General features: G+C 38.5%; 2 protein-coding genes across 2 annotated transcripts; one reads left to right on the top strand and one right to left on the bottom strand.

The window, feature by feature from the left end:
• Window positions 1-54,472: 54,472 nt before the first annotated feature.
• Window positions 54,473-55,413, top strand: LOC122053738 (transcription factor bHLH150-like). Its single transcript, XM_042615717.1, has one exon. The coding sequence runs from the start codon at window positions 54,631-54,633 to the stop codon at window positions 55,150-55,152; it is 522 nt and encodes a 173-aa protein (XP_042471651.1). The 5' UTR covers window positions 54,473-54,630; the 3' UTR covers window positions 55,153-55,413.
• A 352-nt stretch (window positions 55,414-55,765) lies between these two features.
• LOC122051882 (non-specific phospholipase C1-like) lies at window positions 55,766-59,972 on the bottom strand. The gene is made up of 3 exons (XM_042613197.1): window positions 58,685-59,972; window positions 56,790-56,963; window positions 55,766-56,352 (listed from the first exon to the last, which is right to left on the bottom strand). Exons 1-3 carry the CDS (start codon window positions 59,955-59,957, stop codon window positions 56,033-56,035), a joined length of 1,767 nt encoding a protein of 588 aa, XP_042469131.1. The 5' UTR covers window positions 59,958-59,972; the 3' UTR covers window positions 55,766-56,032.
• Between the last annotated feature and the right edge of the window lie 12,117 nt (window positions 59,973-72,089).

The following is a 72,089-nucleotide window of genomic DNA, read 5'->3' as shown; positions in this document are numbered from 1 at the left end:
CCTGCTTGGTCTCTGGAAACTTCACACTGCCATGTGATGCACACGGCCACCACCTGCTTGGCCTCTGGAAACCTCACACGGCCGGGTAGATCCACACGGCCATGTAAGGCATCTGCTATGATTTCTTCAAATCAAGACACAGCCATGTGAGGTTCACACGGCCATGTCCTCTTCCCTTCTTGTTAAGACTACACGGCCATGTGTGGTACACGGCCTGATGATCTCTCCCTTCAATTACTTCCAAGCTTGCCCGAGGACGCATAATCTTCACCTATTTCGACTCCTGTGTACAGAAAATGCACAAAAAGCATATCTCCGAACCAAAAGAGTAAATATGCTAAAAGGAAAGCTGGAAGTATAAAAATGCATAGATCAAGCATGCTCAAAGTATGTAAATGTGCGTAAAAACATGCATAAAAGAGTATATAATCTACGCACATCAGCCGCGGAGGTTGCCGGTTGTGGTGCTGGTCGATCGGTTATCGCTTGTTGTTGTTGTTGCTCCATCAATTTTGTTGCCCGTGCTTGCAAGAGCATTTCCAAATCTTCTTGCGTAAGCGTCACGGTGGTTAGCCGTCCAGCGTCTTCCATTAACTTGGCTCGGATTCAGGTGGCGTTCCTATAGACAATGCTAAATATGATCCTGTCCGAAAGTCAGGGAAGTGGATGTTGGGGACGTGGTGCTCTTGCTGACCTCCGATGGACTCTGTGCGTAACACCTCGGCCCAGGCGGGCCCCACTCGGACTGAACCGGGAATGCCACTAGAATTGCCCATTGGGTTGACGACTAGCTCCACAAACCATCGGATGTTCTTTTAGCGTGCTTTGTCCTCACTCGCACGCATCCTGGAAAACTTACCAGGAGGTCACCCATCCTCAGATTACTCCAAGACAAGCACGCTTAACTTTGGAGTTCTTAAGTTTGGGCTTCTGAAAAGAAAGGTGCACCTTGGTGATATGGATAGTACCATCTAACCTTTTTAAGTCATACTTAACCAGAATCTCAGAACCAGGGTATGACACTACGTCTGCCTGCAACATAAGCAGCGTTAGTGTCGAGCCAGGGAAGGGATCTCCGGCGATGGCCCTCCAATGCTCAAGTCAGCCTCTGAAGAAGCAATGAAAACTATAGCGTAACTGTAGAGATCGCGAGAAAAGCATCCCTCCGCCGATGTTTGGACCCCCCCTTTATATAGGGCTCCTGTAGCATGTGTGCACGCTTCTTAAAGCAGGTACGTCCCTGACACAATACCTTAACAAGTCGAGCATATCTCTAAAGTGATAGGCCTAAAAAGAAGTTCTTTGTGCTCAGTGTGATAATTGACATAAATTCTTCAAGTTTCAATCTCTATGCCTAATCAAGTCATCATCTAACTGTATTCCTTATACTCCCGGCAATAGGCATTTATCTGCCACATGCTTGGTTCATTCCTCTCAAACTACACAAGGTTTCAAAGGAGTGCTCGGAATCAAGAGAAGCATAACATTTATTTTTCTAGTAACCTAACTCGGTCTAAAAGGGGTAAATTGCTATTTTCCACTCACGATAACTGCTTTTTTATATCTCATATTCAAATGATTTTTTTAGTTTTTAAAGATGTAGCACTGACATAAATGCATATATACAAATGCATATGTCAAGATAATGATTTTTTCAAGTGAGTTGGAATGATTTGAATCTCATATAGTAACTAAAATATAGTTTGAAAAACCATCATAAAAACACAAGTACTAACAAATTCTATAAATCATGACTATTTATAAAATTATCTACTATCCAAACTAGGCAAAGTGAAAAGAGATCCTAAACCTAGGTCATCACTCAATATTGTCAATAAAAACACTGCTCACTTTATGCTATCAAATATAGAGAAAAATATATCACCAAACATACTAGTACTATGAATCATAACAACATAAATCCGGAACAAGCATGCTAGAGTTTTTACATGAAGATAAACCAGCAAATAATGACATGATATATGATACAATTAGAAAAATTTTATTATGCAAAAATAAATATGTAAAAGAAATATGATAAAAAAACTAAACTACAACCTAACATATATGCATCCCCCTAAACTTAAATCTTTCATTGTCCCAATGAAAATAAAAAATAATGCGAAGGATATTTAAAGTAAAAGAAGTTACCAAATAACGTATGTCAAACGCCTAGTCATTAACTTCTCCATTAGGTAGTTGCACTCCTAATCTTTGAATCCTACAAAAATAAGATTAGACAAGAAAAACTAAGTAGAAAGTTTGGGTTATGTAAAAGAGACAAAAGAAAGTCAAACCCCATTGAAGTTCTAATTGGAAGAACTTCGCGTGTCTCCCAAGAAGCTCTTATTTTAGGTTATTAGCTCAACCCCATCGAAGTTCTAATTCGAAGCACATGATTTGAGGTAGTTGCACTCTCCTTATTAGGTCTCCAATGAGGTACCATTGAAAGAATCAAACTCTAAAGAAGATAATAAATGTTCTTCTATTAAACTCTGGACTGCTAGAGTCTATGTAGGGGGGAGGGGTTATGTTAACAGCTAATTACCTTTTAAATAAGGTACCTCAAAAGAAAATAGATAAGAGCCCTTATGAGTTATGGAATGGAAGATAATTGTCCTATAAATATTTATGAATGTGGTCGTCTCTTGCCAAAGTTTGGTGTCTAATCCGAGAAGAATTAAGATAGGATCAAAATTTGTTAATTGCATATTTTGGATATGCACATAATAGCAGTGCATATAAGTTTTGGTGTATGAGTTATAAATACCGGATATACACAAGAACTCAATAATAAAATCGAGAAATGTCTCATTCTTCGAGCATGTGTTTCCATATAAGATCTGAGAGGATGCTAACTCCTCAAAAAGGGTATATGACAAGAAGAAGAAGATGATGAACTAGTTGAGGTTGAGCTCAGACGAAGTAAAAGAGCTCGGGTGGGAAAATTCTATAGAATAGATTTTATCACTTTTATGTTGAAAAGTGAGCCCCGAAGTTGCTCAGAAGTAATAAACTCTTTTGATGGACCTCATTGGAAAGAGATAATTGCATCTGAGATAGACTCTATCTTGCAAAATCACACTTGAGAACTTGGGATATTCCTCTGAAAGTTAAACCACTAGGTTGCAAGTGGATCTTCAAGAAGAAAATAAAGTCAGGTGACACAATTGATAAGTACAAGGCTAAATTGGTAATCAAAGGATACTAACAACGAGAATGCCTTGATTACTTTAATACGTATTCTCCAGTACCGAGAATAATCTCCATTAGAGTGTTGTTGGATATTATCACTCTATGGAATATGAAAATGCATTAGATGGATATAAAGATAATATTTCTAAATGGAGGAAATTTATATGGAACAAGCTGAAGGGTTTTCTAGGCCAAGATAGAAAAATAAGATTTGTAGATTGGTAAAGTCATTATTTAGCTTAAAACAAGCACCAAAGTAGTGACATAAAAAATTTGACAATGTCATAAAGGAATATGGATTCAAAATCAATAAATATAATAAATATGTCTACATGAAATTTACAGAGAATGACTATGTCATCTTCTGTCTATATGTAGATGACATACTTATCATTGGGAGTAATAATAAAATAATCAAATATACTAAGAACATATTAAACTCAAGATTTGACATGAAAGATATGAGCCTAGCTGATGTGATTCTAGGAATCAAAATTCTTAGAAAAATAGAAGGACTTATTTTTAGTCAGTCCCATTACGTGAACAAGATTCTTGAGAAATTCACCAAGGGTGATACTACATTGGCATGAATGTCGATAGATATGAGTCAACATCTATTGAAGAATAAAGGAAAAAATATCTCTCAAATAGAGTACTCTCGAGTGATTGAAAGTCTAATGTACCTGATGAGTTGTACACGACCAGACTTAGCCCATGCTATAAGTAAACTGAGTAGATACACAAGTAATCCCGATGCTGAGTACTGGAAAGAGATAATAAGAGTATTGAGGTACTTAAGGTATGCTTATGAATATATATTGCATTATACGAGATATCCTATTATGATTTAAGGATAAAGTGATGCGAATTAGATATCTAACATAAAAGACTCTAAATTTGTCAGTGGATATGTATTCACTCAGGGAGGTGCACCCATTTCATAAAACTTTTCTAAACAAACTCTAATGACTAGATCCATAATAGAATCTGAGTTTATAGCTCTTGAAAAATGTGGTTAAGAAGCTGAATGACTAGAGCAATTTTTAGAAGATGTTCCAACATGGCCAAAATTAGTGCCAGCAATTTGCATACATTATGATAGTCAATAAGCAATTGGCAGGGCACAGAGTCATATGTATAATGGTAAGTTTAGATATATATATCATAGACATAATATCATTAGATAACTACTCTCAACAAAAGTTATCACTATTGACTATATGATGTTAAAAGATAACCTAACAGATCCGTTAACCAAAATGTTAAACAGAGAGTTAGTTACAGTTCAACATGGGGGATGGGTTTGATGCCGATGAAAAATGTTGGTGCAAAGAAAACTCAACCTATGCAAACTGGAGATTCCAAGAGCTAGGTTCAAAGGGGCAACCTAAATGTACCGATAAAGTTGCTCACTATAGGAGAATAACCCAATGGATCGATGAAGGATAGAGATTAAGCACATGATTTTTAATAATCTAGTAGAGTAATATGGAACACTCTTAAGAGATCACCTATGTGAGAAAGAAGTGGAACCACTTTGAAGAGAATTGGAGACACAATTCTTAGAGCTTCTTACAGAACCAAGAATATTCATAGCCAAGAATGGACACACTCATAAGAACTGAGATATATTAGAGAGAGTTATGGGTGAGATATGTCAATGCTTACACCAACAGTAGAACAGTTCAAGGGCATATTTATTGGATCGGAAAGATGCTAGACGGTGATGAATAATGTTTGTCACTTTTTTTTAAAAAAAATCGAGAATACGCAGCGGAAAAGAAACATGAAGGCACAAACTCTAACACAAGTAATTTTTACTTGATTCGGAGCCTTCAACGACTCCTACTCCAAGGCACGCACTCATTGAGTACCTTCGTTGGGCAATCACTATCAATACAAAAATGAGTTACAATGATTTCTAAGTACAAGAACTGAAATAGAAATGTTACTAATAAATAGAAAGGAAACTTGAAGAATTCTTCATTCTTCGAACTTCGGAGCAACCTTTCAGTGTCGCCAGAGCCTTTTTGGAGTGGTGCATGAATATTAAAGTTGTAGCAGATGATTATCTAAAGCTGCTGGTTGAAGGCCTTTATATAGGCCCTTTCCAGGTGCTTAGATCATTACTGATGTAGTGATCTCTCATCGAAACTTGATCTGTCAAGTTTATCCACCTCCGAGTGCTTGGACCGTTGACGTGGGTTCAGCCAGTCGTCACGCTCCAACTCAACTTCTAGATGACTTTTCTGGTCCGAACGCCTAGACCAACCCCGGGTGCCCAGACCACCTGGGTGCCTAGCTAGGCCTCTTAGACGAAGCTGGTCTGGGTGCCCGGACCAACTCCTAGCGCCCGGTGTCTGGGCTCCCGAACACTCTTTTTCAGTAACTTCTTCCCTGCAAAAAAGAGTTAGTCCAAGCATAAAAATTATCCTACAAAATAAAGTTAGCACAATAAGTAAGATAGTGGTAGTAATTAGATTCTGTCTCCCTGAAACTAAAATCTAGTCAAGGTCTCAGCTTAGGTTTCCCAAATAAACCTAAGCTGGACTAACACCTACTATTCCCTCAACTAGGAACACGTTCTCACTAAATCTCTCCTCCAGTCGCTTACCTCTTACTTACCAACTGTAGTCGCTTGACTCACTTTTGACCCACTAGGTCTTCCTACCAGCACTACAACAAAAACCCTCATAGACATCAGTGGAACAACAACGGTTTTAAGCAAAAACCGATGTCTTTGAGTATTTTACACCGGTTTTTCCAAAAACCGGTGTCTATGAGCGCAGATTTTCGCTCATAGACATCGGTTTTTTAGGCGATGTCTATGAGCATCCATTTTTTCGTTAATAGACACTGATTTTAACATCGGTTTTTAAAATCTGATGTCTATGATAATTTTCCCACCAATACTTAGCTAAAATTTTCAACTCTAACCTAACCCTATATGATGCCATCCACGGGAGGCAGAGAGAGAGAGCCGTCTTCGGGCGACTCACCTTCTCCGCCCCTATCTTCTCCTCCCCTCCCATCGCCGACCCAATCTCGACCTCCTTTATTCTCCCAATTCGAAGCAGACAGAAACAGAGATCGGAGATCTATGCTTCTGATTCACCGCTCGATCCGCCAAGATGCAGATAGGTTCCGAGAAGGCGTCGTCCCTTGATCTCTTGTCGGTCGTCGTCGCCTCCCTCTCCGACGGATATGGGCTCGATTCCAGCACCGGGGATGCATTCGTGGAGAACCGGCTGCTGATCGCCGTCCTAAGCATAGTCATCGCCGTGCTTGTCGGTTGCGTGGCAATCTTCTTCGTCCGGCGATCGAGCGGAAGGAAGCCCGCCGAAGCCGCTAGTGGTGAAGACCCAGATGGATACAGAGGAGGACCAAGGGAAGAATAAGGTCACCATCTTCTTCAGGACGCAAACCAGGACGGCTGAGGGGTTCGCGAAGGTTAGGGTTTTTATCCGAGTAGTTCATTTTTTGAATTTTTCTCCCATGATCTTAGATTTTCCCCCCTTCTAGGCGCTGGCTGAGGAGGCAAAAGCACGGTACCCTAATGCCATATTTAAAGTCATGGATATTGTAAGATTATCTTCCTTCTGTTTCAGATCATTGGAAATACTACTGATTAATTGACTGATCTGTAGTTAGTTTCCTCAATTATAGGACGAATATGCTACTGAGGATGATGAGTACGAGGAGAACCTGAAAAAGGAGAGCTTGGCTTTGTTCTTCTTGGCTACGTAAGTTGAAAGCCAGGAATTTTTGTTTTTATAAACGATAAGTTTCCTCAAAGTTCGAGTTGATCCCTTTGTTTTCTTTAGGTATGGAGATGGCGAGCCTACTGATAATGCTGCCCGATTCTACAAATGGTTTACAGAGGTTCTGGAAACATGCACATTTAGTTAATCTATTCTACCAATAATCCTTTTGCCTTGATCGATTGCTGATTATTAGTTTTTATAGGGGAAAAAGAGAGGAACCTGGTTGGAAAATCTTCAATTTGGTGTGTTTAGTTTGGGCAATCAGCAATATGAACATTTTAATAAGGTTTGGCATGATGAAATTGTCAGTATTCTTTTTGTGGGAATTGCTTGGCTAATATATTTGTGTATTGTGTCCTTGCAAAGGTTGCTGTGGTGGTCGATGAACTGCTTTATGAGCAAGGTATATAGTTGATTTATTTAGTTTGTGATTTGACTAAGTCACATATGCTCCTAAAGCTGATTTTAAATCCTATCTTCAGTTGCAAGCTCAAAGTTCATGCATTTCATTTTTCTAGAGAATTTAACTTGTTTTGTAGACTAATTGTTACTCTAAAAACTTGTAAAGTCAACATGGTATGAGGAGTTACTAAGAAACAGTTGAGTAGTTATGTTATCTGTGAGTTTCATACATACAACTGTAATGTAGTAGTCATGTGCAAGTTTGTAGATGTGTTTAATGAATTTAAGCATCATTCGTACTTGGATATTCTTCTATATTTTTTTTCCTCTGCATAGGCGCCAAGCACATTGTCCAAGTGGGTTTAGGAGATGATGATCAGGGTATTGAGGATGACTTCTCTACATGGTATGTAGTATCAGCAAACTTTTATGCATGCCATCCAAATTTCAATGTCGGCTACTGCTATTTTTTAGTTTTCTATTTTTTTTCTCTTTTGCCCATCATTATCTCATTACTCCTGTGTGGAATATGAAATATCAACTGTACTTTCAGGAGGGAGCTTCTTTGGCCGGAGTTGGATAAGTTACTTTAGGATGAAAATGAGACAGGTGCATCTACTCCTTATACAGCTGCCATTCCTGAATACCGGGTTGTATTTGTCAAGCTTGAAGAAGTTCCATATCTGGACAAAAGTTTGAATTTTGCAAATGGCCATGCTATTCATGACATACAACATCCATGCAGGTAGAGATGCTCTTTACAAAGACAAATCTGTTGGGTTACTCTACAAGCCTTTGTTGTCATTGCTAGTCTTTTGACATCCTTTGGTATTCATGCTAGCCTCTTGGTTCATCTTCAAGTCAGATGTATATGAATGCTTACTCTGTGATGCCAAAATTTGATTGTCTTGGTAATAATGCTAAAAGAATATAGCTTTACTGAACTCCATTTTGCTTCATCATGCTTTAGTTATTCAGATGGTATAGCTAATTTACTCCTTCAGCACACAGTTTTATGGAAGGTGGCTGGAAAACTAATCATGCCAAAACCAAAGGGCTTAACATCTGAGATTAAAAAAGCTCCGTCATCTGGACTTAAGTGGTCCTTTTCTCCTGGGACTAACCTGCTATCAGGTGGTGCTGCAAAACTTGAAAAAGAGTCTAGGCAAAAACTAAATGAGTTTTCCAAGGAACTTAGAACATTCAGAAGTGTTGACTTGTCAGGTTAGCACACTAAACTTGTTAGAATGTATCTACAGCAAGTGATTACAATTGTTCACTCTATAACTGATTATTTCTAAATCTAATATCTGGTAATGAATATGCTGAGATAACTTTTTCAGGGGATTAAACTTACATTTACTTTACCAAGGTAATGGAATACTTGTAGATATTTAACAAATTCATGATTCTATTAGGTCGTAACTTTGGTGATGATGGTCTGTTTTTTCTTGCTGAAAGCCTTGGTTACAACAGGTTAGTTCTTTTCCTTCCTTTTCCATAACCTTACTTTTTTTCTTGTTCCTACTTGTAAACTATTACTGAACCAGACTCTTAAAGGTATGACATTACTAAAGCAAGACATTTAAGCATAACTTTTTTTTGTGTCGTTTAGCATCTCATTAGTTTTTTTCCAAGTCTCAGGCAGCAGAGGAAGTTGATTTTTCTGGCAATGGGATTACAGCAGTTGGCCTAAAGGCACTTTATGGTGTTCTTCAGACGAATACCATGCTTAAAACTCTGAACCTATCAGGAAATAATATTGGCGATGAAGGAGCTAAGGTAAGTCCATTTTTTAATTTTAATTTTACTAATTTTTATGTTTGTGCCTATTCATCTGGAAATAAGCAATTTGATTCTGCTGGAAGTACAATAGTGTATTGGAATACAAGAAAAATTAAAGTTCATTATCACCATTAATTGATAATTTGATATTAGATGATTTCTTTGACGGTAAATGACAAAATTCTTTAATGGTATCAGAAAATATGCCTTTCTATTTTTTTTTCTCAAAAGGTCTCATTCTTCTTGAAGATTTATTTCACATTTTATATGATTTTAGTATTTGTTATCTACTCTAGAATGTTAATTGTTACATGGATAATTAGACCTTTGATGAGGTATTGACATCATATCGTGTCAGCTATAAAATGTATGTATATATGTCATGGATATCCTTTACACAAGACTCTATTTTTATTATTCTTTGTGTGGGTTTAGCAGTCAGTAGAGGCACTGTACTATCAATAATCTTTTCAATTTTGGTGAATGTTGAAGTTTACACCTGCTTTCTTTTTCAGGAGAATGTGGATATTAAAATTTTAACAAATGATGATGTTCTAGGTGATGCAATACCTTATGATCAGCAAGATGCAATGTGCCACCTTTGTTACCAATTCGTTGATTTAATGCCGCCTACGGTATGGATACTTCACCTTGTAATAGTTGTTATTTCTTTCAATTATATTATCCACATTAAATGGTCATTAAATAATACTACATCTGTAATAGGAAGTTGCTACAATTACACTGGAATTTTAGATCATAAGCTCTACTTTTTTTTTCCTTCTTCTAGCACCTCTTGATTTATGATTCAGTTTTTTCTCAGTTTGCCACTTTTCTTTTATTGTCTTTCTTTATGAATTTTATTTTTCAAACCTTTATGAATCTGTTATACATAATCAGTCAGGGAGCCTCTGTTATTTATTGATTCACAAGTACCTGTTATTTTGGTAACTAATATAGTTATACTTTAGATCCAGCCCTACTAAAATTTTCAATTAACAGTCACATTTTCACAATGCAATTTGGTCTTATTTGCTGTGGTTTTATTTGATCGTATTAACTCATTTATATTTTATTTCTTATTAGTTCTCTGTTTCTTATTCTTGGTTATTAGGGAAGAACAAACCCATAATTTCCTGGTTCACATCCAGTTTCTCTTAATAGGTGTGTCTTTATCCTTGTCAATATATATATATATGTGTGTATATATATACATAACTTATTTATTTAACATCTTTAGCTTGACATGAAAGACAGCTAGTAGTTCATTGTGTTTCAATGTTCAAATCTGCAAAATTATGAATGTATATTTGGATTTTTGGAACAAACAATCTATTGGTTTACATATATTGTGTTTCCATCTAATATTGTGTTTCCATCTTAAATTCCCATGTAACCATGTTTTGGCTAGTTTGCATTTTAGAATGAGCAACCAAAAGCTTTTATCATTCCTTCCCTTTGAAACATTGATGTAAAAGATGTATTTTAAAACATCTCCAGATGTCTGTAACTTTGTGTATTACTATATTTTGCTATGACCTTACTGTTCTAGCCTATGACCTATTTAGTTATCATCTAGTCTCGTGCCATACAGTTTTCATTTTTATCCTTCTCTACCAGCTCAAATCCTATTCTTTTCAGTGATTACAATTTCAATACATGTCTGTGTCATGAATTTCCACTGTATATGCTAAGTGTGTCAAGAGTTATCTCATGTTGCTTTTTCTAGGTGGTGTAGTTGCCGTTTTCTGAAAGGTGGAAACTACTTGAAGAAGAAGTAATTCGACCAAGGAATTATGAGAGAAAGCAATTAGAATCTGACAGCAAGGGACATCCCATTTATAGATATGATATGGAGCCATTTTCAGTATGTAGATGTCAAGATACATGAGTTAATTAGTATGGCATGTTATAGATATTAATTAGTATGGCATGAGTTAATTAGTATGGCATTTTCAGTAATAAGTTGGGAATTTTAGGCAGGATCATGTTTTGGGTGTTGGAGGATTTGGTAGAGTTTACAAAGGTTTGATCAGTGAAGATCTCAGGGATGGGCTGCAACCCCTTCAAGTAGCAGTGAAAGTCCATGATGGTGATAACAGTCATCAAGGTCATAGGGAATGGCTGGTATCCATCTCCAATAACTCAATTGTTGGTTTTGTCTCATCGCTTCCGATTCCTTCGTCAAGGTAAAAGCATCGCACTCTCGGTTTCGGTTCCTGCTTTAATCTCTTTTAGTCTTGATTTTGATCATTTACTTGCATTGAAATCATTAAACTATTCGTGAATTATCGATCTGCTGTAGTAATGCTGGTGAACTTGATGAAGGACTTGTTTTTATGAGGTCTTGTTAAGTGATGAAACCTTCTACATTGCTTTAAATGCAAGCAGTTGGTTGATTATTCAATTAGTGCCCTGTAATTTGTATACGGTTCATTAGTACCACAATGATTATGCGAGCATAAAAATGAAACAATAACATATTTTCCAACTTGTCCAGTAATTTTTTATTCTTTAATTTGTTGGATACAAGTTCAATTGTTAATTAACTTCCATAATAGGGGAACAAATGGCCATCTTTTGGATTTGCAATTCTATTTGACGTCAGCTATCATATTACTAAACTTTCATTTTGATAATGCCAAGGCACAAAACTTCCAGATTGCTAGTTTTTTGTTTTCTCTCTATATATTTTTTTCATGGATCATGAGTTACCTTGGACTTTTGTTATCAATAAACTCTTGCAATCTCCTCAAATACTCCTTATTATGTTGTTATGTATGTAGAAATATGAGCGGACAACAAGAGAACGTTGCAGCTCCAAAGTTGAATGAAAGGATATTGTCGTCATTGTCCAAGAGATTAGTGGCTGCCCATCCTTGGCATGATCTTGAAACAGGTAACCGAAAACGAAAGAAACAGTTCCACTAATATTTACACATCTATTAATTTGATTTGTCTCAGTATCTGTTTCTGAACATGAATTTGTCTCCAGGTAAAGAGGCCCCTGTTGTGTTCAATGTGGTAAGTGTACTTTTTTCCTTTTAACTGATAAAATGTACAAAATAAAGTATTAGAAGTGATATTGTTTTTTACAAATGCAAACTAATTTTGAGTAAATCATCTTTTTGCTCGTTTATCAAATTAGATTGTCTCCCAAAAGGATGCAAGGGTTAGATTTGAACTTGTTATTCATAGATCTATCACTATATGATGTGGTTGAGATAATTGATGAATGTTTATCTTTTTAAGCATTCCAATTAGTCATCTTGTTACCTGGTGCTCTTATTGCATTTTCAACTATGATCTTTGATCTTGGTTTACTAATATATTATTTATGTGTTTTTACAGTTTACAAATCTCAAGTACTCCAGAGTTGAAATTGATGAAGTGCGGTTCGAGTGGGTTGAATGCATGCTAGATTACATTTGAAGTGCGGTTCTACCTTGATGTGTTAAAAGAATGTTCTACCTTGATTTTGATATCTATTAGCTAGCTTTTGATGTAAAAAGAATGTTTGAGTATTTTATGGATACTGTTGTAAGAAGATTATTTATATAATTTGTGAATATTTGTGTATTTTATGGATATTGTTGAATGAAGAATATTTGTATAATTTATGAATATTTGTGTATTTTTTTTATTATTGTCGGTTTTTCATTGTTTCGGAAATCAAATTTGTGCTGTTAAAAATATACATATTACATCAGTTTTCCACCGCTGCAAAACCGATGTTATTAACTAATATTACATCGGTCATTTACCGCTGCCAAAACTGGTGTTATTAACATACAATATTACATCGGTTTTACATCGTTGATGAAACGGTGTCGTTAAGTGATACTACACTGGTTAATAACCGATTCGAAGACCGGTGTCGTTAAGTGATACTACACCGGTTTTAACCCGATGTCTAAAATGACAGACTTTTAACATCGGCTTCATAGACATCGGTCGAAAATAAAATAGACACCGATGGAAAACCGATGTCTATGAGGATTTTTGTTGTAGTGCAGATGTCAGGTCCGTAGACCCAACTGAACTTCGGTTGATTGTCAGGTCCTACCATATATTAGGTCCCACAAATCTATCTAGACTTTGCACCAGCTATCGAGTCTCATTGACCTAGCTGGATTTCAGCCTGGTATTAGGTCCTCCAGAATCATCAACTCCTGTACACTTAGTAAAGTAATTAGACCACAAAGACTCTTAACTTTAGCCCACATATCATTCATTAAAATCTGAGTTAGATCATTAGTATAAATTGCACCAACAATCTCTCCCTTTTTGATGCAATTACAATCTAGGTTAAAGTTAGAAAAAAATAATATTGAAGGATAATATGCAAAAAGTAAATAAATGATCTAAGTTAGTTTTCAATTTGATTTACTTAATCAAGTTTGTCTTTTCTTTTTCTGAGTAATCTGTTTCCAAAATTTCTAAGTAAACTTTTTCAAAGAATTTTCAAAACAATTCTAAGTAAACTTTTTCAAAGTAAGGATTTTCAAAAAAAAAAAACAAAATCTAAGTGAACTTTTTTAAAGTAAGGATTTAAAAAAAAATCTAAGTGAAGAAAAATTCAGTAATTTTGAAGAAAATTTTTTCTAAAAAAGTTTTTATAATATTTTAACAGTACGTATTCAAAATAATTATCTAAAAAAACCTTTCAAAATTATGTATTCAAAGCAAATTTTTCAAGATGTTTTCTAGGTAAAGTTTTTTTTAAAAAAAAATCAAGTAAATATCTTAGAATTTTTTACACATGATTTGAAATTAAATCCTCCCCCTGAATTTGATATATTTATTTAAAAATAATCATTCAGCTACCAATATCTTTAATACATATTTAATTGTTAGTTACTAACTATCTATCAGAAGATAGTAGTATTTACTTGGTTAGTCAAGTTAAGAAAAATTTGATCAGCTTAATGTTTATTAAGAAGGATTGCTTAACTTGATCAATGTATTATTGTATTTATAGCCCAGATGTATTTGATGCATTGATATAAGCATCTAAAGTCCTAAGAAAAAGCCTATGCATATCACGTCATTCTATATTTTTGAATATACAATCAAGGTAGACCTAATTTGTTTGTGAGATGCTTGTTTCCTAAATCTATAGGATCATACTTTTTATGGGTTCAATCTAGACTAAGGCCAAAATAATTTTACAACACTAGAAAAATGAAATTTTTTTAGAAAATCTAAGTAAATAATTTTCCTAGAATTTAACAATTATCTGGACAAATATCCTCCCCTCAACCCAAGATCTTAGTTTTCAGATAAAAATAATATACTTATAATTATTTGTAAATATAATAGATTAATACATTTAAAGGAATTAATTATTAAATTTTAGATTGATTAATTAGAATTAATTTAATTTATTTTGAATTAATTTAACCTTATTCATCTCACCAATCTAAGTTTCCAAAAAAAAAAAAGGATCCTATGGTTTTGTGAAATGAGTTAAGTTAAATTTCAGGGTTTGGTTTAACTTGTGTTAGATTCAGGTTTAGCTTTGGGTTCAACAAACAGATATTCTTTCAATAAACTTCTAAGTTGTGGCAAGTTACCTGGATATCATTAGAGTAATCACACATTCAAAAATTTTTAAATAGTCCTATCCACTAAACTTAGTATAAAACTTTGGTGTAACCAACTAGGATTAGTAAGGGGTAACTTCAATTAGTTCTACTAAGCTAAATATACCAGGTCAAAGTCATATCTTCCTAAATATGCATAGACAAAGTTTTCCTAGCCTATTATTATCCAAAATTTCTCTAGTATTATTTGTCAAGTTAAACTTTTACCCCTTTTTAACCCTGTCCTAATTACTCATCCAGATAAACTATTATTTTAAAAGTGTCAACTAATTTAGTGCTTCCCCCTGAATTATTGAATTTAGGTTTAAGTTTTAGGTTTATGTCGATTATTTTTTTATAGTTATAATAAACTTGATTGTAACTTGAGTTTAGTTTAAATTTGAGATTATTTGATTTAAATTTAGTTTTTTTATTTAAATTTGATTTGTTTGATTTCATTTTACATTTTAGGTTTGGATTTGAATTAGTTTATTTTGATTTGATTTTAGATAGTGAACTTCAGATTTAGGAACATAGAATTGATTGAGTCCTACTTGCTTGATTAAACAAGCTTTTGGAACCTAAGCTTTAGTTTGTTTTGAATTTTAACTTGTTAAAGAGATGAAAGTTTTATTTGTAGAGCTGGACTTATAACCAAGCCCGCATTTATTGTATATAACTTTTTGTGTTTTAAGAATTAGGTCTAAATTTTTTGATCTTACGGTGAAAGTTTCAAATAATCCTTTGAATTTATTAATTTCACCTTTTAAAATTATATTTTCCTCCTCAAATTTTATAACTTAATTTGGATTTCCATTTTCAATTTATTCCTTGAGGTGTTGATTTTCCTCAAGAAGTGTTTCAGTTTATTTTTTAGATTTAATTAGTTTTTTTAATAAGACATGCAATTATTTTAAAAAATTTAGCTATTAAGATGGATGATACCTCATTTGAACCTTTAAAAATGAGTGCAGACTCGTGGCTTGATTTGTCTTTGGACTCGTCATCTTGTTCCATCTCGCTTTTTGATTTCGGTTTAGATGCTATCATCGTGAGGTAGTTATGATGCTTCTGATCTTTGATGTTCGATTCTTTCGAAGATGACTCGTCCTAGGTCACCTTGAATGCCTTCTTTCTTCTGGTTATCTTAGGTTTGCCCTCTTTTATTTTTGGGCACTCGTGCTTTAGTGTCCTTTCTTGTTACACCCGTAGCATGTGATCTTCGCCTTCGCATCATTTGATTTGATTATCTTTTATAAGTCCTTCTTTGTGAAGTTGTTCTTTCTTCTTGTGAATATTTTTCTGACCATGTTCATGAGTTGTTCTTCTTCGTCGGTTTTTGAGTCAGATTCATCTTCTGACTCAGGCTTGACTCAAGCTCTAGTCTTTATTTCTTTTAATGGACCTATAAGAAAAGTCACACCTTTCTCGGCCTACTTTAAGTTAGGGGTGAGCAGTCAACCCGCCAAACCGACCAACCCGCTTATACTGACCCGAACCGAACCGAAAAAAATAATCCGCTGGATATAGGGTCGGATGTAGGGTCCTGATATTGCATTATCTGATCTAGTAGGGTCGGATAGTTTTTTATCCCAATAACCGAACCAACCCGATCCGCGATTACCCCTACTTGTAGCAACTATTGTTGATAAGTTGTTATACGTTGTAGCTGCTACTGTCGATAAATTGTTACATGTTATAGTAGCTATTTTTGATTAGCTGCTACAACGTATAATGAGTAATGCCTATTATCATTTTAAAATATTTTATTTTTTTATTGTACTTATATTTATATTTTATATTTCATTAGATATAAGGTCGGATATCCAAATAACTGACAACCCATCGGATATCTGATACATAAGAATCGCCGGATATAGGGTCGGATGTAGGTCCTGATATTGCATTATCTGATCTAGTAGGGTCGGATAGTTTTTTACCCCAATAACCGAACCAACCCGACCCGTGATCACCCTTACTTTAAGTTAGTCTGTTCGTGGAGTTCAAGTTCACAAAATAGCTCATCTAATTTGAATTTATTCAAATTTCTCAAAACTTTATAGGCATATACTATAAATGCAAACAATACATTTCGAGGAAAAGAGTTCAAGACATGATTACATCATGTTCTATAGTTGGTGATTAATTAGGTGGAACCTATTCAAAATATCCTTGATTCTTGCATGTAGCTAATTATTTCTCTATCCTACATTTAATGTTAAACAAATTATTTAATAAGTCATGCTTCGTTACCTTTGCATCACTCGCACATTCATAACGTTTGATCAATTTGTACCAGAGCTCCTCGGCATTCTCGAATAGGCTGACGCGGTTTAGTTCTTCCTTAGTAAGTCCGCACTAGATTGTGTTCGTTGCCTTCGAGTCGATTTGGGCATTTTTCTTGTCTTCTGGATTCCATCTTTCTAGGTCAACTGGTAGTTTTGTTGCTTCATCTACCGATACCCTGTATCCTCATCGGATGATGAACCATTGATCGATGTCGATCTTTAAATACACTTCCATCCACTTCTTCCAATATGGGAAATCATCCCCATTGAAAAAGGAGGGACGAACGGTGTTGTATCCCTCGTTTTGGACCATTTAAGGATGGGACCTTGAACACAAAGAAGAGGAAGAAAGAAATCCCAAGATTAGGTCTTGGATTAGCAGTGTGGGAGATAATAAAAGTATTATAACTTGATTGGTGTTGCGCTAACTCAGAATATTTTACAACAGAAAATAAACTTGTCCAAAGAGATAATTGTACCAATTTGGATTATATAAAAAAGCTCAAAAACAAAAAGAAAAAATTAAGAGAAAGTTTAAGAGTCACCCCCTTGCCTGATTATGCACCAATTCAGAATCAACTTGGTTCTGATACCACTTGTTGGACCGAAAAGATTTTAGAGGGGAGGTGAATAGCGTTCATCGCTTTTTAAAAAAAAATCAAGAATACGCAGCGAAAATAAACACAAAAGCACAAATGCTAACACAAGTAATTTTTACTTAGTTCGGAGCCTTCGATGATTCCTACTCCAAAGTTCGCACTTATTGAGTGCTTTCTTTAGGCAATCACTATCAGTTCAAAAATGAGTTACAACGATTTTTTAGTACAAGAACTAAAATAAAAATGTTACCGTCAAACAGAAAGGAAACTTGAATAATTCTTTGTTCTTCAAACTTGATAGCAGCTTTTCGGTGTCATCAGAGCCTTTTTGGAGCAGCGCATGAATATGAAAGTCATAGCAGATGATTATCTGAAGCTGCTGGTCAAAGGCCATTATATAGACTCATTTTAGTCACCTAGAACCCTTCTGGGTGCCTGGCTTGATGCCAACATGACAATCTCTCATCGAAATTTGATTTGTTAAGTTTATCCATCTCCGGGAACTTGGAACCCTTCTGGGCCTCTAGACCATTAACATGGGTTCGGTCAATCGTCGCGCTCTAACTCAACTTTTGGATAATTTTTCGGGTATGGGCGCTTGGACCAACCCCGGGTGCCCAGACCACTCAGGTACCTAACTTGGCCGCCTAGGGGAAACTGGTCCGAGAGCCCGGACACTCTTTTTTAGCAACTTCTTCCCTACAAAAAAGAGTTAGTCTAGGCATAAAAATTACCCTACAAAGCAAAGTTAGCACAGTAAGTAAGACAATAGTAGTAATTAAATCTTGTCTCCCTAAGACTAGGATCTAGTAAATGTCTCAGCTTAAGTTTCCCAAATTGACCTAAATTGGATTGACGCCTACTCTTCCCTCAACCTGGAATGCATCCTCACTGGATCTCTCCTCCAGTTGCTTACCTCTTACTTACCAACTGCAGTCGCTTGAATGTACTTTGACCCACCAAGTATTCCCGCCAGTTGTCAAATCTACGGACCCAACTGGACTTCGGTCGATTGTCAAGTCTCGCGGACCCAACCGGACTTCTAGCAAGATATCGGATCCCGCGGACATATCTGGACTTCACATCAACTATCAAGTCTCACGAACCTAGCTGGATTTCAGCCTGGTGTTAGGTCCTCTAGATCTACCAACTCCTGCATACTTGGTAAAGCAATTAGATGACAAACACTAATTTTAATCCACTTATCATTCATCAAAACCTGAATTAGATCATTAGTATAAATTGCACCAACAATCTTATCTACTGTTAGCTAGTAAGCAAACAACTCTTCACAAAAGAAAGTTAAAAGGATAAAATATACATATCCTATACTGGCTTAACTGTGGAATACTATCACATATCTTATTTTCATTCATGTGTGGGATTGTTGAAAAAATATAAATGAAAAATGGTGGAATGGATGAAGGAGGATTCATTGTGCATGAGACTTTAGTCCAACATTAGAAGTTTCAAGCTTTGATGGTTGGTTTATATTGTTTTACAAGAATGTATGTTGTGAACAAATATATGAGGAAAGACTCCCCCTTATATATGGGTGCGCAGGGGGTATAAATCTAGGGTACGGATTATATTGAATCAAGTCGCTCATGTACAAGTATGACCTGTGCGTGTTGAACATTGTCACGACCACTAATGCAGGAATTTACGTTAGACGCAAACCTCGGTTCCTCGATTCCTTACAGTAGTGGCTTATGCAGGTTTGAATGATTGGATTCCTTACCGTAGTGGATTGGTGAAGGCTAGCAATCTACTGGGAGATGGAAATCAGCCCAAACGACAATATATATAAAAAGAGAACCAGCGAACAACGCCGAGTTCAATTTCTGTAAATTTGTAATTAGTATAAATTGTATTTCGGTTTTCATTTTAAATTTGGAAACTCAGTATGTTATGTTAATTATATTTTCGGATTATGAAACAAAATATGATGGCTGGCTGCGACTGTGGCTTATAATGCCCCCCCTGTCACTTCCTTTGAAATCGAAGAAGCATAAGTGGAAACAGCTGACAGGAATGCCAAGAATGGGATTTTTTTGAAGAGACTGAAATGGTATCACGGATAAATCACACACAAAAAAAAAAAAAAAAACATACTGTGGAACTTAGTACAGAATTTCCTTTTCTAAACTACATAATTTTTATATTTTTTTTATTTCTCTCAGAATGTATAATTTGAATAAATTTCATCGTGTAAAAGAAGAGGAATATATATATATATATATATATATATACTATTTCTCTTGAAATTATCATATACAATAAAAAAAATAACAAGAAATAAAAAAAAAAAAAAAAAGTTGCCGACTAGTCGTGCGATTGATAATTGATTGAGTGGAATAGATATTTTATTTCATGATTTTTTATGGATTAAATAATTTACTTGAAATATCGTTCTCTAATTGATTAAGAAGGAAGCTGAAATATCAATTTCAATGAAATCGATATCTTTTAACCATCTTTTTTAATTAACTTTTATTTTTGAAGAAAGAGGATTTAAGTTGAATCCAAAATTAATTCAAACATCCACTACAGACATGAAATTTTTTAGAAGTTAAGAGTACAACAGGAATATAATATCTATTTCTATTTTATTTTGTATTTTTAAAAATTTTAATTATTAATTTTTCTATAAAATATATATTTTGAATGGACATTTTCAAAGAAATATTTCAAAGGAGTAGCTAGGGCGCATTGTGAGCGAGCTTAATGAACCGACAAATCAAAAGTTGAGTGGATTTGAGCATCAATAAGTCAGACAAACAACAAAGTTAAATTGATGAGTCAAGTAATCTAAGAAAATCAATTGAGTGAGTTAAATAAATTCAATTAGATTTGACAAATTATTTAGAATGGATAAACTCGATGAATCATCATGTTTTCTTCGTATTATAATAATTTTATCAGAATAAAATACTACAAATATCGTGAAAATATGACTTATAAACAACCATATTAGTTAAGCATAAGAAATAAATTATCATGAAATTAATCAACTTTGACAGTGCGACGTTGCTTTCATAAACTGATCTAATTCGCAACAAGATTCTTGTATCGCCACTGAGCTAGTGAGATATCACAAATGGCGACAAGCCTGATGTGAAGTGCTACTGCCGAAGCTACGTGGTGTTGTTCCCCTCTGCATCACCATCCAACTGAATGATCAGTTGACCACCCATTATATTGAACAACAAGTTCTAGTGTTGGCGGATGAAATGGTTGCATCACTGGATGTTAATGCACGAGTCAAAAATTATAGTTTTTCCGGATTAATCCATCATGCACGCCCACAGTGCAAACCCACGTGGATGCTAATGCACGAGTCAAAAATTATAATTTATCCGGATTAATATGTTAGAGTGTATACTAAAAACCTATTTTTTAGTATAAACATTTATCTAGAAATAAGAATTATATTGGTCAAATGTCTACATTTATGATAAATGTAGTTATTCAATTAATTTATATTGTAGATAACATGGTGTGTGGTGTCACACACAGAGGATCATGTTATCAGTACCTTATAAATTATAAACAGTAGCTCACGACCATGATGGAAAGGAACAAACCATTGGAAGGTCGTAGTGTAATTAGGTGTTAGTTTATCTTAACTATATAATTACACTAGTACACTAAGAGTGTATTGAGTAGGACCATTAGAGGTCGTTTCTTTTATACTGACTTTATAAAGAAACAAAGACCTCAGTTATTATGGAAGTGTGTGCTCTTAATCCTAATATAATAACAAGCACATATTTTTTATATTTATTTCTTTAATTTATCAATGGATGAGATTTAGTTCGATAAATCAATAAGTCCGATAAGTTGGGAAATGATATCACTTATAGTGTGTGTTGTTGATTATAGAAGGAAACTGTGTCCTAGTAATCTAGGTTGAGAATGTCCCCAAGAGGAGCTCATAAGGATTGTCATGTTAAACCCTGCAGGTGGACTTAGTCCGACATGACGATGAAGTTGAGTGGTACTACTCTTGGAGCTAGATATTAATTAAGTGAGTTGTCAGTAACTTACTTAATTAGTGGACATTTGTTATTTTAAACACAGGGAGACTAACACACTCATAATAAGAAGGAGCCCAAAATGTAATTTGGGATTGGTGCGGTAGTTCAATAATAGTTCTTTAGTGGAATGAATTATTATTGATGAAATTAAGTTGTGTGTTCGGGGTGAACACGGGATGCTTAATTTCATCGGGAGACCAAAACTAATTCCTCCTCTCGGTCCCTATCGTAGTCTCTAGTATATAGAGATTTATACCCACCGCATACCCACCTTCTTACCCATCCAATGGGGCCGGCCAAGCTAGCTTGGAACTCAAGCTAGGGCCGGCCAAGACCAAGTGGAGAGCCATGTAGGTGGCTGGCCAAAGCTTGGGTCCCAAGCTTAGGTGGTCGACCACTAGAATATTAAAAAGGATTTTTATTAAAATTATTTCTTATGTGGATATCATGATTTTAAAAGAGAGTTTAAAAATTAAAAATTTCCTTTTATAACTTTCTACAAAAGATTAAGAGAAGAGATTAATCTCTTTCCTTATTTGTAGTTTAAAAGGATGATTTTAATTTTTGGTAAAAACTTTCCTTATTTGTAAATCATCTACATGTTTAAAAGAGAGTTTAAAATTTGAAATCTTTCCTTATTTGTTGTTTAAAGGAGGATTTTAAATTTTAAGAAAACTTTTCTTTTTAACCATGTTCATGATTTAAAAGAGAGTTTAAAATTAAATATTCTCTTTTATAAGTTTCTACAAAAGATTAAGAAAAGATTTGATATCTTTCCTTATTTGTAGATTAAAGAGATTTTAATTTTTAGAGCTAACTTTCTTTTTATCCACATGTTAAAAGAAAGATTTTAATTTATTAAATTTCCTTTTTATGAACCAATCATGAAGGGATAAAAATTATTGGAGAAATTTTATAAATTTCCGAAAGCAAATAAGGAAGTTTTAATTGGTGTTTAAAATTTTATTTGCTTGGAAGTTTATTGTTGTGGCCGGCCATTGAAATTTGAAAAGAAAAAATTATTTTAATTAAATAAATTTTCCTTTTCATTGGCAAAAGAATTAAGGAAGTTTTTATTAAATTTTCCTTATTTGCCAAGACCAAGGATTATAAAAGAGGGGGTAGAGGAGGCTTCAAGGCTAACGACTCTATTCTATTTTTCTTCCTCTTTTCCTTGGTGGTGTGGTCGGCCCTTTCTTCTTCTCTTTGTGGCCGAACCTCTTTATGCTCATGGAGTTTTAATTGGTGGCCGGATCTAGCTTGAGGAAGAAGGAGAGAAAGCCTACATCCCTTGGAGCTTGGTTGGTGGAAAAAATTTTCATCTTTTGGAAGCTTTGTGCTTGGCTGAAATTTGAAGAAAGGAGAAGGTGCTTTGGTGGTTTCTCTTCTCGGAAGATCGTTGCCCACACAACGTCCGAGGTTAGAAGAGGAATACGGTAGAAGATCAAGAGGTTTTTCTAAAAGGTATAACTAGTATTTTTTTCTTTCCGCATCATACTAGTTATTTTTGGAAATAATACTAAATACAAGAGGCATACGATTCTAGTGTTTCGAATTTGTTTTCGATATAGTGTTCTTTTGTTTTTCTTTTCCTTGTGATTTGATTGTTCTTTTCGGTTGACCTAAGTTATTTTAGGAAATTAAATATTAGCTTTCCATAAAAGGTTTTGTCTAGTCGGTGGTGGTTGTTCCCATATCCAAGAAGGTCATGTGCCTCGCCACGTCAGTACTGGGAACCAATTATGGAAATTAATATTTAATGGAATTAATAACATAGGTGATTTGGATCGAACGTGTTAAGTTCCGCAGGAGATCCAAGTCAAAACCTAAAAGAACAAATAGATTAAGTTTTGGATCAAACGTGTTAAGTTCCGCAGGCGATCCAAAATTTAATTTAAAAGAACACATGGTAGCTAGGAAAAGGTTCAGACCTTTGTACAAAATTTTTGTACAGTGGAACCTCTAGGTTTTCCGAGTAGCAACCAACATAATCATCTATCAAGGAATTTAATCATCGACATTATTATTTAGGTCTCGACCTCTAAGACTCGACATCCTCTAGTTTCAACATCATATTTTTACATTATTCATGTCTTAGGCTCATATCCCGACATCTTCCATGCCTTTGCTTCAATCGCCGACATCCTCCATATCTCGCCCTCGGATCCCAACATTACCTAGGTCTCAGTCTTAGTCACCAACATCACCCCTATCTCGACCTCAGTCGCCAGTATCATCCATGTCTCAGCTTTGGATCTCGACATCATCCATGTCTGTCTCAAATCCAAGCATCCTCCCTCAGTTTAAGTCGCCAATATCTCTCATGTCTCGACCTCAAATCCCAACATCATACCTTTACCTCAATCATCGACATCCTCCATACCTCAATATCAGATCTCGGCATCGTACTTAGCTCAGCTTTGCTGGTGCAATTGATCTTAGGTCAAAGTTGACCAAGTTAACCAATCTCAAGTTGACTTGAGTTGGGATTTCGATGTTTAATCAATATGTAGTGCAAGTCCTATTGAGACTAGGAAGTAAAAATTCTAGTGGGACTAGGAAAAGGGAAGTCCTGTTGGGAACTAGACAATGGAAGTCTTAGCAGGACTAGACGGTGAAAGATCTAGTTCTAAACTAGGCAATGGAAGTACTAGCATGGCTAGGCGATGGAAGATCTAGTTGAGAACTAGGCAATGGAAGTCCCGGTTGAGAACTAGACAATGGATGTCCTAGCAGGGCTAAGCAGTGGAAGACCAAGTTGAGAACCAGACAATGAAAGTCCTAACGGGGCTAGACGGTGGACATCCTAGTTAGGATGGCAACGGGTAGGATTTCATATCCTCCTTACTCATCTCCATTTATTATATCTATCCCTATGCACATTCCCATACTTATCGGGTATTTAACTTTCATACTCATCCCCTTATCCGTCGGAGGTTCAGATATTCATATCCTACCCATCATCCTATTACACCCTATCATTCTCATTTTTTTTAAAAAAAATTCAATGTACTTGGTACTTGTATGCGCTTCCTCGTCTCGTGCTCCTTCAATTGGGTGAACATTTCTCGTGGAAAAAAAGATGAGATACGTGTTGATGACTAGATAAAGAGGCAAACTAAGTCTTTTTTTCCAAGGCGAAAAGCGGGCTAAAGTTTTTTCTTTTCCAATAAAAAATGAGACTTATATTATTTATTTATTTATATATCAGGTATCAAGTAGGATATGGGTAGGATTTTACCACATCCACCTCCATACCTATATCCGAAAATACGCATATCCTAATACCCATTTGCTATAATCAGGTATAAAAAATTCCCTTCATATCCTCCTCCATTCGGGTCGAATGTCAGATTACCCATCAGATTTGGCTGAAATTGACATCCCTAATCCTAGTTGGAAACTTCACAAACCTAGTTGGGAATTAGGTAAAGTCCAAAGTGAGTCAGCTGGGAGTTGAACACTTAGTACGAGATAGAAAGTCCAAGTGGGACATGGTTGATCGGACACTTGGTGGTTGGAAGCCCAATAGAGAGTTAACATGAAACGAGAAAGTCTTGACAGAGCAAATTTCTAAAAGTCATAACTTTTGACTCAGATATCAAAGTGAGAAAATTTTTATTGCAGAATAGAGCTCGTTCAAATATCTATGTTTTTAGAACTCAAGTATTAGTTGACTGATAGGTTTATCAATCAACTCATTGTTGGGGCAATTTCCCTAGGTCAAGTTTGACCAGTTTGACTAAGCTTGAGTTGAGTCAAGCTTGAATCGGGATTTGAGTTATGATGTTTGACAATATAAGGAGATTGCTGGAACAATCGTCCGATTATGGAGATGGTCAAAGGGTTGACCAGGTTGATGAGAATACAAGTCAAGCAGGTCAAGATTGGCAAGAGACTTGACTGGAAAAGTCCTAACTAGATGTTAGGCATTTGGAAAGTCCTAGTGAGGAGCTAGGGAGGAGAAAGTCCTGGTAAGGAGCCAGGTGACGGGAAAGTCCTAGTGAGGAGCTAGGCAAGGGAAAGTCCTGGTGAGGAGCCAGGCAACGGGAAAGTCCTAGTGAGGAGCTAGGCAGGAGAAAGTCCTGGTGAGGAGACAAGGAATTGGAAAGTCCTGGTGAGGAGCCAGGCAAGTGGAAAGTCCTGGTGAGGAGCTAGGAAGTTAGAAAGTCCAAGTGTGATCTTGGAAAAGGAGAAAGCCCTGGTGAGAAGCCAGGCAATTGGAAAGTCCAAGTGTGATCTTGGCAAAGGGTGTAAGTCCAAGCATGTGTTCTTGGCAAGGTAAGTCCTGGTATGACTTGGCAAGGAAGAACTCGACAACTAGGATGAGGCCGAAGGAAACTCCTAAAGGCAAGGCGTGAAGGATGGGAGATATCCGAGGGACGCAAGGCTGATGGAGGAGGCTAGAAGGCTAGTTCGAGGTTGGTCGGGTGTGGCCAAATGCTAGGCATGGAGACCCAACAGGTCACGGTTGACCAGGAGTTGGGTTGGAGATTTTGGACTTGAGTTTTTTGTCAAGTCCAGGATGGTCAATCGATCGGGCGATCGATTGAACCAGGGTCCAATCGATCGACTGATCGATTGGAGTGTGGTGCGATTGTGGGAAGGCCCAATCGATCGGTCGATCGATTGGGATGTGGAATCGCGAGCACAGAGGCTTTCCCAATCAATCGAGCGATCGATTGGGAGTTGCCAATCGATCGGTCGATCGATCGATTGGGCAGCAGAAGCTCTCACGCGGATGCGAGAGCACAGAAAGGTTTTGAATCAATCGAGCGATCAATTCAAGAAGTCCCAATCGATCAGTCGATCGATTGGGAAGTGACCGTTACGCAGGATACAGGTGATGGATGGCTGCGATGGAGCGGTGCTAACGTGGCAATCGATTGGGGATAAATTCGATCGATTGGGAGCACTGTTTAAAGTCTGGGCGGAGTATTTTTTTTTTCGCTAGAACTTTGCGTTCTTTCCTGCGATTCCTCTCCGATTTTCACATCGATTTCTCCAGATCTTCACAGCCAGTTCTTGAATGCTCTTGGGTTGCATCCCCAAGGTTCAAGAGGCTACTACAAGTAATAAGTAAGCTAGAGGAAGAGTGTATTCATTTGTATTTGTCTTTCTTCTTCTTGCAGAAGTGTTATGTTATAGTGTGAGTTTGTACGAGGCTTCTCCGCCTCCGGCTGCGACCGAGAAGGAGTTGTTCTTAGTGGAGATAGCATGTTGTGTGTGGATCCTTAGATTAGTCACCTCTTTTGAGGTGGATACCAAGTATCCCTAGGTGGTGGCATTGTGAGTGTCTGTCTTCGAGTATTTCGTTGCACAACAACAAGACGAAGCAAACCGACACAAGCGCGACGAAAAGCTATTCACCCCCCTCTAGCGGGCACATCGGTCCCAACAATTGGTATCAGAGCGAGGTTGCTCTTCTACGGACTAACCGCCAAGAGAGCAAGAAGCTAGAGGAAGAAGAAGATGGAGATTGAAGGACTGCTCGGATGGGATATCTGAATTTCACCTCCGTACGACAAAGAAGACTTCAATTATTAGAGGACGCGGTTGGAGACATGATTTTAAATGGATTAGAACCAATGGGTTGCATTGGAAGACCCATTTGAAGCTCCTAAAGATAAAAAAGGGGGAGCTCCTCCAACCTCGACATTAGAGCGAGGAGCAACGGGAGCAAGCAGAGGCGGATAAAGAGGTAACAAAAATCTTGTTAAATTTATTACCTTCTAATATCATTGTGAGTGTAGGTGAATGCACAAGTGCATGTGATCTTTGGAAAAAGATCATTGCCTATCATGAGAACCCCACTCAATTTCAAGGAGTGGATGTGCCTAAAGAGAAGGGCTCATTGGTCCAAGAAGAGAATGACCAATCCGATGTTAAAACAAGGGCAACATTCGAGGAGGGAAAGAAAGAAAAGGAGAAGGAAGATAAGGAGAGATCATCCACATCTTCGAGAGAGGAAGAGGTGGAAGCATCCACATCCTCAAGGGTTGAAGAGGTGGAAGCACCCACATCCTCAAAAGGAGAAGAAGAAGAAGATGATGCAACCTCCATAATTCAAGCTACATCAAATGGAGAATCAAACATCATCCCTACAAGCAAAGGTATAGAAACTTCAATTGTAAAAGATAAAAACCATATCATTTGCTTTGAGTGTAGGGAGCATGGGCACTACAAGAGCAAGTGTCCCAAGTCGGCCAAGAAGAAGAGCCAAGTTGCACTCAAGGGCAAGGAGAAGCCCAAGGAGACAATCCCCACAAAAAAAAAAGAGCAAGGAACACATTGTGTGTTTCTTGTGCAACAAAAATGGGCATTATCGAAGCCAATGTCCAAAGGGGAAGAAAACAACTAAAGTCAAAGGAGGAAGCACAAATCAAGGGGGAGCTTTTAAGAGCAAACCCAAGGTAAACTTAAATAGTGCAATTCCTCTTAGTCATGATAAAATGCATGTTAGAAATAATGCTTATCATTTTAATGCAAATTATCATGAAAGTAGGAAGCTGTTGGGACTTTCGAGCCGCAAAAACCACTTTTTACGTTGCCGAAACCCCGAAGTCCCATGCCACCGGATCCGTGCGAAGATAAAATTTCGTAATTTTGTGTACAAGTTTCTCTAGTCCTAGATCTACCTTAGATCTACATGGAAGAAAAATATACCTTTGTAGCGAAGCCCTTCGCTTATCCCGTTCGTCCAAGAAGATGCCGGATCTCAAGGGTGTCAAGTGAACACCCCTCTATGTGTATCCACACGAACGATTAGGTAGAGAAAAACACCTAGAGTGTGCTAGCACTCTTGGATGTTTCGGCCAAGGAGGAGAGGGAGAGAAGAAGAATCAAGGAGGAATAATAATGATCGATAATGAAAATAAGAGTAAAAAAATGACATAAGTATTTTGATCTAATGAAAATACTTAATGCTCATTAACACCATTAATGAGCCTCATTAATGAGCCTTAATGAGTATTTAATATTCTTCATTAAATGGTCATTTTGAAACTCATTCGAAATTTGAATATAAAATTCAAATTGAATTCCATTTATCATTGAATTCAAAATTAAATGAATATCATCATTAAGCCTCACTTGACTCTAACTCAAGTCTAGCCTCACTTGAGTCTAACTCAAGTCTAACTCAATCAATTCTTACTCAATTAATCTAATTTGGATTATTCTTAATCCAATTTGGTTTATCACATGAAATTAATCCTCTAGGTACATCAAATGAACCTAATCTCCATCTAATGACCATTTGTGTGTGACCCTATATGTTCTTGTAATGTTGGCAATGCTCCTAAACCCATTTAGAAGCGTAAGTAATGAGCGGTATCTAGCAACACATCATTACTACCCAAGTTACAAGAATGTTGAGATCCAACATCACCTTGTGACTACTAATTGTGACCCTTCACAATATATGACAAGTGTCCTTCTATTCTTGACATCTAGATTGATCAATTTGAGGCATAGATGGCGTTATCCTCTGATCAATCTAAGTCTTGAACTCCAAGTAGACTCACTATAATCAAATGAGCTCAATATCTCATATTGACTCATTTGGGCATGACCATGCACTTAGAGGTCTCACTCTATCAAGAATAACGATGTCACTCCCGTTATATAGGAGGGATAGATCCCATCTACATCACTCACATCCCTCCCCATAATTTATTACATACCCAGTAATCGCCTTTATAGTCCACCCAGTTACGGGTGACGTTTGACGAAGCCAAAGTATGCAACTCCTTATGTAGGGAACCATGGTGACTTCAGGTCCAAGGACTAATAGTCATACTAATAGCCACATGAGAAAGTATATGACACTCATATAACGATCCATGATACTTTCTCATGGCGGGTCATTCAGTATACATTCTCCAATGCATACCCATGTGTCAACTTGATATCTCTATATCCATGACTTGTGAGATCAAGTCATCGAGTTAACCTACATGCTAGTCTCGTCGCATTAACATTGTCCCTGAATGTTAATACTTGACTAGGAATGATTAAGAGTAGTGTTCTCTATATCATCTTACTATCGATTCAACCAATCGATTGATATAGATAAGAACCTTCTACTCAATGATGCTATTATACTTAGTTATTTGGCACCAATACAAGTAAGTATAATAATCAAAACAAATGTCTTTATATACATAGGAATATGATACAATGAGTCCATACAACAATCATCATATGATTGGATCTAGAGCTCTAACTAACAATTTCCCACTAGCACTAGTGTCAATCAGTGTAGGCTCTAAGGCCCAATAACCTAGTGTGACCATCATGCTTTTTCTATGCCAAAGTCTTGGTCAAGAGATCTGCGATGTTAGCCTCAGTGGGTACTCTGCAAATCTTCACATCTCCTCTATCGATGATCTCTCGAATGAGATGGAAGCACCGTAGTATGTGTTTGGTCCGCTGGTGTGAGCGAGGTTCCTTAGCCTGCGCAATTGCTCCATTGTTATCACAATAGAGCTCAATAAGATATGTTATGCTAGGAACCACCCCAAGCTCAGTAATGAACTTGCGGATTCAAACTGCCTCCTTTGCTGCTTCTGATGCAGCAATATACTCGGCTTCTGTTGTAGAATCAGCGACTGTGTCCTGCTTCAAACTCTTCCATCTCACAGCACCACCATTTATGCAAAACACGAACCCAGACTGCGATCGATAATCATCCTGGTCAGTTTGGAAGCTAGCATCACTGTAACCCTTTACAGCTAGCTCATCATCGCCTCCATATATCAAGAAATATTCTTTAGTCCTTCTCAAGTACTTAAGAATATTCTTGACCGCTATCTAGTGACTTTCACCTGGATCTGACTGGTATCTGCTCGTCATGCTCAAAGTATACGAGACATCAGGACAAGTACATAGCATGGCGTACATGATAGATCCTATGGCTGAAGCATAAGGGATCTGATCCATACGGTCTCTCTCCTCTCTAGAAGAGGGACTTTGAGTCTTCGAAAGACTCACACCATGTGACATCGACAGAAATCCCTTCTTGGAGTTCTGCATAGCAAACCGTAGTAGTACCTTGTTAATATATGTACTCTGACTTAGGCCAAGCACTCTCTTAGATCTATCTCTATAGATCTGTATGTCTAGAATACGAGCTGCTTCACCTAAGTCCTTCATTGAGAAATAATTCCCTAGCCAAGTCTTTGCAGACTGCAGCAAAGAGATGTCGTTCCCAATGAGTAGTATGTCATCCACATACAATACAAGGAAGACAACTGTGCTCCCTACAACCTTCTTGTAGACACAAGGTTCATCTTCATTCTTGATGAAACCAAACTGTTTGATCGCATCATCGAATCGAAGATTCCAGCTCCAAGAAGCTTGCTTTAGTCCATAAATGGATTTATGCAGCTTGCATACTCTGCCAGTATGCTGTGGATCTACAAAACTCTCAGGTTGTATCATGTACACATCCTCAAGTAGGTTTCCATTCAGAAATACGGTTTTGACATCCATCTGCCAGATCTCATAATCGTGGTATGCTGCAATAGCAAGCATGATCCAAATGGACTTAAACATCGCGACTGGAGAAAAAGTTTTATTATAGTCAATACCATGAATTTGCTTGAAACCTTTTGCTACCAAACGACCCTTATATATAAGTCCATCCATGTTAGTCTTTCTCTTAAAGACCCACTTACACTCAATGGGTTTTACTCCTTCAGGTGGATCAACCAAAGTCCATACTTGGTTGGTGTACATGGATTCCATTTCGGATCTAATGGCCTCTAGCTATTTCTTAGAATCTGGTCTCATCACAGCTTCCTGATAGGAGGTAGGTTCATCCTCAATGAGCACAACGTCATCATGGTCAGACAAGAGAAATGAATATCTTTCAGGCTGACGGCGTACCCTATCAGACCTGTGAAGAGGTAGGTCTACTTGAACTGGTTGTTGTTCCTCAACTCCTTGTGGAACAACATCATCCACAACACTTTGTGGTTCCAGTTCAACTTCCATCGAGACTTTAGTGCTATGGTTCACATCTTGGACTTTTTCAAGATCGAACGTGCTCCCACTAGTTTTTCTAGAAACAAAGTCCCTTTCTAGAAATATCCTAGTCTTTGCCACAACTACCTTGTGTTGACTGGGAATGTAGAAGTAATATCCCTTAGTTTCCTTGGGATATCCAATAAAATAGCATTTATCGGATTTGGGTTCCAATTTGTCTGAGACTTGACGTCGAACGTAAGCCTCACAACCCCAAATCCTTATAAAAGACACCTGTGCATCTCTCTCAGTCTATATCTTATATGGTGTCTTTATCACAGCCTTGGATGGAACACGGTTGAGTATGAAGGCTGCAGTGTCCATAGCATAGCCCCAAAGAAATGTAGGAAGATCTGTGTGACTCATCATAGATCGCACCATATCTAATAGGGTATGATTCCTCCTTTCGGATACACCATTCCACTGTTGTGTTCCAGGAGGAGTGAGTTGAGATAGAATCCCACACTCAGCTAGATAGTCACGAAACTCATGGCTAAGGTATTCTCCACCTCGATCTGATCGAAGTATCTTAATACTCTTGCCAAGCTGGTTTTGTACTTCATTCTTGAATTCCTTGAACTTTTCAAAGGATTCTGACTTATGTGCCATCAGATACACATAACCATATCTACTGAAGTCATCAGTAAATGTAATGAAGTATCTATAACCACCCCTGACAGCGACATTGAAAGGGCCACATACATCACTATGTATGAGTCCTAACAAGTCAGTCGCTCTCTCACTGTGTCCACTAAAGGGAGTCTTGGTCATCTTGCCTAGTAGGAGGCATGACTCGCATGTCTCATATGATTCAAAATTAAATGAGTCCAGCAAACCATTTTTATGGAGTTGGGATAAGCGTTTGTCATTTATATGACCTAAGCAACAGTGCCAGAGATAGGTTTGGTTCATTCCATTTGATTTGAACCTTTTGGTATTTATGTTATAGATGGGGTTCTCTAAGTCTAGAATATAGAGTCCGTTAATCAGAGGTGCACTACAATAGAACATATTATTTAAATAAACTGAACAACATTTGTTCTTTATTATAAATGAAAAACATTTCTTGTCCAAACAAGAAACTGATATAATGTTCTTAGTAAGAGCAGGTACATAACAACAATCATCTAATTCTAGTACAAGCCTAGAGGGCGGAGATAGAGAATAAGTCCCTACAGCAATAGCAGTAACCTGTGCTCCATTGCCTATGCGTAGGTCCACCTCGCCCTTCGTCAATGCTTTGCTGTTTCTCAGCGCTTGCACATTAGTACAAATGTGAGAAGTATATCCGGTATCTAATACCCATGATGAAGAAATAGATAGATTGACTTCTATAACATATATACCTGAAGTAGAAGTCTCACTTCTCTTCTTCTTAAGATCTTCCAGGTAGACTTTGCAGTTCCTCTTCCAGTGTCCGGTCTGACCGCAGTGGAAGCAGGTAGCATCCTTGGCAACCCCTCCTTTAGGTTTCAGTGCCTTGCCTTTGCCCTTGGCTTGGGACTTTCCTTTGCCTTTAGGCTTACCCTTGCCTTTGCCCTTTTACACCATCAAAATGGTGTTGGGCTTTACCTTCTTAAGGTTCAGCTCAGCAGTTCTTAACATGCTTAATAGCTCGGGCAGGGGTTTATCAATTTCGTTCATGTTGTAATTTAGAACAAATTGATTGTAACTATCCGGCAAGGATTGCAAGATCAAGTCAGTGGCCAGCTCTTGGCCAAGTGGAAATCCCAACCTCTGTAGGTTTTCTATGTACCCAATCATCTTAAGTACATATGGACCTACGGGAGTCCCGTCTTGCATCTTGCACTGAAACAGTGCCTTAGAGATCTCGAATCTCTCGTGCCTAGCTTGTCCTTGATATAGTTGACGAAGATGTTCAACCATATCATAAGCACCCATCAACTCGTGTTGCTTCTGAAGCTCAGAGTTCATGGTTGCGAGCATAAGACAGGACACATCTAATGCGTCATCTTGATGCTTCTTGTAAGCATCACAGTCAGCTCGCGTGGCAGTGACAGGAGGTGCCATGGGAATGGGCTATTCCAGAGCGTATAGTTTTCATTCCTGTGTGAGAACAATTCTCAGGTTCTTGTACCAGTCCAGGAAGTTAGCTCCATTGAGCTTGTCCTTATCAAGGACAGAACGCAGGGAGAAGGTGTTCGTGTTTGATGACATAGTAATCTATAACAGAAAATACAGAAAATAAATAATAATATTCCACTAATCATTTAATTAGGCCTTTAACTAAATGATGCTCCCACTGAATTATAGAAATTTTGTAGAATCAAGTCATGGATGCAGTCAAACCACACTTATTAGATTCTAACCAACTAGCTATAATTCTTGTGGGACAAGATCCACATCATACTACGCCTTGAGTTAGCTTTGGCTAAATCGCCTAAGACTTAGTATGATCGGTAGGTAACTAATTGCCAATTACATCTCTATGCAACTCTTGTTTATAGGATCAAGATCCGCATGTATATTAAAACTTGAGTTAGCTTTGGCTAAATCGCCCAAGAGTTAATATAAACGTGATTTTGACCTATCTACCAACCATTGGAAAATGCCTATAGTTAAACCCGATCCAATTGAGTTTAACTAGTTTTACTCAATCTAATTGAGTTTGTACTCACCCATGCGTTGATAGGCGGGACCAAGATTGTCCCTCCGCACACTACCAAGATAATATGTGTTGCTCTGCTTTGGCAGATTCAACAACAACATGTGATCGAGGTAGTGATGGGTATCACGGCATGGTAGGCATTTCGAGTTGGCGTGATTTAGATCTAATTTAATCGTTGATGTGTATCATATACTCGATTTAGATCTAATCTAATCGTGGTGCATCATATATGCGATTTAGATCTAATCTAATCGTTAAAGCACTAATTAATTACTCTACTCTAGCATGCATCACATACACACACACAAGCAATTAATTAAATTTAATTTTTGATTAGTCATGGCCCTACTACGATCTTCTCAAGCCAATGAGAAGATCAGATGGTCAACCTAGGGTCAACAACTTCTTCAAGCTCCTCCCTTTGATCGCCACGTGTTGCTCGCACCCTCCTCATAACTCTGTCTCGAGTGGACCTTCCACCGCTCCAATTTTCTTTTGTACATTACAAATTTGAAATTCGAGTTATATTTGAGTCTAAACTATTTATAACAGGAATATAAAATAAAGGAAGGCACGACGCGTAGGTCGCGATCATATACAACACGCACAAACACACAAAATGGTACGCAGGCCATATTATGAATTACAACACAATTTAACCAATCCAATTGAAGTTTTTGGATCATGACCATCACAATATTATACATAATTATAAATTATGTATTTTTTATAAATTTTTGTAATTTTACTACTATTTTTACAATTTTATGAGTCAAAATTTCTCGGCGGTCCCGTTTAGCGATTTTCGGGCGCGATCGCGAGACAATGCCCCTTGTGGGGTTAGGGGCAGCACCCCTTCTCATGAAATGAATATCACGAGTGTCCTAAGATGATCTTATAGCACCTTAAGCCGTTGTCCCAAAATGATTTGAGCGAAACCTTGCCGTTTCGGAAAGGTTTTCTCAGTAGTCGAAGCCTACAAGTGTCCAAACACTTGTTGCTTCGCCTATACGAGAAAAATACCCATAAAATCTATAAAAATTATAAATATACAGAAACTTACAGATCTGAATGTTTTTCATAAAAACAAAAATGAAACTCGTAGACGCTTCGCACGTGGCTCTGATACCACTGTTGGGACTTTCGAGCCGCAAAAACCGCTTTTTGCGTTGCGGAAACCCCAAAGTCCCATGCCACAGGATCCATGCGAAGATAAAATTTCGTAATTTCGTGTTCAAGTTTCTCTAGTCCTAGATCTACATGGAAGAAAAATATACCTTTGTAGCGAAGCCCTTCGCTTATCCCGCTCGTCCAAGAAGATGCCAGATCTCAAGGGTGTCAAGTGAATACCCCTCTATGTGTATCCACACGAACGATTAGGTGGAGAAAAACACCTAGAGTGTGCTAGCACTCTTGGATGTTTCGGCCAAGGAGGAGAGGGAGAGAAGAAGAATCAAGGAGGAATAATAATGATCGATAATGAAAATAAGAGTAAAAAAATGGCTTAAGTATTTTCATCCAATGAAAATACTTAATGCTCATTAACACCATTAATGAGTCTCATTAATGAGCCTTAATGAGTATTTAATATTCTTCATTAAATGGCCATTTTGAAACTCATTCGAAATTTGAATCTAAAATTCAAATTGAATTCCATTTATCATTGAATTCAAAATTAAATGAATATCATCATTAAGCCTCACTTGAGTCTAACTCAAGTCTAACTCAATCGAGTCTTACTCAATTAATCTAATTTGGATTATTCTTAATCCAATTTGGTTCATCACATGAACCTAATCCTCTAGATATATCAAATGAACCTAATCTCCATCTAATTGCCCATTGTGTGTGACCCTATAGGTTCTTGTAACGTTGGCAATGCTCCTAAACCCATTTAGAAGCATAAGTAATGAGCGGTATCTAGCAACACATCATTACTACCCAAGTTACAAGAATGTTGAGATCCAACATCACCTTGTGACTACTAATTGTGACCCTTCACAATATATGACAAGTGTCCTTCTATCCTTGACATCTAGATTGATCAATTTGAGGCATAGACGGTGTCATCCTCTGATCAATCTAAATCTTGAACTCCAAGTAGACTCACTATAATCAAGAGCTCAATATCTCATATTGACTCATTTGGGGATGGTCATGCACTTAGTGGTTTCACTCTATCAAGAATAACGATGTCACTCCCGTTATATATAGGAGGGATAGATCTCATCTACATCAGTCACATCCCTCCGCTTAATTTGTTACATACCCAGTAATCGTCTTTATAGTCCACCCAGTTACGGGTGACGTTTGACGAAGCCAAAGTATGCAACTCCTTATGTAGGGAACCATGGTGACTTCAGGTCCAAGGACTAATAGTTATACTAATAGCCACAAGAGAAAGTATATGACACTCATATAACGATCCATGATACTTTCTCATGGCGGGTCATTCAATATACATTCTCCAATGCATACCCATGTGTCAACTTGATATCTTTATATCCATGACTTGTGAGATCAAGTCATCGAGTTGACCTACATGCTAGTCTCGTCGCATTAACATTATCCCTGAATGTTAATACTTGACTTGGAATGATTAAGAGTAGTGTTCTCTACATCATCTCACTATCGATTCAACCAATCGATTGATATAGATAAGAACCTTCTACTCAAGGACGCTATTATACTTAGTTATTTGGCACCAATACAAGTAAGTATAATAACCAAAACAAATACCTTTATATACATAGGAATATGATACAATGAGTCCATACAACAATCATCATATGATTGGCTCTAGGGCTCTAACTAATAGAAGCATGATAGCGTTAAGGGAAAATACATTCCTCCTCATGCTAGAACTACCACACCTAAGTTTAGGAAGGTAGATAGTATCTTAGGCAATAACTTTAAGGATTATATATATATATATATATGCCTAAGAATAGAAATGCTCAAGAAGTTAAGGAAAATCAAGGCTTGAGGACAAGACTTGATAATTTAGAAAGGACTCTAGCAAGAATGGAAAACATGCTTAGGGGTCAAAATGAGCATAACCTAGGAAAAGCTAGACAAGAGTCATCCAATGGCTATAGAGGTTTGGGATACAAACCTAAAGTCGAGAAGGATGTGACTTTTTTTCATAAGGTTCCATATAGCCATGGGACCAACCTTAGGTGTAAAGGTCAAGTCAAGGATACTAGGGAAGGAATCCTTAAGAGTACTTTTAACAAGACCAATGTGACTAAGACTTTTAAGAAGTCTAACAAAGTCACAAACAAGGTCGCAAGGGAGGTCATCCTTAAAGTTTATCTAGTAAAAGTGACTAAGGCTCCAAAAAGGCCTAATAAAGTCACAAAGAATGTTACAAGGGAAGTTATTCCTAGAAGTGACCTAGTAGAAGTGACCAAGGCTTCTAAGAAGCATAGAAAGGTCCTTAGGAAGGTGACTAAGTAAGTTATCCCTAGTGAGTACCTAAAACATCTAAGGAGTACCAATAGGTTTTGGGTTCCTAGGAGCATATTCTCTGCACTCTAGATGGGTCTAGAGAGTGTCAACTCTATTTGGAAGGGTAGTGAACCCTACCTTGATGAAGTTGGCACTAGGAGAGCATTTTCAAGGTTTCACTAATCTTTGAAAATGAAAAGGATTATTAGTGTTACTCTTTGAAAGAGTAAAATGTGTCAAAATTTGAGGAGTTGAATCTAATTTAAATTGGCACAATTTGGAGAATCATATGAACTACCAAGTTGGGATTTTGGTATGTTCTTAGAGAGTCAAGGGCAAATGCGGGCTTAAAATATAAGGTGATTACTCCTTTGGAAGGATAAATATGTCAAAATTTGAGGAATGTGCTTAATTTTAATTGGCATAAATAAATCAAGAGATTAAAGAAATGTCAAGTTGGGGTTTGACACTTTCTTGATGAAATTGGACAATCTAGGATTTAATTTTAAGATTAGCTAAGGTTTAAGGACACTTAGATAGGTAATCTAGGTATTTTATTTATGCTAATTTGTCATGATTTGTTTGTCCATCATATGTCATGACATCATATTTATTTTTACATTAATGATTATTATGAAAAATATAAAAAATATCATGTCACATCATACATACATCATGTAGTTATAGGAAATTTTCTTTTGAAAATTATTTCTTTTTGATGTATGTCATAACATATCATGCATCATGTTTAATTCCTTACAATTAAGGACCAATGGCATTCACTAACAAGTAACATCCTTGGCGGATGTTCATGACCATCAAAATGCCTTGGTAGATATCCATGATCCCATGATCCCTTAGTTTAGGGCAAAATCAAATATACATCTCACAAAGAACCATAAGGTGACTTGTATGTGTTTTAGTACACATCAGATACAAGTGAGATGTTAGGATGGTGAACAAAACATAAGATGTTGATTTAGTGCATCTTGTTGAGTTTTAGATTCATCAAAACATATAGTTATGTGTTTTTCAATCATTGGGAAAGCTAATGCACAAGTCATGTGCATTGAGAACAAAGAATATGGTTGGATATTGGTTTTGAAAATGGTTTTAAAATTCTTTTGAAAACCTTGGTGAAGACTATCTTTTGATAGTATTCATCATTGAAAAGTTAGACACAAACTAGGAGAAAATATTAAAGTTTTCAAGAGTTTTCAAATTTGTATCAATCTTTGAAAATAGGAAGTATTTTCATAGAAAACTATTTTTCCTTAATAGAGTATACCCTAAAGAGTATCTACATGAATTTTCACAATTTTTGAATTTTGTAGAATTTTTGGGGAGTTTCTGAATTTCGTTGAAACTAAATTTCAGAGAAATCAGAAAAACCAATCGATCAGACGATCGATTGAGATGGTTTTAATCGATCTGTCGATCGATTGGGAAGTCAATTCCCGTGAACAGAGAGTCAGTGGATCGATCAGCCGATCGATTCAGAGGGAATTTCTGCAAGCAGAAGCTTGCGGAATTGATCAATGGATTGATTGAAGTAGCTTCAATCGATTGAGTCCCAACTTCAATCGATTGGGAAGTCTGATTATGGCCTAAAAAGTCTGATTTCAGCACTTTAAGCCACTTCAAGTTCCAATAACCATTCCAAATCCCTTGGAATACATTTGTATACATTTAGGGGGAGTTTTCTTGATGAAAATAGGTATGGATTGGTTAAGATAAATCAAAGTGAAGTTTAGGATGGGGTTTAGTTTCAATTTCAAATTTTGGAACCTCAAAACTTTAAGTTTTAGTTTTCAAGGGTCATTAACCATTCCTAACCCTTTAGAATATATTTGTATATATTTAGGGGGAGTTTTCATGATGAAAGCAAGTATGGATTGGTTAAGGTAGACTTAGGTGAAGTTTAGGTTGGGGTTTAGTTTCATTATTGAATTTTGAACCTCAAAACTTCAAGTTTTGGTTTTCCTAACTGTTTAGGAACTCCAAGTTATTTTTGGTGTAATGACAGAAGTTTGACCATATTTTTAGGGGGAGTTACTCCTTGAATGCATGAAAATTTACTTTCAAGGACTTTGGAAGAGGGTTAAACCTTCGTGATGGACAATACTCAGGGTCGAGCATTGGGGAACAATGGAAGATTGGTTATCTTCATTGCTAGGATGATAAATGCTCTCGAATGAGCATTGTGGAGTAGGTTACTGCTCAAGGGGGAGCATTGAATTAATGAAGGGGATCAGACCTTCATTGGTAAAGTGGAAAATGCTCTTGGATGAGCATTGTATAGAAGATTACTGCTCAAGGGGGAGCATTGAATACAATGAATGGGAGTTTCATTGGGAAGTTGATGCATGCTCTAGGATGAGCATTGTGAAGTGAAGTAGAGCTCAAGGGGGAGATTTGGCGACAATGAAGAATATGAGATCTTCATTGTGGGGTTGTTAACAATATATGAGGTTGTAAACAACGTAGAGTTAACTCTTATGGAGAAGAGTTTGTTTTCAGTTTTTGATGTGTGACAAAGGGGGAGAATAGAAGGTTAAGTTAGATCTTCATCCCAAGTAAGGGGAGTTTACCCTCTAGGAAAAGGACAGAATGAAGGAAACCTTCATTCATGCCTTGTCATGAAAGAGGTTAAGGCTATGAGATTTAGCCTTGGTATAAAGAAGAGCTTAAGGCTATGAGATTTAGCCTTGTGATAAAGAAGAGATTAAGACTATGAGATTTACCCTTGGTATAAAGAAGAGGTTAAGGCTATGGGATTTAGCCTTGTGATAAAGAAGGGGTTAAGGCTATGGGATTTAGCCTAACTTAGAGGTATTGTCAAACATAAAAAAGGGGAAGATTGTTGGGGCAATTTCCTTAGGTCAAGTTTGACCAGTTTGACTAAGCTTGAGTTGAGTCTGTTGGAGTGTATACTGAAAGCCTAAGCTTTGTAAACATTCATTTTGAATAAAGAATCACATTTGGTCAAATTATCTACATTTGTTTGTAGTTGTGCATTTAATTTATATTATAGATAACATAGTATGTGGTGTCACATGCAGAAGATGATGTTATCAGTACCTTATAAATTATAAACAGTAGCTCACGACCAAAATGGAAAGAAACAAACCATTAGAAGGTCGTAGTGTAATTAGGTATTAGTTTATCTTGACTATATAATTACACTAGTACACTCAGAGTGTATTGAGTAGGACCATTTGAGGTCGTTTCTTTTACACTGACTTTATAAAGGAACAAAGACCTCGGTTATTATGGAAGTGTGTGCTCTTAATCCTAATATAATAACAAGCACATATATTTGATATTTATTTCTTTAATTTATCAATGGGTGAGATTTAGTTTGATGAATCAATAAGCCCGATAAGTTGGGAAATTGTATCACTTATAGTGTGTGTTGTTGATTATAGAAGGAAACTATGTCCTAGAGATACTAGGTTGATAATGTCCTCAAGAGGAGCTCATAAGGATTGTCATGTTAAACCCTGCAAGTGGACTTAGTCCGACATGATGATAAGGTTGAGTGGTACTACTCTTGGACTAAGATATTAATTAAATGAGTTGTCAGTAACTCACTTAATTAGTGGACATTCGATATCTTAAACATAGGGAGACTAACACACTCATAATAAGAAGGAGCCCAAAAATGTAATTTGGGATTGGTGCGGTAGTTCAATAATAGTTCTCTAGTGGAATGAATTATTATTGATAAAATTAAGTTGTGTGTTCGGGGCGAATACTTAATTTTATCGGGAGACCAAAACCAATTCCCCCTCTCGGTCCCTATCGTAGCCTCTTAGTTATAGAGTTCTATACCCACCTATACTCACCTTCTATACCCACCCAATAGGGGCCGGCCAAGCTAGCTTGGGAAACAAGCTAGGGTCGGCCTAGGTATAAGATTGGGTGGCCGGCCCTAGCTTGAACCCAAGCTAGTAGGGCCGGCCAAAATAAATTAAAAAGAATTTTTTAATTTTAATTTTTATTATGTGGAAGAAATAATTTATTAAAGAGAATTTAAATTAAAATTATCTCTCTTGTAAAATTTACAAAAGATTAAAGAAAGAGATTTGATCTCTTTCCTTATTTGTAGATTGGTGAGATATTTTGTTTTCTCTTTAAAAATTATTCACATGTTGTAAAATTAAAATTATGGAAATTTCTTTTTATTAACCATGTAGAGATTTTTAAAGAGAAATTTTATTTTTAAAATTTCCAGAAACAAATTAGGAAGTTTTAATTGTTGATTAAAACTTGTCCAATTTGTTCTCCAATGATGTGGCCGGCCATGAGATTGTAATTGGGGAAATTTTATTTTATTAAATCATGACAAGGAAATTGAGGAAATTTTATTGTAATTAAATTTCCTAATTTGCCTAGGCCAAGGAATATAAAAGAAGGGGTGAGGGTGCCTTCATGAGACACAACCTCTATTATTTTCTCTCCCTCTTTTCCTTGGTGTCGTGGCCGGCCATCATCCTCTCCTTCTCTTCCTCTTGTGGTGGCCGAATACTTCATCCCTCTTGGAGTTCTTGTGGTGGCCGGATACTACTTGTAGAAGAAGAAGAAGAAGGAGAGAAAACTAGCATCTCTTGGAGCTTGGTTAGTATTTTGGTTTTCTTCTTTGGTGAAGTTCTTCCTTTGTGGCCGAACCTTGCTTGGAGGAGAAGAAGGTGGTTGGTGGTTTCTCATCTCGGTAGATCGTTGCCCACACAACGTCCGAGGTTAGAAGAGGAATACGATAGAAGATCAAGAGGTTTTTCTACAAGGTATAACTAGTAATTTTTCTTTCCGCATCATACTAGTTATTTATGGAAATAATACCAAATACAAGAGGCTTACGTTCTAGAATTTCGAATATGTTTTTCGATGTTGTGTTCTTTTGTTTTTTTTCTTTTCCTTGTGATTTGATTGTTCTCTTTGGTTAACCTAAAGTTATTTTAGGAAATTAAATATTAGATTTCTATAAAAGGTTTTGTCTAGTCGGTGGTGGTTGCTCCCATATCCAAGAAGGTCATGTGCCTCGCCATGTCAGTACTGGGAACCAATTATGGAAATTAATATTTAATGAAATTAATAACTTAAGGAGACTTGGGTCGAACGTGTTAAGTTCCGCAGGAGATCCAAGTCAAAACCTAAAAGAACAAATAGATTAAGTTTTGGATCAAACGTGTTAAGTTCCGCAGGCGATCCAAAATTTAATTTAAAAGAACACATGGTAGCTAGGAAAAGGTTCAGACCTTTGTACAAAATTTTTGTACAGTGGAACCTATAGGTTTTCCGAGTAGCAACCAACAATTGGTATCAGAGCTAGGGTTTTGCCTCTGTGTATTTGGTATTTAGTTTAATTATGCACATGTCATACATAATTTAGGTAGGATAATAGTAGGATGTGCTAACTTTGTGGATGTAGGATCTAACTATTATGGCTTTTAGTTATTATGTGTGTGATTGGACCCTTGGACATGTCAAGGGCATTTATATGTGTGTGCATGATTGTATTTAAAATACAGCAAGAGCTGTATTTAGTTTTATTAGGATTTTATTTTTTGATCTAGATACATGTACATTCCTTTTATGGAATATAGGATCAAAATGTAAAATTCTATTTCTATCACGGATCGAATCTTGCAAAGCGTGGAACCTTCTAAGGACCAGAGGCGCAGCGGAACTAGGAGCAAGATGGATGCGACAACTAGATCCGGTGGCGGTGGCCAAATATGGCAGCAGCTTGGGATGACAACACACGGAGGACGACTAGAGATAAAAGCCATAATAGTTGAAAATTAGATTTTCTATTTATTGCTTTTATATTGTGCTGTGTGTGCATGCTAGCATAGTTAAAATTCCTCATTTATAAATAACTAAGTGGGAGAGGGATTTTTAAGTAAATCTCATGGTCTCCATTACTGGTTTGTAAGTGATGCAAACAAGCTTGCGCATTGGCTCGAGTGCCTTCCTCCATAACGGATGAGCTTGTTTGTGGATCACTAGATCGGACTTCCATTTTGGATGACTATAGGAAGTTAATTAAGAGCGTGTGATCTTCCCCAACGGAAGGGACATAATCTTATTAATGGACTTAGTGTCAAGTAATGGTATACACTTAGACACATCTAATAGTATCCTCCCCATCGGAGTCACTGCTATTATTTGTGTGACCAAATGATACCAACTATTAATTTTATTTGTCAAAAAGTTAGGTTGACAAGATAATAAAATTAATGGGTTAAAACCCTCCTTTTACAAATGTTGAATTTGTATACGTCCACACTAACGTGGCATACAAAATTCACGGTGTTTTGAGGTGTTGGTTAATTTAAAATAGTATTGTTTGAGGAATCAATATTATTCTAAATTTAAAGGGTTCTGACCAAAAGTTATTTGTGATTCTTAGGATGACTTTCAACCCACTGTCCATCATACTTCAACAGAATAGACTTACTGGACCAAACTACATAGATTGGAAAAGAAACCTAGACATTGTTCTTACTGCTGAAAGCTATAAATTTGTACTGACTGAGCAATGCCCTGAAGCACCTACTGGTGAATCTACCCAAGAGGAGATTGAATATCATAGGAAATGGGTAAAAGCAGATGAGATGGCGCGGTGTTACATTTTGGCTTCAATGTCAAATGTATTGCAACATCAGCATCAAGATTTACCAACGATATTATGAACAATCTCAAGGAACTCTTTGATCATCAGATAGAGCTTCTAGGCAAGAAGCCATGAGAAAGATAATGACAGCCACCATGCAAGAGGGTACTCCTGTAAGGGATCATATCCTAAAGATGATGGCTTATCTGAACGAGATACAGATCCTTGGAGGAGAAATTGATGGGGAAACCCAGATCGATATGATCCTCCAAACGCTACCTAGAAGTTTTGAGCAGTTCCGCCTGAACTATAATATGAATAAGAGGATTTATTCATGATAGAACTTCAAGCGGCAGAAGGATTATTTCGTCACAATTCTCAAATTCACTATGCTGAAAATGGTTCTACTTCTAAACCGAGAGGAAAGAAGAAGAAGAAACAAGCTGGTTCAGCAAAGAAAGTGAATAAATCTCAGAGTACGGGATTTAAAGCTGGAATGAAGAAGCCGAAGGGCAAGTGCTTCATCTGCAAGCAGGCAGGACATTGGAAGGCGGACTGTCCTCGTAGGAACCAAAACAAAGGTATATCTCATACTCTAGTTGTTGAAACATGTTTAGCGGTGTTATCTACCAGCACCTGGTGTGTAGATACGGGAGCCACTGATCATGTCTGCAATTCCTTGCAGGGGTTCCAGGAAACCCGACGACTATCTGAAGGAGAAATTACCGTCTACATGGGCAATGCTACTAAGGTGGCAGCTGTTGCAGTGGGAGACGTCTACTTATCTTTTAGTAGAAATAGAAATTTGATTTTAAGAAATTGTCTTTATGTACCCAGTTTTAGAAAGAATTTAATTTCAGTTTCTAAACTGTTTTTAGATGGATATTCAGTTTCTTTCAGTAACGATGTAGTTATTAAAAGAAATAAAGTGATTATCTGTTCTGGTGCATTAGTTGGCAATTTGTATACTTTAAATCCAATTTCTTCCACAAAAAAAAACATGGAAATTTATAATTCATCTTCTAACTCAAATAAGAGAAAAGAACCTTCGGAAATGAACCAAGCATATCTTTGGCATCTAAGGCTTGGTCATATTAACTTAAGTAGGATTCAGAGGCTTATAGCCAATGGACTTTTGAGTTCATTAGAGTTGGAAAATTTTCCAACTTGTGAATCTTGCTTGGAAGGTAAAATGACCAAGAGGTCGTTTAAGGCCAAGGGGTATAGAGCCAAAGAAGTGTTAGAGTTGGTTCATTCTGATTTGTGTGGTCCTATGTCTGTCCAGGCAAGAGGAGGTTTTGAATATTTTGTCTCTTTCATAGACGATTATTCAAGATACGGATATATTTACCTAATGCGCCGCAAGTCTGAGTGCTTTGATAAATTCAAAGAATACAAGGCTGATGTGGAAAAACGATTAGGTAAAAGTATTAAGACACTACGATCTGATCGTGGTGGCGAATACCTCTTAGGAGAGTTTAGGAATTACTTATCAGAGGTCGGGATTCAATCCCAACCTGGAACACCCCAACAGAATGGTGTGGCAGAGCGAAGGAATAGGACTCTTATGGAGATGGTTAGATCGATGATGAGTTATTGAATTACCAAATTCATTTTGGGGATATGCTCTAGAAACAACAAAGTACCTGAACTTAGTACCTTCTAAATCGGTCTCTTACTCTCGTAGAATTGTGGAATGGGCGAAACCCAGCCTAAGACATATTCGGATTGTAGTCCAAACATGTCTTTGAAACCAGATCGATAAGTTAGAATCCCATGAAGTTCGTGTTTGTAGGATATCCCAAAGGAACGAAAGGTGGTTTATTTTATAGTCCTAAAGACCGAAGGTCATTGTTAGCACCAATGCCCGCTTTTAGAAGAAGACTATATAATGGATCACAAGCCCGAGTAAAGTTGTTTTAGAAGAACTAAGAGAGGACATGTCTACTTTAGTACCAACAGACAAGATGAAGTACCACAAGAGACGCAACACGTGTCACACATGATACACAACCACAGGCCCTGTCGTAGTGAGAGGGTTGTAAGACAACTGAAGATTCATGTTTTGGGAGAGTCTTGGACTTGATCCCGGTAAACATGAACCTGATCCACGGACATATGACGAAGCACTCCAAGATATAGATGCAGATCTTGGCAAAAGGCGATGAATTCAAATAGAGTCTATGTACTCTAATAAGGTCCGGAGCTTGTAGAACCACCGATGGTGTAAAAGTCGTTGGATGCAAGTGGATCTACAAAAGGAAAAGAGGGATGACGGAAGGTAGAAACCTTCAAAGCTAGGCTTGTTGCGAAAGGGTACACTCGGAAGAGGGAATTGATTATGAGGAAACCTTTTCACCAGGTAGCCATGCTTAAGTCTATTCGGATACTCTTATCCATTGCTCATATGGATTATGAGATTTGGCAAATGGATGTCAAGACAGCTTTCCTTAATGGAAGTCTTGAAGAGAACATCCATATGAAGCAACCAGAAGGGTTCATTGAAAAAGGCAAAGAGCATCTAGTGTGCAAGCTCAATCGGTCCATTTATGGACTGAAGCAAGCTTCAAGGTCTTGGAACATCCGGTTTAATGAAGTAATCCAGTCATATGGATTTATTCAGTGTCCGGATGAGTCTTGTGTATACAAGAAGTGTAACGGAAACGTGGTGGTATTTCTTGTACTATACGTAGATGATATTTTGTTAATTGGCAACAATGTCAAGGTATTATCAGACGTAAGGGTATGGTTGTCCAAACAATTTGATATGAAGGACTTAGGAGATTGTGCACACATTCTTGGGATCAAAGTTATAAGGGATCGTAAGAAAAGAATGTTGTGTCTGTCCCAAGCTTCATATATAGATACAATCCTTGCTCGTTTTAGCATGCAGGATTCTAAGAAAGGTTTCTTACCTTTTAGGCATGGAGTAGCTCTATCTAAAGAGATGTCTCTGAAGATATCAAAGGAGATAGAGGACATGAAAGCGCTTCGGCTGTAGGAAGGCTAATGTATGCAATGCTTATGTACGAGACCGATATCTGCTTTGCGTGGCATGGTTAGCGATATCGAGTAACCTCGACAAGGACATTGACCGCGGTAAAGCATATATTAAAGTACCGAGAAGGACTAGAGATTATATGCTAGTTTACCAAGCAGACGATCTGCTCCCTGTTACACGGATTTTGATTTCCAATCGATAGGGACAATAGTAAGTCTACATCAGGCCATGTGTTTACTTTAGGAGGTGGAGCCATTTCATGGAGGAGTGTTAAGAAATGCGTATCAACCATGGAAGCTGAGTATGTAGCAGCCTCTGAGGCAGCTAAAGAAGCAGTATGGCTCAGGAACTTTCTAATGGACTTAGATGTGATTCCTGGTTTGCCCAAAATCATCACAATTTATTGTGATAATAGTGGTGCAGTTGCAAACTCAAAGGAACCACGAGCTCATAAGGCAAGTAAACATATAGAGCGCAAGTACCACCTGATACGAGATATCGTGAAGCGAGGAGAAGTTGTCATCGCCAAGATTGCATCAGCGGATAACCTGGCAGATCCTTTCACTAAGGCCCTTCCGGTGAAAGCTTTCGATCGGCGTGTGGAGGGAATGGGAATCAGATGTATGGTAGAAGATATGGCAGCTTAGGCATTAGTATAAGTGGGAGATTGTTGGAGTGTATACTGAAAGCCTAAGCTTTGTAAACATTCATTTTGAATAAAGAATCACATTTGGTCAAATTATCTACATTTGTTTGTAGTTGTTCATTTAATTTATATTGTAGATAACATAGTATGTGGTGTCACATGCAGAAGATGATGTTATCAGTACCTTATAAATTATAAACAGTAGCTCACGACCAAAATGGAAAGGAACAAACCATTAGAAGGTCGTAGTGTAATTAGGTATTAGTTTATCTTGACTATATAATTACACTAGTACACTCAGAGTGTATTGAGTAGGACTATTTGAGGTTGTTTCTTTTACACTGACTTTATAAAGGAACAAAGACCTCGATTATTATGGAAGTGTGTGCTCTTAATCCTAATATAATAAAAAGCACATATATTTGATATTTATTTCTTTAATTTATCAATGGGTGAGATTTAGTTTGATGAATCAATAAGCCCGATAAGTTGGGAAATTGTATCACTTATAGTGTGTGTTGTTGATTATAGAAGGAAACTATGTCCTAGAGATACTAGGTTGATAATGTCCTCAAGAGGAGCTCATAAGGATTGTCATGTTAAACCCTGCAAGTGGACTTAGTCCGACATGATGATAAGGTTGAGTGGTACTACTCTTGGACTAAGATATTAATTAAATGAGTTGTCAGTAACTCACTTAATTAGTGGACATTCGATATCTTAAACATAGGGAGACTAACACACTCATAATAAGAAGGAGCCCAAAAATGTAATTTGGGATTGGTGCGGTAGTTCAATAATAGTTCTCTAGTGGAATGAATTATTATTGATAAAATTAAGTTGTGTGTTCGGGGCGAACACGGGATGCTTAATTTTATCGGGAGACCAAAACCAATTCCTCCTCTCGGTCCCTATCGTAGTCTCTTAGTTATAGAGTTCTATACCCACCTTCTATACCCACCCAATAGGGGCCGGCCAAGCTAACTTGGGAAACAAGCTAGGGTCGGCCTAGGTATAAGATTGGGCGGCCAGCCCTAGCTTGAACCCAAGCTAGTAGGGCCGGCCAAAATAAATTAAAAAGAATTTTTTAATTTTAATTTTTATTATGTGGAAGAAATAATTTATTAAAGAGAATTTAAATTAAAATTATCTCTCTTGTAAAATTTACAAAAGATTAAAGAAAGAGATTTGATCTCTTTCCTTATTTGTAGATTGGTGAGATATTTTATTTTCTCTTTAAAAATTATTCACATGTTGTAAAATTAAAATTATGGAAATTTCTTTTTATTAACCATGTAGAGATTTTTAAAGAGAAATTTTATTTTTAAAATTTCCGGAAACAAATTAGGAAGTTTTAATTGTTGATTAAAACTTGTCCAATTTGTTCTCCAATGATGTGGCCGGCCATGAGATTGTAATTGGGGAAATTTTATTTTATTAAATCATGACAAGGAAATTGAGGAAATTTTATTGTAATTAAATTTCCTAATTTGCCTAGGCCAAGGAATATAAAAGAAGGGGTGAGGGTGCCTTCATGAGACACAACCTCTATTATTTTCTCTCCCTCTTTTCCTTGGTGTTGTGGCCGGCCATCATCCTCTCCTTCTCTTCCTCTTGTGGTGGCCGAATACTTCATCCCTCTTGGAGTTCTTGTGGTGGCCGGATACTACTTGGAGAAGAAAAAGAAGAAGGAGAGAAAGCTAGCATCTCTTGGAGCTTGGTTAGTATTTTGGTTTTCTTCTTTGGTGAAGTTCTTCCTTTGTGGCCGAACCTTGCTTGGAGGAGAAGAAGGTGGTTGGTGGTTTCTCATCTCGGTAGATCGTTGCCCACACAACGTCCGAAGTTAGAAGAGGAATACGATAGAAGATCAAGAGGTTTTTCTACAAGGTATAACTAGTAATTTTTCTTTCCGCATCATACTAGTTATTTATGGAAATAATACCAAATACAAGAGGCTTACGTTCTAGAATTTCGAATATGTTTTTCGATGTTGTGTTCTTTTGTTTTTTTCTTTTCCTTGTGATTTGATTGTTCTCTTTGGTTAACCTAAAGTAATTTTAGGAAATTAAATATTAGATTTCTATAAAAGGTTTTGTCTAGTCGGTGGTGGTTGCTCCCATATCCAAGAAGGCCATGTGCCTCGCCACGTCAGTACTGGGAACCAATTATGGAAATTAATATTTAATGGAATTAATAACTTAAGGAGACTTGGGTCGAACGTGTTAAGTTCCGCAAGAGATCCAAGTCAAAACCTAAAAGAACAAATAGATTAAGTTTTGGATCAAACGTGTTAAGTTCCGCAGGCGATCCAAAATTTAATTTAAAAGAACACATGGTAGCTAGGAAAAGGTTCAGACCTTTGTACAAAATTTTTGTACAGTGGAACCTATAGGTTTTCCGAGTAGCAACCAACAGAGTCAAGCTTGAGTCGGGATTTGAGTATTGATGTTTGACAATATAAGGAGATTGCTGGAGCAATCGTCTAGTTATGGAGATGGTCAAAGGGTTGACTAGGTTGATGAGAATACAAGTCAAGCAGGTTAAGGTTGACAGGAGACTTGATTGGGAAAGTCCTAACTGGATGTTAGGCATTTGGAAAGTCCTAGTGAGGAGCTAGGCAAGAAAAAGTCCTGGTAAGGAGCCAGGCGACGGGAAAGTCCTAGTGAGGAGCTAGGCAAGGGAAAGTCTTGGTGAGGAGCCAGGCAACGGGAAAGTCCTAGTGAGGAGCTAAGCAGGAGAAAGTCCTGGTGAGGAGCTAGGCAGGAGAAAGTCCTGGTGAGGAGCCAGGCAATTGGAAAGTCCTGGTGAGGAGTCAGGTAAGTGGAAAGTCCTGGTGAGGAGCCAGGAAGTTGAAAAGTCCAAGTGTGATCTTGGCAAAGGATAAAGTCCTGGTGAGAAGCAAGGCAATTGGAAAGTCCAAGTGTGATCTTGGCAAAAGGTGTAAGTCAAAGCATGTGGTCTTGGCAAGGTAAGTCCTGGTATGACTTGGCAAGGAAGAACTCGACAACTAGGATGAGGCCGAAGGAAGCTCCTGAAGGCAAGGCGTGAAGAATGGGAGATATCCGAGGGACGCAAGGCTGATGGAGGAGGCTAGAAGGCTAGTTCGAGGTTGGTCGGGTGTGGCCAAATGCTAGGCATGGAGACCCAACATGTCACGGTTGACCAGGAGTTGGGTTGGAGATTTTGGACTTGAAGTTGAGTCAAGTCCAAGATGGTCAATCGATCGGGCGATCGATTGAACCAGGGTCCAATCGATCGACTGATCAATTGGAGTGTGCTGCGATTGTGGGAAGACCCAATCGATCGATCGATCGATTGGGATGTGGAATCGTGAGCACAGAGGCTTTCCCAATCGATCAGGCGATCGATTGGGAGATGGCAATCGATCGGTCGATCGATTGGGCAGCAGAAGCTCTCACGCAGATGCGAGAGCATAGAAATGTTCTGAATCGATTGGGTGATCGATTCAGGAAGTCTCAATCGATCGGTTGATCAATTGGGAAGTGACCGTTGTGCAGGATGCAAGTGATGGACGGCTGCGATGGAGCGATGCTGACGTGGCAATCGATTGGGGATGAATTCGATCGATTGGGAGTACTGTTTAAAACCTGTACAGAGCGTTTTCTTCGCTAGAACTTTGTGTTCTTTCCTGCGATTCCTCTCCGATTTTCACAGCGATTTCTCCAGATCTTCATAGCTAGTTCTTGAATGCTCTTGGGTTACATCCCCAAGGTTCAAGAGGCTACTACAAGCAACAAGTAAGCTAGAGGAAGAGTGTATTCATTTGTATTTGTCTTTCTTCTTCTTGTGGAAGTGTTGTGTTGTAGTGTGAGTTTGTATGAGGCTTCTCCGCCTCCGGCTATGACCGAGAAGGAGTTGTTCTTAGTGGAGATAACGTTTCGTGTGTGGATCCTTGGATTAGTCACCTCTTCTTGAGGTGGATACCAAGTAAACCCTAGGTGTTAGCATTGTGAGTGTTTGTCTTCGAATATTCCGCTGCACAACAACAAGACGAAGCAAACCGACGCAAGCGCGACGAAACGCTATTCACCTCCCCCTATAGCGGGCACATTGGTCCCAACACTAATGACTTTAAAAATCGAACAGATGCAAGTTGACTTGGTTTTTTGACTCAACTAATGGAATCAATCGACTTATGAGTTGCATTAGTTGATTGATGATGATCAGAACCGAATCGAAGCGAGTCAAATTCACTTGATTCATTTGACTGATGGAATTAATCGATTGATGGTTCATATTAGTCAATTGATGTCGTTCAGAATTGAACAAAAGCCAGTCGAATTATCTTATTTGATTTGATTGATTAGATCAGTCTAATGATGGTTTATATCAGTCAAGTGATGTTCAAATAATCAACAAAATCATATAAATTTTAGAAAGTTCAAAGGCCTTTCAACGGTCGAAGGTCATATCAACCGACTGATAGATAAGATCAGTTGACTAATAGGCAGAAATTAACCCCGGCTTAAAGGCTTTAAAAGAGGAATTTCAAGAAATTTTTTAGAACTAGTTCTCGGGGGATTTGGATAATAGTGTTGCTGCATTTCCAGACTAATAAGAGGCATTTCCAAGCTAAAGAAATAAAGCCAATAAGCTTTTGATTGTAAAATCATTTTCTATTGTATTTGCCTTTGTTTTCTTAATTATTTCTTATTGTATTCTTGTGCTTAAACTTGTAAGAGACTTCTCTACCTCTGAAAGGTTTTTGAGAAGGAAGAAGTTCTTAGTAGATGCTGTAAGCTAGAAGTGGACCCTTAGATTAGTCATCTCAATGAGGTAAATACCAAGTAAAATCATGATGTAGTGCATGTGGCATCCAAGTTTATTGAAGTTTTCACTGCGCATTCAACGAAGAGCACAAAAGCAATGACAAGAAGCTAAGCGATTGAAGCTATTCACCTCCCTCTAGCTCGATGGGTCCTAACAGGCCTCAGTTTCAGCCATGGACTCCATCCAGGACTCGACTTCAAATCCTGACATCCTTCCTATTTCGACTTCAATTGCCGACTTCATCTATCCTCAAGGTTACTCAATATCGACCTTATTTCTTCATCCTCGGATCAAACTCGCACCCTACGTTAGCCCACTAAAAACGTGTAGAGCGCATGTGGATGATAAAGTAGCATAATTGCCTCAATAATAAGACTATTTCTCACAGGAGATGCGGATAACAATTACAAATATTCCAAAACATGTGACACCGTGTGAATGGAGAAGCGGTTATATGTGGTTGTCAGATCTGGTCTCTTAGTTGTCCTACTTCAAACATATGACGTTTGGTGAATGGAAAGACAACTAACGGCTATTAGATCTGGTTCCCTCATTGGCTCATAGGAGGGTGATGAACGAGAATGCAAAATCTAACGTGGAGATGTTCTTCTAACAGCTATATAACCCTGAAACAGGTAAGCGCAAAGAATTTTGGACTCTCTTATGCTACATCAAACTCTCTCACTTTTTTCTTCTTCCTCCACTAGCTTCATACCTCAAGTAAACTTTAACTTAAGTATCGGAGTGGTATGTCGAAATCTCTTTCGACATCATTCTAACTCTATATTAGAGTATATTTTAGGTTTTCCTCATCTTCTTTATTGATAATCTTTGGAGAGGCTACACGTTAGCCCGTTTATTAACCGATGATTTGATCATGCATGATATTTGCCGGGAACAAACCTTATCGATAATATTTCCTGTACTTGTGCATCCAAAGCTCTGCCCCCACCCAACCATTCAATTCTTATTTTATGTAGCAAGCTAAGGGGAGTGGTAGGTTGGTAGCCTCGGGCACCCTTGACCCTCCCAATGTCGTGTTGATCAGAGCTTCTTCAGTTTTTTGTTTAAAAGAAAAATTATTGAATTGTGACGTGGAATTGATTTCAGATCACTCACATGCATGCATCAGTATCATTGGGACCTTGGAATTGGATTTATATATATATAATGAGATGATTCATATGCTTGTCCTTTTTTTAAATGAATTTTGCATCATGTTTTGCTTGTTTGCTATCTAATGGGGAACCTCATGTTGTTCCCAGTCAAGTGCAATGTATATATGCTTCGTTGTCTTCCAAACATGCTTTTTATTTTCTAAGCGTCGCCTCTTTTTTTCTGGAAAACATTATTATTAATTAATTAATATAGATTCCTCTTCTCTTCATCATGATGGATATCGCAAAAAAGAAAGAAGAAATGGAGTAGTTGTTGGAGAAGGAATACTTCAAATCCACTCCTCCATGTCATAATTAATGGAAGAACATGAAGCATTTAGGCCTTCAATATTATAAAAGCGTAGGCAAATGTTACAAGTACAACGCAACTTAAGTTGGAATTTTGAGATTGTTTTGATGATATTGAATGGATTTTCCCCATAATTTTTTTTTTCAATTTAACCTAGGTTTATATATATATATAATTTATATTCGATGTGAGCTGGGACAAGAAATAATAAAAAGGGGAAAAAACTTTATTTTTTACTTATTTATATCCTTGTTTCGCTACCCAACCCTCTGCGGTGTGCTGTCTCCTTCCTCTGCTCTTCTGCCTCTGTCTCTCTCTCGCTCTCTCTCACACAGACACCATGATAGCTTCTTCTTCGTCAGCGTGTCGGAGTAAAACGGAGGAAGCCGGCCGGAAAGCCCAACCGCCGACCAAGTGGCGGGCCACAGCGCAGCAACGGGTATACGGCCGCCGCCTCCTCGACGCCCTCCGCGCCACCGCCGGAGGCGGAGCGCGGGCCGTCAAGGCCGCTGCTGACTCTGCCCTGGCCCTCACCGCCCGCGGCCAGTCCCGCTGGAGTCGGGCCATCCTGCTTGGCCGCCGCCGCAACCGCAACCGCCGCAACCTCCTCCAAATCAAGGACAAGATCCGCAGCGACCGCGGGCGGACGAGGCCGGCGTCGGCGCCGAGGGGGACGGACCGGTTGCGGGTGCTCCGGAGGCTGGTGCCCGGATGCCGGAAGCTGTCGGCAGCCAGTGTCCTGGAGGAGGCAGCCGACTACGTGGCAGCGCTGGAGATGCAAGTGAAAGCCATGAGGGCGCTGGCTGATGCGTTCTCGGGGGCGGCGAGAGCGGCCGCGACCGAAGCGCAAAGAGGCGCCTGATTGGGAATTTCTTGTACCATGATTTGTTAAGCTGTTCATCTGGATTTGATCTCCAAACTGTATTAGGATGAGACGTGTACTGATAATAGCAAAGATGACACCAGGAAACTGATTGACTCTCTTGATTTTATTGCAAGGCATTTGATCGGATTCTTTCTTCCTGACAGATTTATCACACACTGTTGCCTCCACGTTAAAGAATTCATGTTGTATTCTAAATTGGTGGCGTGTATCCAAGGAAAAAGTCGCCGGAGCCAGCAGGATGTCGTCCGCCGGAGATTTCTTCAGTTGGTTGGGCGGCAGAATGCTCAAATCACATTATTTTCAAAAAAAAAAAAAAAAAATCATATCAGATGTTTTTAACTTGAAATGGATCGTCAAAGTCAATTTTATTATAATTGTACTCTGAACTTTCTTAATTATTTCTTATATTGATCTAAAAATAGTCATTCTTATCCTAATGACTTAAGTTTGTTATTTCCATAAATAAGTAGGGGAATATATTCAGGTTTTGTTTTACTGCATTTTAAAAATGCATATTTTTCTTTTATCAGAACCAAACGTAACAAAAAAAACAACAGCAAATATTGCATTCAAATGGCAGACACGTATCTTTGGGAAAATAGTAGCAACTTTTGTGCATCTCGTATAAAAATGTCTGACAACACAAATCTTTAATAATCATCCATGTTTCATCCGAAACACAGAAGATGTACATGCAATTACCTATAAATTTCCTATAAAGAATCCCTGGCATATGTAAACACCGTGTGAGCAAGATTGATCATTCGCATGTAAACTTCCTCAGCAATCATTTACTACAGTTGGGCAAACTACCAGAGTGTACAGAAGGCTTAACGATCAATGTTCGTGTCGAGGATTAAACGATTTGGACGGTGTCATCTGACAGCCATTCACTGGTTCTGCTAGTTAAAGCAGGCCTCATCATGACAATGGCAGACTCATTTGCTCCAGCGCTCAGCGCAGCCCTGCCAGCTTCGAGAAACCTTGCAACTGCATCCTCGGCGTACTTGTTTGCTTCACCGACAGTCATGCCCTTGCCAATGTCCGGATAGGTGTTGAGCACATGGTCGCCATTAAGCTGAGAAGCAAGTTGGATCAACTCCACCTGAAATTCTGACAGAATTTTATCTTCCCTAGCTCCAAAAGGCCTGAGCAACTCGACTTCAGGGAGTTTCTCTGGAAGAAAAACAATTGGAGATTAGCTGTCGGAGACAAAATTAAACAAGTAGCAAATCAAGCATGTAATTCTATTCTACTAAATCCATTGTACTTAGGCTTGAAAGCTGGGATGAAGAATTTTAGCTGTCTTCCCTTGTACGTGGTGGCATTTTCATGTATATATATAAGCTTTGGTTGCTGTAATTGAATCTATATTCCTGAAACAGTGCCAAACTAATTCATCCACAGTGCACAAAATACATTTGTGTGTTTCACATTGAGCATTTCCTCTCCATAGCTAATAGCTACTACTAAGATTGTAGCCAAAATTCAAACTGATAGAGAGAACCTTCATCAGTAGATCAAAGTTCATGAAAGGTAAACTATCACGTTTTCTTCTCCTACAACTGTAGGTGCTAGTAATTCGTAAACATACAACCTGTACAGAAGGATACCTGGGCAGTCAGTTCGTGGTGCCTTGAGGTTGAAGTAGCTTTCAAAAGTCCCAGCCCAAGCATCCCTCTTTGTGAGATAATTGGAGTTCAGATTGAATAGTTTCTTTACAGTTGCAGGGATAGAAGAGTGCTCAAACTGTGAATCTGGATAAGGCCCTTTAGGTTTGTGGATCACTGCATGAAAAAAATGTAGTACTTTGAAACGGCACCACAAGTAACAGGAGTGGACAGGGGGAAATTTATAAAACAGGTGCACTTCTCATGTCCATTAGGACAATGGTTATTTACAGGATAAGCACAGAAAAACTGAATTCAATCAAACAATGATATGGACCAAAATGTTGCATTTACACTCCTGTGAAAACATGTAAACTAAAAATGTGGATTACAAAAATGAGATCAGCAAACATAAAAAAGTTCTAACCACATTCTCTTAAAAGAACTACTAGTCAAAAATAAAACCCTGCCTCTATAAACAGATGATATCTTACAACATGTAAATGCACCACACACTCAATCTCCTAAACTCCAAAATGCTATACCTTAAGATAACTTTTTATATACCAAAATCTAATCATCTTATGTCTGCTATAAACCCTCAAGCAAGGTTTCCAGCAATTGAACCTATACTAGGTCTGTTGAGAGTAAAGGTCCCCCTCCAAGAGGCTTGGCGATGTTTGCCTTTGCCCAAAACCAAGCCAACACCCAACAGAACTTCCTTTTCTGCTAGTTCTAAATTTGATGTTATCATCCATCATGTCTTCATTTATCTGATTGTAAAAGAGATAATACTAAAATAGTGTCCTTGGTACCCACAGATCCCATAATTAGAAGTTTGATGCCTTTGATGTTTGCTTGTATAAAACTCGTCAAAATGCAAAATTATCACATGATAATTGATGAAACCACAAGGTAAATGATTGATCTCAAACCAATTACAACTAACCTAATTACCAGGGTTCATGCTTCTTTCAACTCCAAAGAGGATCAGTGGGTATGTGGATCATAGCAAAAGTAAAGCCACCACTAGGTGCTGTGAGAAACCCAATAGGATTCAAGCTCACTTTAAATCTAGAAATCATAATCCACTTAGCCTTAAAGGATTTAGCTGCAAATTTTCACTGATGTTCTGTTTACCATGAATATGCATATCCAAACCATGAATATGCATATCCAAACCATGAATATGCATAACCAAACGAGGCTTTCCCCACAAACTTTCTACAAAGCCATATACATACCGAGGAATGAAATTATCTGGTTGTAAGATCAACCAAGTCAGATATGTCAAAACAAGGTCCTCTCTGATGTGCATATCAAATCAAATTCACACAACTTGGATGAGGCTTTAAGTTGCTCAAGACCCTCCTGAGTCAGCAGCTGATATCAAGTTGGGTTCTACACGTTGCTTCTTTCATTGATGCAAAATAACAATGTATATTTAGTAAAGCTAATAAATCAGCTGAACTTTATGATAGGCATTCAATCTTCAATAACTCATGATGGTTAATTACATGCCTGTATTTAAGCTCGGAGTGCCTAGGTTGTTGCAATCTACATCTGTAGTTTATATTTTTTTGAGATGTTTTTTTCTTTTTTCTTTTCCTTTTTTGTTATTTTTTGCAAGTTTTCGATGTCAAGACCTGAAGTAGTTTATACATCGATGAGAATATGTAGTGCAGAGGCTTGTAAACACTCTAGGGAAGGTAGACAATTGATGCATCAGAACCGTGAGGTCATCTATAACATACTATGCACATACTATTCTAGTCTATAGCATCTAGAATCAAAACACATGTATAAATGACCAGCGTGCATGGTTTGAATGCAACAGTCATCAGATTTATCTAAATCAATTTGCAAAGAATGAAGAATTCTGTAAATAGGTGACTTACCAGTTCTCTTTTTGATCCAAGGGGAAACGAGGATGGTAGGAACCCTAACCCCCAACCTATCGAACTTGAAATAGAAGGGGTCGGGGCCAATGATGCCGTCCGGATTGGGCACCCCTGTGACAGGAGTAGGCACGTGGTCGTAGAACCCGCCATGTTCATCGTAGGTGATGAGCAGGGCCGTCTCATTCCACTGCGGGCTCGCTCGAAGGGTCTCATATATCTCCTTTACAAGCCTCTGTCCTCTGCCGACGTCGTGGGAGGGGTGGTCGTCGTTGGCCGGGGAGAGCTTTACGTCGAAGTAGTGCTGCTCGATGACGACGTAATTGGGCAGGCGGCCCAGCTTAGCATGTTGCTTGAAGGCGAGTTTGTAGCTGTGGAATTTGGTAAGGTGTTTGAGCTTGCGCAGGCTCTTGTAGAAAAGCACGGCGGGAATGTTCTGGTAGTAGACGCCAAAGCTGAGCCCTTCCTCGTCAAGGGAATCGAAGATGGTCTTCTGAGGGAAGCCATGGATGAGGTCTCGGCGCACGTTGCTGGTGGCACCGTGGGATGTGGCGGAGTGGACGTAGAAGCGGTTGGGTTGGGTGGAGGCCGGGACGGAGGCGAACCACTTATCGAGCACGGCAAAGTCCTCCGCTAGGGCGGAGAACACAGGAACCTTCTCGGGGGCGAAACCGCGCATGACGGTACCGGCCATGCCCTCGCCCATGCTCTCAGCCTGCTGGGCGAACCCGTTCATTGGGGCAGGCGACGCGGAGGTGTCCTCGGACCCAAAGATCTGCTCGCGGATGGCCTGGAAGGAGTGACCGGGATCAGAGTCGACGTGGACGGCGCCGTCGGAGACAAAGACCTCAGGAGATGAAGGGTCGGATGCGTTGAGGAGGTTGGACTCGCGGCCGGTGAGGCCGTCGATGTCGTGCCGGCCGCCCTTGGAGCGGAGCCAGCCGAGCATGTGATCGAACGACCGGTTCTCCATCACGATCACCACGACGGTCTTGATCGGGCCCTTGATCTCGTGCTTGGACCTCTTCCTCCTCCAGCCGGCCGATCTATCCGCATCGATGCAATGGGAGGAGGCGAACAGGTAGAGGAAGACGAGGGCGACGGCGAGGAAGCGCCGCCGATGCGACGGCGGAGCCCCCAGATCCATTTGCCAATCGAAAGGGCGGAGCGGGGAGACAAACGGGGCGACGCGAGGGCGGTAGGTGTGCGTCGACACCGAATAAAAGAAAAACAGCCGGAGTCGACACGGCACGCAGGCGTACTCGAGTGGCATATACCGAGGCACCGAATAAGAAGATTATTATTATTATTATTATTATTATTCTAGTGGCGCCACGTCACTATCTTTATCTAGTACTCTTTGTCGCTTTGGCTTTGGCATTGAATTAAATGAACACTTGAATCATGCGTTTTCAGTATCTGACTCGTTCCATGTTGAGCTCATTCTAGTGCTGATAAATGCAATACCGTCGTCTCCCCCGTTATTTCACGCAACGCACTTGATTATCTACGCCGCCCGGTGTTGAATAATAATTGCTCGTCGATGCCATGAAAGCGGCACATCCTGAATAAAGAAAGACAGAGCTGAATTCTTGAGGAGGAACTTCCGTAGTGACTTCCAAGGGATCATCTGTCGTATCGTGCAAACAAGCCAACGTGCACGACATCTTGACGACGCTATTTCGAAAGTGATTCGCTAATTCATGAAGAAAAATCCAAAAATCCCGATGTCAGAATTCGGAAAATAAGAGGATGTAGCATCTTTGAATTCCTAGCCTTTCGACTAAAAAAAACATCAATGATAGATTGCAACTCAGCAAAACGAAGGTTCTTTCCAGGAAACTGTTAGTGTAGTTGAAGTTTTGTATCTTTCAGGTCATCGACAGTTTAGTATGGCATGAAATAACAAGTCGCTAACTTTGAACATAATTCTTTAATGGAACAATCTAAAAAAGACACCTCCAAAAAAAAAAAAACCGATTTTTAAAAGTCCATGCTAGTTGCTGCCGCCCAATATGAGCCCATTATTTGGGCTTCTAGCTGGCTCCCCACTGGATCTAGTTTAGGCTATTTGCGAAAGCCAATTGGGCTGGCCTAGTTTAGAATTCACTTGTTATGTTTGTGACTTGTACTTGTATATTTTATGCCATTGTCCTAATATCAATTCAGATCAATCAAAACTACCTGCAAACTGAACACAAGATTTCCTGTAGATATGGTGTAAAACACTCGAGAAATAATTAAAAGGATATATCTGAGTAGGTATAAATTGAGTTCCAAGCTCATAATGGCAAATTATCGCACCATTTCCGAAATATTTAAAGCATGTACTCAATAATTTTTTTTTTTTTGTTTTTTTTTTTACCGAATCCATAGCTAGCAATTGACTCCGACATAATTTTTTTTAAAACGATTAAATAAATCATCTATGATAAAAAAAATCAATACTTTCAATATAATTTATCAAATTAATATCTAAAGTCATAGATATAATTAGAATAACTACACGAACATATATGACTTGATTTTATATCATTCGGAACCTTCTAAGTTTATCAGTCGATTTTGGCTAAAATTAATTAATGGACCTAAAGAGCTCAAAATGAAATGGAATTAAGTACTATGAGTTCGTTTAATTTTTCTGATTATATTCATGTCCTCAAACATCAATTTGTCACACAATATGAGAATAGTGATTTTTTTAATAAAAATTAAAATTTTTAATTATTAAAAAAAGTAATCGATTGCTATAGTGTAGCAATTGATTAAGGTTACTTTCAGGATCATAAAAACATGATGAATGGATTACTACAATATAACAATCGATCAAAACTTTTTTTAATGATTTAAAAATATGATTCGTATTTAAAATATCACCGCTCTCAATCTAGTATACAAAATTAAAGTTGAGAGCATCGACATAATCAAGAGAACTAGACGAATACAAAGGACTTGGTTCCATATCATTCTGAACTCTCTAAGTCCATCAGTCGATTTTGGCTAAAAATGACTGATGGACCTAGAGAGCTCAGAATGACATGGAACTAAGCATTATGTGTTCATCTAGTACTCCTGATTGTATTAATGTTCTCAAACATCAATTTGATACTATATCGAGACCATTGATTTTTTTAAATATGAATCAAAATTTTTAATTATTAAAAAAAAATTTAATCGATTGCTATACTATAGCAATCAATTAAAGTTACTATTCATGATCACAGAAACATATTAATCGATTGTTACATTGTAGCAATCGATCAAAACTTTTTTTTTAAATAATTAAAAAATTGATTCATATTCAAAAAAATCACTGCTCTCAATAAATTATATCAAATTGATAATTGAGGAGATAAATATAATCAGGTGAATTAGACAACATATAGAATTTAGTTCCATGTCATTCCAAGTTCTCTATGTCCACCAGTCGATTTTGATCGAAACCAATTGATGGACCAAGAAAACTCAAAATGACAGGGAATTAAATCATATGTGTTCATCTAGTTTTTCTGATTATATCTATATCCTCTAACATCAATTTGACACACTATATTGAGAATAATAATTTTGTGAATACGAATTAAATTTTTTAATCATTAAAAAAAGTAATCAATTGCTACACTATAACAATCGATTAAAGTTTCTGTTCATGATTACATAAACATGCTAAATCGATTACCACAGTGTAGTAATCAATTAAAATCTTTTTTTAATGATAAAAAAAAATTAATTTGTGTTCAAAAAATCATTATTTTCATATTGTGTGACAAATTAATATTTGAGGATGTGAATATAATTAGAAGAACTATATAGACACATAAGAATTAGTTTCATGTTATTTGGAACTCTTTAGGTCCATCAATCGATTTTGACATAAACCGGTTGATAGAACTAAAGAGCTTGGAATAATATGAAACCATTCCTATATGTTCGTTTAGTTCTCCTGATTATATACATCACCTTAAATATTAGTTTCGCATATTATATTGAGAGCAGTGGTTTTTTAATTGTTGAAGGTTTTTTAATCATTTAAAAAAATACGGTACATAATTTAGTAATTTTAAAACTAGGATACGTGATTTGGATATTTTCAAAACTTTCCTATACAGTTCAGTAATTTATTGTAAATGTAATGGGTAAAAGTCAGAAGGGTCCCTTTTGTTACCAAATCATCAAAGAAACACCTATGTTGATATTTTATCAAAAAGACACTCCACCCCTATAAAATAACACAACGGTCCTACAGTACTATTTTTATTATTATCTTATCTCCTGTCTAAATTGGATTTTGGGGCGAATCCAAAATTCGTCCCAGATTTGGGGACGAATATTGGATTCATCCCCAAATCTAGGACAAATCTTGGATTCGTCGCCAAAATTAGGGACAAAAATGGCGACGAAATATTTTTGTTTCTCAAAAAACCCAAAATTCCTTCCTCCCACATCCAGATCCACTTTTCTCAACCCGATCTCATTGTTGGCGGCGGTAGCCATCTCCAGCGGCGACGCAGGTAATCCCTCTCTTATCTTTTCTCTCCCCTCTGCCCTCTGCCTTCTTCATCTGACCGCGGCTGGCCTGCGGCAGGCCACACATGGCGGCACTTGGCAGCGCCTGGCCGCGCATTACGACCCCTGCCCGCGTGGCGACGCGCCTGGCCGCGCATTACGACCCCTGCCCGTGTGGCGATACGCCTGGCCGCGCATTACGACCCCTGCCCGCGTGGCCTCGCGTCGTCACGCGTGGCCTCGTGTCTCCACGCGTGGCCTCGCGTCTCCACGCGTGGCCTCGCGTCGCCGCGATTGGCCTCGCATCGCCTTGTGCCGCTGCGATTGGCCTCGCGTCGTTGAGCGTGGCCTCGCGTCGCTGCGCGAGGCCTCGCATCAACGCGATTGGCCTCGCGTCGCCATGCGAGGCCTCCCATCGCCTCATGCGGCCTTGCGTCGTCACGATTGACCTCGCGTTGCCACTCGTGGCCTCGTGTCGGCGCGATTGGCCTCGCGTCGCTGCGAGAGGCCATGCGTCGCCGGGAGAGGCCTCGCGTCGTCGCGCGTGGCCTCGCGTCGCTGCGCGTGGACTCGCGTCGCCTCGCATCGCTGTGCGTGGACTCGTGTCGCCGTGCGTGGTCGGTTTGGCCTCGCGTGGTCATGGATGACCGCCTGTGGCTGCTCATGGCCGCGCATGGACTCGTGTGGCCGATGGGCGCGCCTACCCTAGTGGCAAACCGGTGGTCGCGGTTGCCCCCAGCGGCAGAGTGGTGGCTGCAGCTACCTCCGGGGGGTTGTAATGTCTGTAAATTTCTTCTCTTTCAAAAGAGCAAAAAGAAATAGGAGAGGATAAAAGAAATAAAAATAGATTTATAAATGGTCTTGGGCTAGGATTGAACCCAAGACCTTTTAATTAAGATTGGTTAAAATTCTCATTAGGGTGGTGGTAAAGCATTACATGAGCAATATGAAAAATTCATTATATGTAGATTATGTGTGAAGTGATGTTTTAACTTCCACTTAATATAAAAGGAGATGAATGAGATCAAAACCTAATTTTCATTTTTCTCTTCTCCTCTAGCTGAAACTTCTTCTTCCTCCTTTCAAGTTTCGGCCAAGAATCCTAGGGCTCCAAGTCTTAAAGCTTTTCAAGGAGAGAATCTAAGGGGAGGGTTTCTCCCAAGGAGGTAGTACGTGCAGGTAAGGTGTCTTGGGGAAGTAAGGCGTGCAAGAGGGGGGGGGGGGGTTGTGTTCCCTACACCTTATCATAGTAAGATCTAGCGAGAGGATGTAAGTACCACTCACCTGCAGTATAAGTTGCTTCGCTGATGCATTTCGTAATATCTTTTTATGCATGATTTAGAAAATACATGTGGAGATATGCTTTAGACATGTTAAGGAAGAAGCATGTCATGTTATGTAAGATGTCCTCTAAGTTTTGGGATTAAGAGCATGGTTAGCGTATCTTGAATTGCTTCCCATTTAGTTTGGGACTAAGAAGCATATTCAAGTGTCCTAAAATGTTTCCCTATAAGTTTGGGGAATTAAGCGCACATAAGGTGCTTTTTTAAATGATAAGTAAGTGCAAAGTATATGAAAGCAATATTTAAAAGAAAGTATTTTACTTTAAAGTGGCATGTACTGGTCACAAGGTCCATGGGTGGGCTCCTAGATCGCCCCTAGATCGCCTAGTAGTACCTTAATGAGTTCAGAATTAGCTATCTTAGATCTTATTAAGGATGCGCGTAAAGTGGTACAGTGTCGGGCCCAAAGCAAGTTGTTTACTATTTTCACTAGTTATGTAATATAAAGATTTCAAAATTCATTGTTTACATTAGTGGAAGCATTCCTATGGTTGAGAACCTGAGTTATAAAGTGCAACATTGATGAACTTTATAATATGTAAAGATTTCTGTTTTCATTACACTACTAGCATGCTTTAAGTTAATGTTTTGTATGATAAACCTGTTTAAAAATACATGCCATGCACCTATTTCTGAATTATGCGTTTTAGAGTGAATTACTATCAAGTGTATGTTTGTGTTTTCCCTAAGCAGTTTTTGAAACACCTATTCTTGTTTTAATGCTTGTTTTGTGAGTAGATGGTACTTACTAAGCATTCGTTTAAAGATTTGCATTTCCTTATACTACAGATAAAGGTAAAGGAAAGCTCGAGTAAGATGTAGGAGCAGTGTGTTGTGTGTGTGTGACGGAACCGTGGAAGAAGATCTTGGAACTTGCTAGTGCAAGGAATGTGTTAAAACTTGGTGCTAGTGAATTTCCTTACCTTTTGGCTATGCATGAAATACTACTAAGAGTTGCTTATGATGAATTTACAGTTTGGTAGTAATTGGAGTGGGGATGATAAGTACAAAGGGGAGAACCAACACTTTGTAGAGCAGGGCGCCCCACACGACCCGTGACACGACTGTGTGGAGTCACACGACCTCAGCCCTCTCCCTCTCGGCTAAGGTGACACGACCGTGTGGATTCACACGGTCGTGCACTTCTCCCTCTCGCCCAAGGTGACACGACCGTGTGGATTCACACGGTCGTGCACTTCTCCCTCTCGACCAAGGTGACACGGCCGTGTGGATTCACACGACCGTGTACCTCTTCCTCTCGACCAAGGTGACATGATTGTGTGGACCAACATGGCCGAGCACCTCTTCCTCTCTGCCAAGCGGACATGGTCATATGGACTCACAAGGTAGTGCACCTCTTTGGTTCGGCCAAGGTGACAGGGTCGTGTGACCTTCACACAGTCGTGCCAAATTGTGGCCTTGGTAAGCCTACACGGTCGGACAAGGCTGCACAACCCCAACCCGCTGGAAGCTCTAGACTCCCTTCCAGCTCTGCCTGGTTCCAAATCACGTCCTACCATGAAACAAGTTTAGAGTAGGTCTCAATACCGAGCAATTTATAATATGAAAGAATGTAAGCATAAAATTAGACATGGAAAGAGTAACATCTGCCCTGTAAGGTAAGGCTGCATAGTACAAAGGGGTGGGCTGTTACAGTTTGGTATCAGAGCAAGTTCTATCCTTCTGCCATACATACATCAAGCATTGATCCTGTAGCTTCTAAGTAAGAAAGTACCTTCTCACGACTTTTATGCATTTTATTCCTATTATGATTAGTGAGAAATGCTCGTTAAGATTAAGCATGCTTATACATGAAAGTAGTAATAATAGCAAGTAGGAATGAGGATGGGTTGACGTATGCCTCATTTGTTTGTTTTATGATATGTAGAATGGCTAGAGGACTACCAGCTAGACAACCGAGAGTTAATAAACCCCAACCAGTGGAAAATGAGTCTACACCACAACCCAACCTTTTAGAAGTAGTAGCTCAGTTGCAGAGACAATTGGCGGAGCAGTAGCAGGTTATTGCTGTTAGGATCCTTCGTACTCGGCTAGAGAGGGGGGTGTGAATAGCCACCCCAAATCGCTCGTTTCTTCCTACAATTCGTTAGCGCAGCAGAAAAATAAACTAGAAACAAAAGGAAGAATATCAAACCTTAACACAGCTATGTACGAGGTTCGGAGATGATGCTCCTACTCCTCGGCATGTCCGTAAGGTGGACGAACCCAATCAATCCGTCGGTGGATGAGTCCCCGGAAAACCGGCTAATAAAAACTCCTTCTAGATGGAGAAACCTCGCCACACTTATTTGCAACAGCAAACAGGAGTACAAGTACAAAGAATAAGTAAGAAATACAATAAGAATACACAAGCACTCTACCAATCTTGCTTTCTCGTCGACTGGAGTCCAGATGAAGCAGCAGCTTCAAGCTGTTCCAATCGGGAAGCTCACGCGAAGCTTTCGGAAGAACTCAACAGAGCTCTTATCGCAGCCCACAAATCTTTAGCAGAGGGAGGAAAGAAGGAAGAAGAAGTTCTATCCCCTCGACCCCTTTATACCGTGAAGAAGAAACAGTAAAGAAACTGGCGTTGCGTTGCAGCTAGAACCCCGATCGATGCGTGGACCGATTACATCTGATCGGCGGACCGATCGGAAAAAGCTTCGCTTGTTCCATCCTGATCGGTCCATGGACCGATCAGAACCTGATCGGTCCGGGGCCGATCGCTTTCGATCGGTCCCGGACCGATCACCCTCTGCGCTCGATCTGCTCGACCGATCGACTCACGATCGGTCACCGGACGATCGGTTAACACATATGTTATCGATGTTATCGACGGTCACCGACCGATCGAGAATATTCAGATCATCCGGATCGATCACCGGATCGATCCGACTCATGGTCTTCGCCCAAACCAAGTCCAAACCACCATCCGGTCAATCTTGACTGTTGGTACATTGCGCCTAGCATCCGGTCACTCCCTTGACTCGCTAGGACTCCCGCTAAGTGTCCGGTCAATCCCTTTGACCCACTTAGACTTTTCTCTCCGTACCAAGTATCGGGTCACTCCTATGACCTACTTGGACTTCCCATCACCGGATGTCCGATCACCCTCGATCCATCCGGATTTTCCCTGCGCTTCACTTACGGGACTTTCACGACTTCACTCACGGGATTTCCACACCCTAACATCCCGCTTAGGACTTTCTCCTTGCAGCTTCACTCACGGGACTTTCCAACTGCTTAATATCCAGTTAGGACTTTCTCATTCACCTAGCTTCACTCACTAGGATTTTCACCGCTTCACTCATCGGATTTTCCCGAATGTCGCTTCACTCACGGGACTTTCACCTTCACCTAGCTTCACTCACTAGGATTTTCACCGGATTCACTCACCAGGATTTCCATTGCCGCTTCACTTTGGACTTTTCCCGTGCCAAACTCCCTGTTTGGACTTTCCCCGTGCCAAGCCTCCATACTTGGACTTTCCGCGTGCCAAGCTCCTGCTTGGACTTTTCCCCGTGCCAAGTCTCCGTACTTGGACTTTTCCAGTGCCAAGTCTCCATACTTGGACTTTTCGCGTGCCAAGCTCCCTGCTTGGACTTTTCCCGAATCAGGTCAACCAAGTCAACCTTGACTTACAGTTGAACCAATAATCTCCCAAACATCTATTCTTGTCCCATATCAAGAATAGAACTCTCTCACGAGTGTCAAACATCAACATGCAACTCAACTAGGTCAACCTTGACCTAAGGTTGCACCGACAATCTTCCCAAGTCAAACATCAAAATACAACTCGAGTCAAGTCACCTCGAGTCGGGTCAACCAGGTCAACCTTGACCTAAGGTTGCACCAACAATCTCCCCCTTTTTGATGTTTGACAAAACCCATAATCAAGTTAGGTTAACCCGATAACCTAACTTAGGTTTTCCAACCATCTTCCAATGTACAATGTTCTTTCCTTGAACATTCTCTGGACATTCTCCCCTTAGGTTAACCCGATAACCTAACTTGGGTTCTCCAATAATTCTCCCCCTTTTTGACATACATCAAAAAGAATTCCAATGTTCTTCCTCTAGCTTAGGTTAACCCGATAACCTAACTTGGGTTCTTCAATAATTCTCCAATGAACACTCTCCCCTTTTTGACACATATCAAAAAGAAAAAGGATAGTATCAAGGTCAAGAGTTTCTTCCTAATGAAAGTTCCATACCTTTCATTGAAACTCTTAATTTCCCCCTTGATACTAAACTTAACAATCAACTTAGTGATAATCCCATATCACTAATTCTCAAAAGTCTTAAGGAGTAAAAACTCCCCCTAAAAGTCAACTCCCCCTTGACAATTAGGTAAAACTCCCCCTAAAGGTCAACTCCCCCTTTGACCATTGCACCAACAATGTCTTTGAGAGTTCCAAACCTTTAGAAATCCAAAAACACCACTTCCATAACTGAAATTTCAAACAACAGCTAAAAAATCAGAAATTCGGCACGCCCTGATCAGTCCCCAGACCGATCAGCCCTTCACCAGATCGCACTCGTGCTACTGGAACTCACTGGATCGGTCTGCAGACCGATCCACAATACTCTGGATCGGTCCGCAGACCGATCAGATCTTCCCTGGATCGATCCAGCCACTGAAATCAGAACTTCTGATTTCCCCTTCCGGAAAATCAGAAACTCCTAATAAATTCAAGAAAATTCTAAAAATTACGAAACTTTGAGGATACATTCCTCATATCATACACTATCATGGAAAAATAGTTTTCTATGAAAATAACTTCCATTTTTCAATCTTGATACAAAGTTCAAAAAATTTTGAAATAGTTCAAGTTTAACTAAACTTTGTATCACAATGTTCAATGATGAATGCTATCACTAGAAAAGCTTCATCAAGGTTTTTCAAATCAATTTTAAAATGATTTTAAACCTTTTAATTTAGGACCACAATCTTAGGGCTATATGTACATGACTTGTACATAAGCTTTTCCTATAATCCCCCATTTCTTGAATTAGGCTAATCTAGGTACAAGAACTATGCACCTTGATCCTAACTCATGATCCTAATATCTCACACACATCTAAAGTGTATCAAACACATCCAAGTCAATTTTGATGTGAGATATGGGTTTAGGTCATCTTAGGCTAAGTTCTCATACATTTTCTAAACACCAACTTGATCTCATTATCAAATTGTGTTTCTATCCTTAAATCAATTTAAATTGATCATTAATGCAAGAGATGATGACATGGCATGAAATAATATCATAAATAAAAACATGTGCCAATGTCATGATGTCATGGCATAAAGTTTGAAACTTAAATAAAGCATGACATATAAACTAGCCTAAGCATTATCATGACATTTCAAATGATAATAAAACTAAACATGATGTCATGACATGTGAGGGCAAACAATCATGGCAAGATTTAGCATAAATAAATATACCTAGATTACCTATCTAAGTATCCTTAACCACTTTGCTAACCTAAAATTTAACCCTTGATTGCCTTAAAATGCCAAAATCCTAATTTTGACACTTCTTGAACTCTAGATTAATTCATGCCACTTAAAGATCAAATTTATCCTCAAAACTTGGCATGTTTCATTTTTCCTCGAGAATTCTCTAGATTTTCCCAAATTGTGCCAATTAAAATCATTCTTTTCCATAATGGCACATTTTACTCTTCCAAGGAGTAAATGATAATTCCATTTCATTTTCAAAAGTTCTCAAAACCTTGAAAATGCTCCTTGAGTGTCAATTTCCTCAAAGTTGGGTTAACTACCCTTCTAATCGGAGTTGACACTCTCTAACCCATCTATGAGGTAGAGAGGATGCTCCTAGGAACCCAATACCTATTTGAGCTCATTGGGTTCACTAAATATTCACTAGGGATGACTTCCCTAGTAACCCTCCTAATGACCCTCCTAGGCTTTGAAGCCTTGGTCATTTGGGACTCATCAAGATCAACTCTAGGGGTGACTCCCCTTGTGACCTTGGTGATGGTCTTCCTAGCCCTAGATCTTGTTCCATAATCGAATGGAACATTGTGATAAGTGGGCTTGACCACTTGGAACTTAGGTTTGTGACCCAAACCTTTCTTGTCCTTGGACATTGGTTTTTGACCCTTAAACCCTAGAGATGACTTCTCCAAGTTCTTAAGAGCCTTTTCCAAAGTATCAAGTCTTGACCTCAAGACTTGATTCTCCTTCTCTAATACCTCAATGTTTAATTTTTTATTTTTCCTTGAGGTATTCCTAGGCATGTGTCTAGTTGTTTTGGGATTCCTACCTAGGTTCTTCTTAGCCTTAGATGGATTAATTCTAGGGTTGGCTTTCCTAGTGTTATCCTTATCTAGACTCACATGTTTGGCACCTAAGCATGTGTATTGATTCCTATAATTAACATGCTTATCTTTTTTGACAATAGCAATAAGGCTACTAGCATGTGTCTTATTATTATTGCAATAATGTGCCTTAGAAATTACCTTAGGGTTTGCCTTAGCTCCCCCTATCGATGTGTTCGTCTTCTTGTCCTTGTGAGGTTGCCTCCCCCTCGTACATTGGCTCCGATAATGTCCCCTTCGCTTGCATTGGAAACACACCACGTGCTCCTTGCTCTTGCGTATCGGGGCTCCGGCTTCCTTGATCTTTGGCGCCGGTGGAGTCTTCCTAACCCTCTTTGGACACTTACTCTTGTAATGTCCATACTCCCTACACTCAAAGCACATTATGTGTAATTTGCTAGAAACTAAATGGCTTGAGTTACCTAGAGTTAAGGATGGATGAACGCTCTCTCCTTCATCCCTTCCGGAGGTAGAAGCTTCTTCTTCTTGCTCCGTACTTGAGGAAGAACTCTCCTCTTCTTCTTTAGATGTTGAGTGGCCCTCAACTTCTAAATCCACATCTCCATGAAGTGAGCTACTTAGCTCACTTGACTCCTCTTCATTACTTGAAGTGGAGCTCCCCTCATGGAACTTGGCCAAATTGTTCCACAATTCCTTGGCATTGTTGTAACCACCTATCTTACACAATATATCGTTAGGTAATGAGAATTCAAATATTTTCATTACCTCATCGTTGACTAGGGATTGGTGGACTTGTTCCTTGGTCCACTTCTTCTTCTCTAGGGTTTCTCCTTTCTTGTCCATCGGAGGCTTGAATCCTAATTGAACACAACTCCAATTTTCAAGGTTAGTCATAAGAAAATATTTCATTCTTACCTTCCAAAACGCGAAGTCGTCGAGATCGTAGAAAGGTGGAATTGTGATGTCTTCTCCGAGTTGATCCATCTCTAGCTCGTGCTCCCCCGGGTGTTGATCCAACGAAGAGCGACCTCGCTCTGATACCACTTATTAGGATCCTTCGTACTCGGCTAGAGAGGGGGATGTGAATAGCCGCCCCAAATCGCTCGTTTCTTCCTACAATTCGTTAGCGCAGCGGAAAAATAAACTAGAAACAAAAGGAAGAATATCAAACCTTAACACAGCTATGTACGAGGTTCGGAGATGATGCTCCTACTCCTCGGCGTGTCCGTAAGGTGGACGAACCCAATC

This window comes from Zingiber officinale, chromosome 3A (genome assembly GCF_018446385.1).
Source record: "Zingiber officinale cultivar Zhangliang chromosome 3A, Zo_v1.1, whole genome shotgun sequence".
Lineage (NCBI taxonomy): Eukaryota > Viridiplantae > Streptophyta > Magnoliopsida > Zingiberales > Zingiberaceae > Zingiber > Zingiber officinale.
Note: the sequence above shows the minus strand (reverse complement) of the source record. Positions and strands in the feature narration are given on the sequence as shown.

Coding starts and splice junctions, on each gene's coding strand:
- LOC122051882 (XM_042613197.1), bottom strand. CDS start 59,957: ATGCCACTCGAGTACGCCTGCGTGCCGTGTCGACTCCGGCTGTTTTTC. Junction 56,964..58,684: donor TTGGATCAAAAAGAGAACTG/GTAAGTCACCTA, acceptor TTTTTCATGCAG/TGATCCACAAACCTAAAGGG. Junction 56,353..56,789: donor ACCACGAACTGACTGCCCAG/GTATCCTTCTGT, acceptor TTTTTCTTCCAG/AGAAACTCCCTGAAGTCGAG.
- LOC122053738 (XM_042615717.1), top strand. CDS start 54,631: ATGATAGCTTCTTCTTCGTCAGCGTGTCGGAGTAAAACGGAGGAAGCC.